Here is a 71,620-nt window from a genome sequence, read left to right as displayed (position 1 = left end):
TTTACATACAAGTTTAGCAACAAAGTTAGGGTTCATTCGGCTAATCCTTTGTTTCACAAGCTTGGCCCGTTGTTTTTTGTTTTTTTTGGTGTGAACTGAAGTTAGACACAATTAGGAATGGCAACGAGGCGAGGCGGAGCCAGGGATCACACTCCCCGTTCTCAATTCCCGATGGTCGAATTTTCCTCGGCCTGGCCCCGATCCCCGACGGGAAATCTATCACCACCCCCACCCCGACCCCCACCCTCTAACGGGGATCAGGTTTCCCCGACCTCGAACATTTCCCGGCCAAAAAAAAAAAGAAAAAAAGATTCAAAAAATACAATAATTCATCATCAACAACAACAACATCATCATCATCATCAAGAACAACAAATGTGTAAATCAAATTAAATTGAAAACAGATCTGAAATTGTTTGGGGTCTGTATAATAATGAAAACAGATCTGAAATTTGTGTATAATGAGACAGATCTGAAACAGATCTGGAATTTGTTAAACAGATCTGAGACAGATCTGAAAAAAAAAAAAGATCTGATCGGTGAGGTGGTGCGAGCTGGACGGCGGTGATGGTGGATCTGAGAGAGAAAGAGAGAGAAGTCAGTGAGTAAGGTAGAGAGAGATGAGAGACGCGGTTGTAGAGAGAAATGAAAGTGAGACCTGGTTTGGTTTATATATATGTATATAAGGGTAAAATAGTAATTTAACATCGGGGATAAACCGGGTCGGGGAACGGAGACGGGGCCGGGCTAGGTACGGGGCTAGGACACTTATCCCCATCCCCGGCCCGAATCTGTTCAGGGATTGATTTTTAAATATCATCCCCGTCCCATCGGGGGTATTTTTCAGGAAAAACCCGCTCAATTTGGGGTCGAGGGGTCGGGTCTGCATTGGGCCGGTTTCAAATTGCCATCCCTAGACACAATTTTCTTTTTTCTTTGACTAGTTTCTTTCAAAATGTTCCGAGCCTATTTTTCATTTTATTCTTCCCTATTCTTTGGGAGTAGCTTTCCTTCAGTCTTATTGGATTGGAGGGTGCTGTTGGGCCTATAGAGGCCCATCACAGGTTTTGTTTCAATAATCCAAATCATTCAATGTGTAGAACTCGTCAATAATTATATGCCTTTAAAAAATCACGTTGATCAGATATTGGAAGTTATGTGATCAAATCATTTTATATAAAAAAAAATAGAATGTAAACAAATTAACGGTTGACAGAAAACTGATCCAATGAGATAGCTATCGATGTCCGATCAACGTGATTTTTACAGGTGTATAATACTCAAGGAGTTATACACATTAAATAATTCAAATTATCAAAATAAAACTCGTGATGTGTTTTCACGAGTCTAACAATACCTTCCAATCTAATCCAGGACCGGTGATAAGCTACTCCCTTATTATTTTTGGTGCTTCTTTTTCCTTATAGTACAACTCAGTCTCTTCCCTTTCCTTTTAGGCAGTACTATCCTTCCTTTCTATTCGAAATCAATTTAATATAACAATTGAATTAAATTAAGGATTTCGTAGCCCGTCCAAATCCAATACTTTCTTTAATGTCTCTCACACTATTTATTTTGCCATGCTTGGGACTCCATTTGGGAGATCCTCATGACCACAGTAGGTGGTCATTGGCCAATTTTTTTTTTTCTTTTTCTCTTCAATCATTAACCTTCACATGTGTATGGGAGAGTGAGGGTGGGAGATAATGATAGTCTGTATCATAGTTGTTTATTTTGTATGTCTTATAAAAAGGAGTATTGTATTGGTCAATACATATGGCAAACTTTTCTCTGTAATTGGCCTATATATAACCATGTCACTGTTATTTAACATTATGTTTCTCTAGCAAGTATATATATGAATATGAGATATGAATATGATACTATACGAATACGGTAATATAGTAAAATATGAAAAATATAATATGGATACGGTTAGGATATATTTGTACAAAATATATTTTTAAAAATTCTTAATAGTGAATTATACATAAACTAAAAAACGTTAAGAAACCACAATATAATTTTATAATATAAAATATTAACTTTTAAGAATTAGATGTTAATTTAAGCTAATACTTTATTTACTTTTTAAATTTTCAATTGATCTTGCAAATATTTCATTTCAATATAAAGTTTAATATGTTTATAATACAATAATACTTTTTTCCTTTGCCACGAGTAGAAAATGTTGTATTCAAGTTTATTTTCTTATTTATTTATTAATATTTCATTTCACTATTGTTATATTTTTTTATTAATCTTTACTTTCTATGTAGTTATACAGGATATGCATAAAACAATTAAGATATATCAATTTAACAAATCCTATCATTTAACTCACTATGTTCTTGTTATCGAATAAACTAAACAAAGAATTAGAAATATATTTTTATATTTATTTTCATAATTATATTATATTATAATACTATACGAGAAATGTTATAATTTTAAGTTCGCAAAACAACTAATACGTGATTTGGAATATGATACTTTAAAATTAAATATCCGATTTGTATCTATAAGTATCCAAAGAGTATCATATCCGATACAAATACATTATCCTATTTGAAGTATTCGTCCATAGATGTTTCTCATTGTGACTGTAAATTGCCAACAGATATGAAAAGGTTTTGCCCAAAGTAGACATATTTGTGTGCACGGCCGATCATACAGTGGAGCCACCATTAATGGTGATCAACACAGTGTTTTCGGTCATGGCATACGATTATCCACCGGAGAAGCTGAGTGTGTATCTTTCTGATGATGGAGGGTCAGAGTTGATGTTTTACGCACTCTTAGAGGCTTCTCGCTTCGCAAAGTACTGGCTGCCATTTTGCAAGAAATTCAAAATAGAACCACGGTCTCCGGCAGCTTATTTTGAAACAGTATGCAAAGCATTGGATGATCCTACCATGGCTGAAGAGTGGTCCTCCGTCAAGGTACATATAAAGCTTTGTGATCACTGTGATATACTTGGCATCTTTCACCGATTCTTGTAATTTTCATATACCGTGTTTTTTAATAATGTCAGTCATCACGAAAGAAATATCATAAAATGAAGAATTTTTATTTTTTGATTAGTGTATACTATTTTATTGTGTGTCTAATCTAAGGGTGAAGAATTTTCATAATATTTTTTTTATGATACTTAATATTAATCCATATTTTCTATCTTTTGACACAATAAAAATAAAAATTAATAGAAAATATTTCCCTAAAACAATGTATTTGGGTCAATTTTGAAAGTTGATTTTTCTTTTTTAAATTAAAATCTTATCGACCGGGCCACACTATTACCGCTTCCACCACTAACAATCACTAATCCATTAAGAAAAATGCTTGGGAGCACTAATTAGTGCTCCCACTAATTAGGTGGCAGTGGGTCCCGTCATTAATGATGTGATGTTTTGGTCTTGGAGTTGTGTTTTTTTTTTTTTTTTTTTACTTTTTAATGCATTAGTGCTATTAGTGGTGATATTTTTAGTGGGATGAATCATTGTTGATCCATTAATTTTAAGATGAAAACCAAATACGAAAAAACATCATTTTTTATGCAAATAACCATTCATATAATGTTATATATATATTGGGGAAAGAGGGGGTAAACAATCAATTTATTATCTATTATATTTTATTTTTAGATTTTTTGGTTAGAACCATATTGAAGTTATCTCACACTTTTTTTCATACTCAAATTATGGGAAATGTTTCGTAACTCGAAACATTTTGCCCCGAATGGTTCGAGGGAGAAGACGCAGAGAGAAGCAGAGGGAGAGGGAGAGAAAGACAGAAGCAGAGGGGAAGAGAGAGAGAGAGAAGACGATCGTCACCCTGGCCAGCCGCCGATCGTCGCCCCTCCCAGCCGCCGATCCGCCGATCGTCGTCCAGCCCAGCCCCGCCGCAGCTTCCAACAGCCATCGCCCCACCGCAGCCTCCTCCTCCCCCGAATATTATGCCCCCTCCAGTCCTCCTCCTCCTCCCTCCTTCCTCCTCTTTCTCCTTTCTTCATTCTTCTTCCTGGTCTTCGTTCTTCTTCTGAAAAAAAAAAAAAAAACGAGCCATTCGGGCTCCCCGTTTTCGAGCTACGTAGCACAATCGCTCAAATTATCTTCAATCGCGATTGGGAGCCCGAATCTGGGCTCCCCCGAATGCCCCGAATTCCATTTTTTTTTTTTTCAGCAGAAGAAGGAAGAAGGAAGAAGGAGGAGGAGGAGGAAGAAGGATGAGGAGGAGAGGACTGGAGGGGGCATACTCACAGGGGGAGGAGAGGTGGAGGCGGGGCCGGAGGCGGCGGTCGGAGACTGCGACGAGCTCGGCGGGGCTACGAGCTCGGAGGCGACGAGCTCGGAGACGGCGGTCGGAGGCTGTGACGAGCTCGGCTGGGCCAACGACCGACGACCTCTCTTCTCTCTCTCTCTCTTTCTCTCTTCTCTTTCTCTCCCTCTCCCTCTCTGGTTCACAGATTGAAAATGGAAAAAGAAGAAGAAAAAAATAAAATAAAATAAAATAATGCCCAAAACGACGTCGTTTTGGGCATTAGGGGGATTCGGGGCGCGAGAATTCGGGGAAAAAAACATTTCTCAATTATCTTTATGAAATGAATAAAATAGATCATCAGGAAGATGTCAATGATAAGCCTCACAAGCCAGATTAAACCATCGAATTCACTTTAATAAACTATTAAGGAGTTGATTTTTTTTTTTTTTTTTTTTTTTCATATATGATTGTTACAACTGTCAAGTCTACATACATTACATATATATGCATAGTCTTCTAGTTATTAAAAAAGGCATACAATGAGGCTGAAGATACAATCCAAAGATTCCAATCAATCCTATTCCATGGACAGTGGACACAAGGAAAAAACAATCTAGTCAACACAGTAATGAAAACAAACCATCGATCAGACCAAGAGAACAAAGACAATAAACTAGTCATAAATTACACAAGAAACTACAAGTTTCCTACTAATTTTCATCCGTAGAAAAACAACCTATCCTAAAATCTTGTTTGGAAATATGTTATTTTAGTAATTTTTTAACTTTTAACTAAAATATAAGATAAAAAAAAATTAGTATGTTTGGAATAATTTTATGATTTTTTACGAAAAGATGTAAAAAAAATATAAAGAAAATGAAATCTTTAACTTTTTAGTATAGGTTGTTAGCTTTTTAATTTTTTTGAAAATTTTTTAATTTTTTGACTAAAATTACCACTTGCCAAACAAAGACTAAGTAGTTGAAGGAAGTAGCTAACTCTTATATTTCTCCTTTAACTTTTTAATCATAGCTTACTCGCATAACTTGATTCTAATTTTGAGATGAATTGTAAATTTCTATGTTTATATATCAAACATTTCGATTTAGTTCTATGAATTTCCTTACACACTCATACTTAAAATCTAAAGATTCGATATATTGTTTTTGGCTAGCTCCTTAAAAAGAAGCAATTGGAAGAAAAAAACAAATTATTTGAAAAAGTATCTCATCCATCAAACTATGTTATGTGTAGTGTGGAACAGAAATGAAAACTCAATACGTTACATGTTCTGTATTACACTACAAAACATCTAATAAAATGTAAGCTCCTTTGTTCAAATAAATTATGTAACAATACATTTTCAAAGAGTATATGACTCACTTTTTACCATTTGTCATGTTAACACTTCATTTAATGGGAAATTTATTAGAAAATTCTATTCAAAGTGTTTATGTTTTAATTAGTCCATAAAATATTTTTGTAGTTTAATAAGTCTTATTATTTAGACATTTGATCTATCAAATCCTAATTTTTATATTTAAAATATTTTATAGATATTTCTACCCTTAAAAATATTATTTGAACGGTTAACAATTTGATAATATGAACATTCATATTTTACAATATGAATATTCACATTGACTTGTGAATGTTCACATTAACATGTTAATATTTATATTGATGAAGTGAACATTCATATCACAGAATATTCACACTGTGAATGTAAATATTATTAGGGATATTTTAGTAATTATATCACTCATAAGACTTATTAGAACATAAAAAAATAATATGAACTAAATAAAATATAAGTAGGTAAAAATAAATTTATCAAAAAATATATCCTCTATTTAGGCCAAGTTTGGGAAGACTAAATAAGTGCACTTTTTGACTTTTTTTGTATTATGTGTAAAAAAAGTAGAGAGGAGATGTTGATTGATGTGACCCAAAAAAAATAAAAAGATGAAATAAGTGCACTTTTATTGGTTAGCCAAACTTGGCTTTAATCATTATATTTTTGATCTTTTGAAACGAAAATGCATTATTATATTTCAAAATGTAGAGTATCATTTCTGGCAACCAGGCATCAGATCAGTGTCAATCTATCATATTCACTAGTATGCAATAGTCAATGAAATTGTGTCGGCTAGCTATGGGAAAAACACAAGAGCCACAACAGACAACTAGTAAAAAGACATATCAAATGGAGCCAACTGTTGTCTAATCCGAATATTAGTCAAAAAGACTTGGCTCCAAACAGACAATACACACCAGTCTACTTTTTCAATTGGCACAGAGAATCGTGTGGGAAATTTTATCAAAATTGTCCTATCTTGCTATCTTCTACTGACTAAAGCGAAACAGACAAAAAAACATTATGTAACCTGGGCCCTTTGGGCCCGCTTGTTTCAGTCCAACGACGATGGGAGTGTATTAGTAATGCCATGAGTTTTACAAAAATATGAATCAACAAAAAAAACAATAAAAAAAACAATGAATCAAAAAAATGAGTTTTACAAAAATTGTATTTAGTTAGAATAAAAGGCTTAGGACTAGTAGTCTTAACCATTCCATGCTGGAGGTGAGATTGTTATTTTAGTCAAATGGGATGAGAGAATTAAAGGAGAAAAAGACAATTTTACCCTTCATTTTATAAAGATAACAAATTTTATATAATCAGGACTTTTATGTAACTTCATATATTTAGTCTCGATTAACTAATATCACCACACTAATACACAAACAAATATAATTTTTATTAATTCGCTCACTAAAAGTCTCCACCCTAATAATTTCCTAATTAATCTCACCCAACTTAACTCTAAAAATAAACGGCCCTTTACTCCTGAAGTTTAACAACTTTTGTTCAAATTGATAGCCTCACCGCCCCTGTTTGGATTGAGTGATTTACTTTTTTAAAAAATGCTCACAAAGAAAACTCTCTTATGTTTTGATAATGTTCTGAGTCCCGGGTGGATGGGTCGGACCGGTCCAGGCTCTTCAGACTCCGGCTCAGGGTGATGACTCCGTCAGGTGACCTGCATGCAAGCCTAGAGGGGAATGGGGTAGTCCCCCAGTGAACCCTCCGGTGTGAGAATTAGTAGAGTAGAGTATGAGAAAAACTGTGTAGAGAGGGATTGAGAGAGAGAGATAGCTTAACCTTATTCTTGTCCTCCTATCCTTGCTTATATTCTTTAGTTATCATTTTTCCTGTCTCTTGTGACGTGCTTTCCTTCGCCGAAAGCCTGTGCCGTAGCTTACCTTATTCAGGGTGATGGAGGCTCTGTTCCGGCGGGGGGTGTTGTCGTAATAAATGCTGTGATGGGATGCATTAATGGTGATGTGTTGTGATAATAACTCTGCAGATCTTTGTCTGCTGATGTGGCCCGTGTCCCACCTGCCATGTGCCCAAATGCCATTGGCCCTTCATGTCTAGATGGCCTCCAGCTGTCCTGGGCTTTGCCAACCGGGTTATGCCATTGGTCCCAAGCGATGGGTTTGGGGTGGTTTACTGTGGGCCGTATGCCTTGTGGGCCTATCCATGTCATGTTTGATTTATAAATTAGGTAAGAAATGTAGTGAGAAATGGTAAAAGAGAAAATTCTTTTATAATATATGTTACTTTCTTTTTCACCAAAAAAGTGAGATTTGATGAGAAATCAAATTGATATTAGTAGTAAAATGAAAGAGAGCTCTCACTCACACCCCTATTTCACATGCTTTGTCTTCTTACTCATCTAACTATAATAATGATAAAAAAACAATTTTTTTTCTTTTCTTTTCTTTTCTCATCCAAATAAAAAATCACTACCATTTTTTTTTTTTTTTTCTCATTTCAAATATCAACCAAACTGTGAGGGAGTGACCCATATATATGGAAGAAATATGTGTGTAATGACCCATCTATACAGACCCAACCAATGCCCAACAGAAGAACATCCCTCTCAAACACACCTATTGACTAATAATAATAATAATAATAAGTCGAGGTCCCCAGAGTTTTGGATGTAAAACAAGATGTGTAGCAATCTCTTACTACTGACCACTTATACCACTGCATACACAAGGGATGGTAGTTAAGATTATTTCTTTTCTTGTTCAATTAATTAAGAAGGGCAGACACTTTGAAAAAGATATTTATCTTGTTGGATACCAATACGATGCAATATTCATTGATACTTTATAACACACGTCTAAATATGGCTTATTATTTTTAAATTTCTAAACTTTGATATCTTTTACTTGGAAACACATGTATATTGTTTAGACACATGGGAAAAAATATGTGTATATATATATATATATATATAAGTTTATACATATTCTCTTTTATTTCAGACTTTAAATATTAGTTTTGCATTACGTTTGTTATTGACTTTTAATTAAATATTTATATACATAATATATAATAATTAATTATCCGTATATGACATATAATAAATATTGTATTCTCTCATTTTGATAGAAATTATATGAAGACATGAAGAAGCGGATAGTTAGCACTACAAAGGTGGGGCAAATCCCAGAAGAAATAAGAAAAGAGCACAAAGGATTTCAAGAGTGGGATTTGGTTTCAAGCAAGCATGACCACCCCTCCATTATTCAAGTATTTATTTATTTATTTATTACCTATGAATGCTTTTGTTTATTGTGTATCATCACATAATCTACAATGGGAATATATATATATATATATATATATATTATAATTGTTAGTGATTAATTAATTAAACCTGTAGATACTAATTGATGGAAGGAGGGAGTGTAGTAGGGGTGTGGATATTGAAGAAGAAGAAGAAGCAGCAATGCCAACTCTGGTGTACTTGGCACGTGAGAAGAGACCCCAATATCACCACAACTTCAAAGCAGGAGCCCTCAATTCCCTTGTAAGCTACCTCTATATATATGTACATCTTACACATACATACATATATATAATTGTCTCGATTACAAGAAGTGTAAGCACACACTAGGCGTATATATAAAGTAATTAGACAAATCATGACCGTTATTAAGCTTGAAGTAATTAGATCTGAAAATGATATTTTGATAATTACATAAAGATAAATTTAAAAAGATAAAAGTTGTGACAAATTTCATGTTCTTAGTTGTGCACTTTATATAAGAGTATAGATTATTTGGGTTAATTACACTACTGATTTCTAATGTAAGCGATCTGTCCCCAATCTTTTATTTTTCGCTTTGATCCCAAAGTATTAGATCTGTTATACTTTAATCCCTTGGCGTCACTACCGTTCAAAAATTAATAATGAGGGGGGGGGGGGATTTTGAGACTTTACCTTAAAAAAAAAAAAAAACATATATATATATATTCAATAAAATTAAAGATTTGAGGAACAAAATGTAACAAAGCACATATTTTGTGAACAAACATTTTGATAGCCAAAATACAACAAAATTCTTACTTTAGAAACCATGCTCGTGTATATAGTGTTTTTGATATTATTAAGGCTCGTCTAAAATTTAAAAAATACTGCCTCTCCCAATATTGATTTTGAATGGCACAAAAGTCAAGAACTAAAATGTAATAGAAGGTGTACATTAGAGATCAAACCTCAAACATAGACATTATGATAAAATAATTATTTTATTCCAGTGAACTAAACAGATTGTTAATGTAATGTATACCGCATACAATTCTCAAAATTGTGGTTTGTTATATCATGATCTAATAATGATATTTGAGTAGATAAGAGTGTCATCGAGGATAAGCAACGGACCGGTAATTCTGAACGTGGATTGTGACATGTATTCGAACAATTCGGAGTCAGTGCGAGATGCACTGTGCTTTCTAATGGATGAAGAGCAGGGTCACCAGATCGCATTTGTACAGTTTCCACAGACCTTCGACAACCTCACCAAGAATGATGTTTATAGCAGTTCCTTGAGAGTTATTAGTGCGGTGAGTAAGCATTTACAAAACCCTCTACACATAGAGAAAATGTAGCATTCATACGTTTGATTAGGCCGAAAATTGGATTTTTCTTACGGAAAATATATATATATATTTTATATTTTCAATTGTAATCTTAAAATTAATGTGCCAGTGGTCGTTATAGTAGCAGTGGTGGGGCACATGGTGAGGGTGGTGGTGGTGGCGGCACCGACAATAGTATTAGTAGGATGGTGGTGGTGGTGGTGGTGGTGATGGTAGGATAGTGGCATTGATAAAATTTTAATTTGAAAATATTTTTCACCTTTCCACTCGTCACATGCTTCTCTTCAACCTAATTATATTTCATTTAAATTGTCACTTCATTGCCTTGAAAGAAAGCCGATCGGAGCATGCAGTGGGGTGGTTGTGATGATGAAGGTCACGGCAACATTAGTAAAATTTTAATTATGTTTTTTCCACCTTTCTTTTCATCACATACTTTCCTTCAAACTACCTATATTTCATTCAAATTGGTACTTCCTAGCTTTAAAAGAAAGTCGATTGGGGCCTATAATGGGGTGGTGGTGGTACAAGAGGTGGTGATGGTAGTGATAGTGGTAGTGAGTTGATTGGGGCACGCAATGAGGTGGTGGTGGTGGTGATGGCGGTGGCAACGGTGGTAGGGCGGTGGTGGTGGTGAAACTTTAGTGTGAAAAATGTTTTTCACCTTTACACTCAAATAAGCTTGTTTTCCTTTGACCACCAAAATATTTTTATTGATTTTCATTTTCCCGCTAGAAAATGCAAAAAATGTTATACACAAACAAATGGAGTGGTAGTACTCCGTCTAATGCTAACATTGAGGAACTTGGGGGGTGATGGAAGGTGGAGCTTGCAGGTTTCGATGCTAATGGAGGGCCACTTTATATCGGTACTGGGTGCTTTCACAGGAGAGAAGCTCTCTCTGGGATGAAGTACAAAAAAGATTACAAAACTGACTGGATGGTGAAGAACGACAGAAAGGTAGAAGAAAGCACACATGTGCTTGAAGAAACATGCAAAGTTCTTGCAAGTTGCAGCTATGAAGAGAACACTCAATGGGGAAAGGAGGTCTCTCTCTCTCTCTCTCTCCCCCCCCCCCCCCCCTACATACACACAAAGACAGACATTTATAATTATGAACATCATACAAGCTCATAGATATGTTGATCTGCAGATGGGGCTTAAGTATGGGTGTCCAGTAGAAGATGTGATTACAGGACTAGCGATACAATGCAGAGGTTGGAGATCAGTGTATTTCAACCCAGAAAGGAAAGGGTTTTTAGGAGTAGGTCCCACAACCCTGTTGCAGGCACTAGTCCAAAACAAGAGATGGTCAGAAGGTGATTTTCAGATTTTCCTCTCCAAATACTGCCCTTTTGTTTATGGGCATGGAAAGATCCCCCTACAACTTCAAATTTCATACTGTTGCTACCTTCTATGGGCTCCTTGCAGCTTGGCTACTCTATACTATGTCACTGTCACATCTCTTTGTATCAACAGAGGCATCTCCTTGTTCCCAAAGGTATGGACCGAGATCAAATTTCCAAAACTTGTTCCCATGGATCTCAAATTATCAAAATGTTGTTAAATGCCGTTTGGTAATGTTTATAATTTACTATTTTTTGTGTACAGTAAACATTAAACATGTTTATATTTATTTTTTGGTAAGAACAGAAGTCTGGTACATGTTTAATAACTAGTTTTTAAAACAAGTTAGACAAGGGTGGCCGGAGGTGGTAACTGACTGCCAAAGGAAATGGCCAACTACGAAAGATGGCGATTGTTAGTGGCAGGAGGAGGTGATCAGAGATGGATTCTGGAGGAGTTTAGCAGTAACAATGGCCAGAGGAGAACGGCGGCAACGATGGCCAGAAGTGGCCAAAGGAGGTCGCCAACAACAGTGGCCAGACACGGGGGTGGTAGCCAAAGAAGTGGGAGAGGAAAGAATGAATAAAAATTTATTTTATAAACAAGTGATACCAACTTTTTGTTTGGGTTACATAAATTTTGTAAACGGTGCAGTATTTTGAAATTGAATATAAATGCGAAACGAATTTTTATTTACAAGTTTCAAAATTCTTGTAAACATAAACATAAATTGTAAGCATAAACATTATCAAACGGGCCCTAACTAATAAGAAACTAATCATCTTCTGTCTGCAGTTATCAAGTCCCTGGGTCCTGCCTTTTGCATATGTCATCCTTGCGAAATACGGATACAGCTTAGGCGAGTTTCTATGGTGTGGGGGCACATTTCAAGCATGGTGGAATGACCAGAGGATGTGGCTATTCAAAAGAACAACTTCCTACTTCTTTGGATTTACCGATAACATCTTCGAGGTATTTGGGTTTTCAAAGTCGGGTTTTGTAGTCACAGCAAAGGTGGCCGAGGAGGACATATCCCTGAGATATGAAAAGGAAGTCATGGAGTTTGGTGCCCCATCACCAATGTTCAATATTTTGGCAACACTCTCACTGGCCAACCTATTCAGCTTTGTTGGTGCCCTAAAGATGGTTATCATGGATTCAAAAACTAGGGTTTTGGATCTATTGGCACTACAAACAATGCTATGTGGGTTGGTGGTTCTCGTCAACCTGCCGGTATATGAAGGCCTCTTCTTCCGAAAGGACAAGGGTCGTATGCCCACCTCCATCGTGTACCAATCGGTTGTTATAGCTATCCTTGCTCATATAGCAGCCTTACTACCTCCATGAAGCAAAGGTTTCACTAAAACTATACTTGTTATGTAACATTTTGAACAAAGAAACTATCTTATTTCTAATTAATGCGAATATATTGCCTCTATAAAATTGTGGATTTAGTGCAATCCTAATACAAATATAATTTTTAGATGAGCAAACTTTAGAAATCAAGTCTTAACGTATCATACACTATATATTTAATTATTCTGCCCTCAAGCATACTATTAGCAATACAATTTTATGCCGGAATAACACCTTGGAATAGGGAAATATCAGGTGCAAGAAATTTATATGTACCTGAGAGACCATGGAATAGAATGGGCAGAAAAAACTGATTGAATAAGTTACGTTCTTCCAAGTCATTTATGGCAACTGCAATCTAGGTCGTGCAAATCATATGTTTAGATTATATTCTCTCTTTCTATAATGAACTTGCAGTCCCTGTAAATCATTCTAGAGATGTGCATCAAGGAGAAATCTCATCTACTTGGACATATGGAAATTAGATACTGCTGTGAAAATAGTACTTCACAGAATACAGAGGCTGAAACAAGAAGATGTAGAAAGAAAAAGACAACAAATTAGGTAGATGAATATGTGAACAGAGACCAGCATATATATATTTATTAATAACATTTGAGACATTACTTTTATTGAAGAAAAATAATAATAATTAAGTTGTACAACAGGGAGAAGGTTACACGACAGCTAGCAGGTAAGCCAACATAACAGAAGAGTGTCACTTTCATAACATGGAACGGGGCACCTTCACATTTGACCTGCAACATGCAAAGTTCTTTCAAAATGATGGAAATTTAAACTAATCCATAGTAGTCACCAGACAAATCAATTGTGATTTACACTAAATAAGTGTTTCTAATATCTCAAAGCTCTCTCAGCTGTTGGAAATCTCAATTGGATTCAATAGTTAATCCATGATGATCCCATCTTTAGGCCATTCAATTGATACTGTGGCACGAGCCTTGTTTAGTACTAAGACCAAGAAATGGAGAATTTGACCCTCTGCAAGATCACATTTTTTAGCTAAGGGCCAATGACAGGAAAGCTATTTAAGGTATTCCCACCAATTAAAGTAAAAGAGGTCCAACGTCTCTCCAATTGGGAGAAAAGACAGAGTTTAGTTTGGGTCCTATGGGCAAGGACAAACTTTAATGATCTGGTTAGTTCATTTTTTTTAGACTCATGTATGTAGATCATTAATGAAAAAGAAAAAGAAAAAAGAAAAAAGAAAAAAAAGACTGATCCGATAATCATAGTTCGTCACATTTGTTTGCAAATAAATAGATGACATGTATGATTTTAAAAATAAATTATTGATTTTTTTTAGATGAATTTTATAAATCAATGGACCCACAGTCTGACCGGCTCATATTGTTTATACTTTTCGAGAGCGCAACTTAGGAATTTCATTTGCTAGTATGGAACTGGTTTCAAATTAGCTAGCAATCGCTTCGACTAAGTTTGTGTGCCATTAAGATCAGGAACTCATTAGCAACACCAAAAGAGAAGTTCCACAAAACCCTGAATTTTTTTTTTTAGTGAGCTACTCAACCTTAGTAAGTTTGAAAAGACTTACGTGAGCTCTAGAACAAGAGCAGAAGCTCCTCCTCCCCCATTGCAGATTCCAGCAACCCCAAACTTCCCATTCTTATGTCTCAGGACCTGTAGCAGCGTTACAGCTCAACTAAGCCTCAGCAAAACAAACAACCAGCAGGGTGCCATTATAATTGCATGTGTCCTTACAGTAACATATATATATATATATAGAGAGAGAGAGAGAGAGAGAGAGAAAGAGAGCTAAACAGAATTGGGTGAGACAATGGGGTCGATAGAAAATAAAAAGATGAAAGAAAAAATAGATATGGCATGGGAAAAAATCAGGTAAGAAAACACAAATTAGAAGCCCATTTAAGTTACCCCTAACAATGTGACCAAGATACGAGCACCACTGCAACCAAGTGGATGTCCCAAAGATACAGCTCCACCATGCACATTCAACTTTTGCTGTACCCATAAGAACAGAACATAAAATGAAGCAAAGCAGAATCGCACAACTTAGTGAAACTAATTTCTTTTTTTAAAAAAATAAATAAAAACTAGAAACCACTGATTCCATGAATCATTCCAAAAAAAGGTCATATTGAGTAATAAAAAAGTGGCAGAAAGGCTGTAGAAGACTTACAGGACTAAGACCAAGTAACCTTTGATTGGCAAGAGCCACAACCTGCAGAGAGAAGGTGTGAAAAGACTAATCCCGCTTATTAAACAAGCTATTGTCAGTAGCAAAATGTAAATAACAAATTCTTACAGAAAATGCTTCATTTATTTCATAGTAGTCGATTTGGGATGCCTTCAAACCAGCATTTGAAATAGCTTTTGGTATTGCAAGTGCTGGAGCAGTTGTAAACCATTCAGGTGCCTGCCCAGCCAATCATGTCACAACACAAAAGTAATATGAAGCGATATATCTTTTGAGGAGAGTAATAGAAAAGTACAGAGAAAAGAAAAGAGACATTCATATGGTGTTTATCGACCTTGAGAAAGCATATGATAGAGTGCCTCGGAATACAATATGGTGGGTGTTAGAGAAGAAAGGGGTGACAAAAGGTTACATTGATGTAATTAGGGACATGTATGAAGAGTGGTGGTGACCACTATTAGATCGCCTGCTGGAGAGAAATGAATTTCCTATCACTGTAGGGTTACACCAAGGATCTACCTTAAGTGCTTATCTTTTTGCTTTTGTTATGGATGAGTTGACGAGAAATATTCAAGATGACGTGCCATGGTGTATACTTTTTGCAGACGATATTTTACTAGTGGATGAGACTAGAGGAGTTAACACAAAGTTAGAGATTTGGAGAAAAGCTCTTAAATCTAAAGGATTCCGGATAAGTAGAACTCAGACAGAGTACATGGAGTATAAATTTAGTAACAATAACAATGAAAGCAGCGGAGAAGTGAAGATTGAGAACCAAGAATTGTCTAAGAGTGAACATTTTTGTTATTTAGGGTCGACTATCACAACAGCGGGAAGATTGATGCGAATGTGGCCCATAAGATTAAGGCGAGATGGTGTACGTGAAGAAGTGCGTATGGGATACTGTGCGATAAACAAATGTCCACTAGACTAAAAGGTAAGTTCTATAGAACGGCTATTAAACCAGCGATATTGTATGGGACAAAGTGTTAGTCAACCAAGAAACAACGTGTAGATAAGATGAGTGTGGCTGAGATAAGGCTGCTAAGGTGGATGTGTGGCAAAACTAGACAAAACAGAATTAGGAATGAGTGTATTCAGGAATGGGTAGGAGTAGCACCGATAGAAGATAAGTTGAGAGAGAATCAATTAAGATGGTTTGGTCATATTCAACGGAGACCAATAGAAGCAGTAGTAAAGAGATGTGATGTTGTAACAGTAGATAGAAGAATTAGGGGACGGGATAAGCCTAGATTAATATTGACTAGCGTTATAAATTGAGATATGGATCTACTTAATTTGACTAACGAAATGACCTTTGATAGGACCACGTGAAAAAGAAGGATTCATGTAACCGACCTCATTTGATGGGACTTAAGGCTTGGTTTGGTTTGGTACATTACCTGAGCAGCATCAGCAAACCCTCTGATCTTCGCAATCACTTGTAATCCATGTTCAAGTGCTTTTTTACCACTCACTAACACAAATGCAGCTGCCCCATCACTGTCCATGAAAACAGCAACATCACTAGCGAAGTGAAAATCAAGAAAATGAAGAAGATGAAGTGTCCATTTTCACGGATGATAACATAACTATGTATTGTATTCATTTTCTCTGTTTGGTTGAGTTTTTAGAACACCCACACACCCACACACAGAACCTTATGATAGAAGCATTGCCAGCTGTAACAGAACCTCCTTTCTCCTTGAAACTTGGTCGAAGCTTCCTTAGTTTCTCAGCATCAAACTAACAAGATACAAATGCAAAAGAAAAATAGTAATACAACAGTAATGCAGGCATAGAAACCACTGTAAAGCAAGGAGATGACATTTAACAATCCAAACTCATGCCTTTGTTTGGCTGTACTGAAATTAGATTCATTCCCTCTATTTTGCGCATTCAGAATACCAGACCACTTAAACAAATAGCCAGAGCCATTTCAGCTTATGTGCAAACAATTAGATTCACCCGATAATTGAATTAGAGGAACAAAGTTAAAATACCCATTCTTGCGAAGGGGTGGCTTCCCCTGATCTCAAATTAGATGCACAATTTCAATGGCACAAAAAATGCATGCAGCTTAATTTGTAAAATGATTGTAAAAAGAAAAGAACAAAAAAAGAAAAGTGGTAGGGGGAAGTAAAACAGTCAGGGTGAACAGAAAAAAGAAATTAACTTTATTATGTTTCCATTGTCAGCAGGTATGGGGTTTTTTAGAACTTTTTGATCCAGTATTAGACACCAAATAGAGCAGAAGAAATTGAATCTTCATAAAATCATCATTGAAGACATAACTTATACAAATCAATCCCCATGCCCAATTATGCTATTTACCTTTCCTAAACTTTCATCTCTATCAACAATTGTAGCTGCTTTCCCCCTTCCCCCAGATAAAGTAACCTGCATGTATAAAGGCATTTTTTGAACAAAGATAATGACATTACAAACAGCAATTTTTTGCAAATTGAGTATAAACTAGGAGTCTCACTGGAACTATTTCCCATGCAAAGGCACCACTTCTTTGTGCAGCAATTCCACGATGAAAGCTTTGAATAGCATAAGCATCCTAGAAAAGAAAACCAGATATAGCAAAGAAGAAACATCCAAGTGGAATGAATATGAGTGATAGCAATAGCTTGATCAATGCAACCAATTTGTCCTTTTTTTCTGGATGATTTCTTGTTTTTCAAATGTTTCCATTTGCACAATGGATTTGAAGACTGCTAAACATAGCAACTCATGAATTGAGATGAACAAAATCATTCAAGGGAAACTTTAAACCAGAAAGATGGGCGAAGAATACTACCTGCTCTTCTCTTGTAATGGTATATTTATCAGCGCATAACTCTGCACATACTCCCATTCCAAAATCATTGTAAACATCCCATAGCCCATCTTTCAGCATGCCATCAATGATAGTATCATGTCCAAGCCGAGATCCCTTTCTGTTAATGTGGACGGAATCAGCACAGCTTTAATGGTTACTTCTCATCAAAACATAAAAGAGGAACCATTGGTATCATGGTTTGACAGCATCATATATTTCAGTCACATTAGGATGTTTCACAATCTTTGAACAGTTCAGCTGTCTTCGTAGGAACAGCTCATTGTAAAGAATAGAAAATCATTCTACAATTTCATGGAATAAAGCTCTCATGAACCATCACTTCATTGTAGTCAGTGTCAACATTGTAGTTGATCTATTAGGAGAATGGAATTGAACTCCCCATTTAAACAAATAGGCTAGAGAAAGCTAAAAGAAGAAATCAACCATCTGAACCAGCACTACATTTTTTGTTACAATGGACAACAAACACACACACACCAACATACATCTATTCCGTTATACAAAGCCAACAAATGACTTTGTTTGACAATCAGTTTTGTGTCGGAGCAGTTACCGTCTCTAAAAGCAAGAAAAACACAATGCCAATTAGAACAATCCTAACCAAATTGAATAACTACTGTCACTTTACGTAGTTTGGAACATTAAACAAACTTGCAAGCAGAATGGACAAAGTTCCATTAAGTAAGACCCACATGCACAGCCTGCAGTACCCCCATAGTAATATACCAAGTGACTTTCCTGACCAATAGAACGTTTTTAAGACTACCATGTTCTTGACAATGTTTACATTGGGGCTCACTATCTATTAACAACGCAACCGAAAAGATTCTCCAAAATAATGAATTGATTGACATGTCCATTGAAGGGCCAAGATGTGCATAACCACTTCAATTTTGACTCAACTTAGATCTCCAGCTTGAATACTACTTCAGCAGTCTTGACAAAAAAATAAAAAATAAAAAAGTAACAAAGAAAAAATCAGATGCCAAACCTTGCTTCAGCTAGATATTTAGGAGCATTAGACATGCTTTCCATGCCACCAGCCACAACAATATCATTGACTCCCAATTCAATAGTCTGTGCTGCAAGCATTGTTGCTGGGATGAAAAAGAGAAAATATATCACTACGTTTTTTCATGTTGTATTGATCAGAAATGAAACCCTTCATGTGGCCTCCAGAAAACTCAATACTTTAGCAAGCTCAAGTAGGTTGGCATTCCACCTCCTTACATGGATAGAGGAGATAGAGTTAATTGGATTTCTACTCCTGATAACATATACAATAGGCATTACTTATCAGTGGGCATGGGTAACTACTTTAGAGATGTTGCCCACTGTCATTTCATCCCATTTGTTGTGGTCACCCAAATCAATTCTTCAACTTTAACATCTACTTTGGTTAGCAAATAAACATTTTGTATCTATTCAATATCGAAAAGTTGCCAAACAAATGATTCATAGAGTGCCGTGTGTTTTTCATCGAACACAATTAATGTTTCATGATCATTTACTATTTGGGAGTAGATTTACCAGACATATTTGATTTCAAGCTATGAGAAACTGAGAATCACTAAATCCTATGTCCTTGGATCAAACTACTATGTGAGAAGTAATCGAGACAAGTTTCACTGTACGAGATATTGGTATGGACATTTGATTTGGGGGCTTCAAGGGAATCAAAGATACTTGGGAAATGTTACAATGTGCCCCAACCCCCCCCCCCCCCCTAAAAACATGCACATCATAAGAAAAGGTATGATTTTTGTTGTGAAAGTTACTAATTTTTGTGGTGTAAGTTACGATTTTTGTGATGAAAGTTATGAATGACGAACTTACAGTATACACCTCCTAAAATTATGAATGGCAAACTTTGTGGTTTTTGTGTTGAGAGTTAATACTTTTTGTGATGAGCAAAAAGTTAGTTATACTTTTTGTAGTAAAGGTTATATTTTTATTAATTTTTGTATAAGGTTCAGATCATATGCACCTCAAAAAGGGTGCACATGGTAGCCTTTTCCAAGATACACAGAATAGACAAGCAGAATTGTGAGAACTAGGGAACTCAATACAATGGGCCGGCAAATGTCATGCTTGACCTGTTATTGAGATGGATAAGAGTGAGGCACGAGATGGATAGTGTTTTCATTAAGGAATGTTTGGAGTTTCAGCTAGTGTTTAGCAGGAGGCAGCAAATAGAGTTGCTTCATTGTTCCATATATTGGTTGAGGGGTTTCTCATTTGGTTGAACCCTCCTGCAACATACCAAGGTAAATTGTCTCATATTTTGAATTGTGCATTGTGCATTGTGCATTGTTCGTTCTAGTAAAATTTATACCTACCTAGCAATAACATAAAATGAAATGAAAATTAACACAAATTGCTATGGATAGAAAACCCACCTTTCATTCCCGATGAACAGACTTTGTTGATGGTAGTACAAATCACTGTATTAGGTAGACCTGCCCCTAAGGCAGCCTGTCTAGCAGGAGCTTGACCTAAATTTGCACTGAGCACATTTCCGAAGAAAACCTCTTCCACCATAGATGGATCAACATTTGCCCTTTTAAGAGCACCTACAATATTACTAGGGGGATTAAAATTCAAGCAACATAATCAAGAGCTGGTCCTCAAAAAGGAGACAAGGTAGAGAGTCCCAATTGGACAATCTTACTTGCAATAGCTATAGAACCAAGCTGGGTAGCCGATAAAGATGAAAGGGAACCAAGGAAGCCAGCCATTGGCGTCCGTGCAACTCCAACAATGCAAACATCTGGAAGAAATTTAGCATGATAACTGAGAAAAGAGATAATAAACTGAAAGGCCACAAATGTAAGACCACCCATGCTCAAATCTTGACTCAAACTTAATTTGAGTAAAAAGCTATTAAAACTGCCTCCACTCCATTATTACTCGAACTTTATACCAAATTAAGTTTTATGGGAGGGTGTGCACCATATGCACCTTATAACTAAAGAATAAAATGGCATAACTTCATATTTTCTGAGTCATAACTAAAAAAGAAAAAAAAATGTCATGACCGAACACAATATGAGGCATAACTGAAGATCTCAGGAGTCATAACTAAAATAATGTCATAACTAAAGAAGAAAATTGGTCATAACTACAGAAAAAAAATGGGGTGCATATGGTACACCCCTTTGAAGGGTGTGTATATTAGAATTTCCCTAAGTTTTACTCAAATTTTTAATCAAATAGAGAGAGATCCATTTTCTTACTCACGTTTTTATCCAATCCAAATCTGACCCTTGGGCACTTTTACTCAAACTTTCAACTAATCTCCTTTCCACTTCTTTATTCAAACTTATACCAAATTAATTTTTACTCAAATCAAGAGAGATCCACTTCCTTTACTTGAATTTTTATCCAATCCAAACTTCACATTTGGGCACTTTTACCCAAACTTTTCACTAATCTCCTTTACTCCAACTCGAACTTGACACTGAACAATTTTACTCAAATTTGAGTTTATCCATCGGAGTGATTCATATCAAATGAAGCTTTTTACTGAATTTAAGTAAAAGTATAACTAAGAATTGGAGATGGTATCTCAAGAAAGCTGATCAATGAGAAGAAAAGTGTGGCTATCGTGTATGGACTTAAATAATCAAACATCATTGGTCATTACAAGAAAGATAAAGATTTGAAAAAAAAAACCCAAATAGAACCTCGAGGGTTTATCGAATCTGAATATCTCTCTGTTGATGAACTCATGGTAATCTTCTTTCAGACAAATCTGCAAACACATAGAAAGGTGAAACCTGATTATTGATTGAGCAAAGCAAACAAGGGACCAAGATTTTTAGCTCATGCCAATGGGTTAAACAACAACGACAATAACAACATAGGATCAAACAGACCCAAAAAAAAAAAAAAAAAAAGCGAAGTAAATTGAGCTAGACGGAAAATGAAAGGCGTTTGAATCAAATTAAAGCAATCAAATTGGGGAGGTTCTTACTTGGCAAAGCTCTAACCGGTAACAACTCTGTTTCACTCTGATTCAGAGTGAAGAAGAGAAAGCACAAAGACGCAGAGAGAGAGAGACAGAGAGAGAGAGAGAGAGACAGAGAGAGCAGAGTTTTTTTTTTTTTTTTTTTTGTAAATTTACAGACGATTTGGTAGAATTTATAATTGTTATGTTAGGCACTTTAAAAAATCTATTAAATTTTTTACTAAATCTGCTATATATAGATGTGGGATTTATTGAGTTCACACAGAAATTTGATAAAAAAAATTTAATAAATTATTTAAAATCATAATATATTTAATAAATTATTTAAAGTCATAATATATTTTTCAATTTATAATGCTATTTTTGAAAAGAGGTATTTTTAATTTTTAGTTTCAATTTATAATGCTACCAAATAAATTATAAATAGGGGTTGTATCTTATACAAATTTTTAAAATATAAAAAAAATAAAATTATAAACAATTGTATAACTTGCATCAACAACTCCAAAGTAGCGTGTGCAGTTGAAGCTAATACTTGGTAGTTGTAAAAAAATGTATTTTTTTAACATATAAAAAATTAATTGAGTCATATCAATTAATATTTATTAATATTTTTTTTATTTTTTTATAAAAAGTCAAAAAATATATATATTTAGAATATCTCAAACCACTCCTTAATATTTTGATACAGGGTATTTTAAGTTAAAAATTGATAATTAAAAAACAAAAATTAAAAATTTCACTTTTCTAATTTGAGTTTGTAGTTAAAAAATTAAAAAATTACTATAAATTATTATATCACCTCTTTTATTTTTATATCTTTCTATAAATTAAAATTAATTAAAATAATTAATTCTTAAGCATTATAATACCAAACAATATCATATCAAAGTCATAATATTATTTTCTTGTAGGGTAAAAGAATGAGCCCTTATAACACCAAACAATATCATGTTATGGAAAGTCATAATATTATCTCCTTATAGGGTAAAAGAATGAGCCCTTATAACACCAAACAATATCATATCATAAAAAGTCATAATATTATTTTCTTGTAGGGTAAAAGATTGAGCCCTTATAACACCGGACAATATGGTAATGAAACATAATTATTTCCTTTATAGGGTAAAGGAATGGGCTCTTATCTTTGGTTTTTGGAATTTTGGACTCGCTAAACAATAGGATACGAATGGGTCCTCCTTCGTAGGGTTTCAAATATTTTTCAGTGTATTTTATTTTAATTTTTTAAAAATTAAGTTTTTTATTTTTTATATTTTTTTATATTTTTAGTGAATATTTTTAAAATTTTAAGTAATTTTTTACTTTTTTAAATGTACCTTACTTAGATGTATTTAAATAGTAAAATATTTGTGAAAAAATATTTTAAAAAATTAATAAATACGCATAAATATAAAAAATATACTGAATTTTTATTTTTTTATTTTTTGTATTTTTGATATTTAGTGAATTTCTTGAAGATTTTTTTTATAAATATTATACTTTTTAAATATATTTAGGAAAAATTAGTCTAAGGTCCCTCTCCCACTTTTAGTAATAGAAGAGATCCACAATATTATTTTTTGATGTCTAAGGTCTCTAAACATATGTGAGAGAAATTTGACTCAGGCTTGCTTTGCAGTGGCAAGAGTTGCAGACTCCGATGGATTAACTATCTTCGTCCCACCTCAAGAGAGGGAATTTCATTGAACAAGAAGACGAATTCATTATTAAACTTCACAGCTTGCTCAGAAACAAGTATACTATTTCTCTCTCTCCTTCAATTTCATTTTTAATTACTTTCCATCAACTTTTGTTTCACATCTGAAAAAAAGAAATCATGACAACTTTTTGAATTGGTTGCTTGGCAGCTGTGAATTTGTTTTCTCGGCAATCAAACAGAATCCAAAAAGGAAATCCAAATTTTGAAACTACAATTGTTGATTTTGTTGAATTTGTTTTTTTAGATAGTCATTGATAGCTGGAAGATTACCAGGTAGAACCGACAACGAGATCAAGAACTACTGGAACACTCACATCAAGCGAGAGCTCATCGTTCGGGGCATCGATCCCCAAACTCACCGCCCTCTCAACGCCACAGCTTCAACCACCACCGCCAATTCAAATTGGCCCATGTTTAAATTGTGTTGGTATAGATTTTAATTTATAAGAAGTGTTTTAATTTGATCCTCTGACCTATTTTGAGAAGATTTTAACATATTAATTTTTTGACTTTTTTAAATCATATTACTTTTCTATTTTTTGCATGTTCTTTTAAAAAAATCAAAAAAATTAATTTTTAACCTATTTCTCCAAGCAGATTAGAAGTTGTTAAGATTTTACAAGTCTCCTGTACAAAATTTATCCTCTTTGTTACTTAACTTAACTAACAAATTTTATTTAGCATGCTGCTATTACCACCTCATCAATTATTTTAGATTCTTCATTTTTTAATTTTTTTTATTACAATAATAATCTCAAATAAAATTATTAAAAAGAATATTAATAATTTTGGGATACTCCATCTCACAATTAAGCCTACACACCCATTACATTATGAATTATGATTTATGAGAGCACCCATTTCCATCATCACACATCCATCTTTTTCAAATCTCACCTTCAAAATTTTGAAAGCCCTTTGGTGGCAATATTCCGATGGTAACGGTGGCAATCATTTAATTACCTACACTTCTACAATGACAATAAGTGAAAATTTTTCCGGTAAACACAACTCCATAAAATGAGAGGAATACAACAATAAAGAAGGTTCATACCTTTAATGGTATTCTTAGTTCAGAGAAGATTGACTTTCTAAGGATAAATTTCTTGAAAAAAATAATAAAAATTGTTCATCATTTTTTTGAGACTAAACTCCCAAACATATAACCGAAATTTAGGAACACAAGTCCAAACATTATTTATTTGTTCGGAAATAAATAACCAAATATTTCTTATTTGTTCAAGAACAGATAATCAACTCTGACAATGGTTAAACTAAAGAAAAAGATGAGACGATAGAGATCACAACTCAAGCCAGTCTTGTCAAGACAATTAACAATAATCACTTAGCTCTTCTTCTTCTTCTTTCTCAAACACAAAAACCCCAACCCAATTTATTGTTGATATACTCTGAAGATTGAAGATTAAAAACTCTACATTTATTTTCTCACTGTAAGGTCATGAACAAATAGGTACAAATAAAGTAGTAACCACCTTCGTGAATTTTGTTAAGATTTTTTGAAAGAAACATTTTTTGTGATGCAGAGTGTGCATTCAATTGAATGGATAAAATATTTTCACAAGAATAATTTTGCTATTATTTAGAGAGAGAAAAGAAATTTTATGAGTTTTAAAATTTATAAGTGGAAGTGCAAAAAATAGAGAATCCAAAATAATTGACGTGATGCTGCTCTTTATTTACATTAACAATCACTTAAGCCAAACCTTGACCATTCTTCAATTTTTCTCTTTTCTTTCCCTCCACATGTTCACCACTATGCAATGTTTGGCTAGCGTCGTCACCACCATCGATCATTCACAACATAAATAGTGAGCAACATCCATATGGAAAAGCAGAGCTGACCATAAGATTTCTAATTTCTGTTCCTATGAAACATCATATTCATAAAACTGGGCTGTTCAATTAACCTTAAACAGCCTCATGAATCAAACAAATATATAAATGGTTGCACATACGTTTTCGTGTGCTCCCCAATCATGCCAGCTAAGCAAAATCCATGAAGCAAACATGGTATGGTATGGCACATTGGCACAAACAAGCAAAAGGTGCAGCAATGCATTCAATTTCTACAAGACATTAAGCACCTTCTATACGGAGTAGATCCAGTGGAGCACAGCTAGAAATTTTGTACATGAAACCTTTGGCGGTCACTTTCTTCGTAGCTGGCTAAATCACAGAACAAACCTGAAAGTGAGGTTAATGCGGGTGGCCTCTGCTTTTGCACGTTTAGGCACCGAGTGGACCCAATCCCGCTGGGTATAGCCTCTCATCAGCAACAGTGAACCATGCTTTAATGTAAATAAGTGATGGTCAGAATGGTTACTCTTCTTTGATCGCTTGCTGGGAGGTTCACCCTCAACTCTTTTATCTGTTGGCACTTACATGAGACAGTAAAAAAAAAAAAAAGTAAGTTCAACACAAGTACAACACAGCTGTAAAACTTAGATAGAAACAAAACTTGGGCTTTATTTGTCATAATCTAAAAAATTAAAAAGTCAAAAAGTCACTATCCTATTTAAGTCACATTATCTTGTTTAAGTCACATCACCTCCCTACCACATTACTTCAAACCCAACCCATATCCAACTCATATTTCATAAAAAGTCAAAAAGTGCACTTATTTAGATCATCCCCAAACTACCCTTTATACTGGGATATTGTGTGGATGGTTCTTGAATAAAAATGTTGCCGATTCCAACATTGATGCATGGCAGTCTCATGCCATTGAAATCAATACGGAGGTCTTTGGAGTTGGGGCTATAATTATATATACAAAGGGTATGTCCTCAACCATAATGAACACAAGCAATTAAAGGGGACAATGCATCAGTGCAGGACAATGCACAGTGCAAAAACAGGTTGATACATTAATCAAATCCAAAACCTAATAAGTTACCATCAAACACTGTTCAGATACCAAAACAGAGAAAAAAATAAATGCTTGCTTATACCTTGGGACATTTTGCTTGGTTTCTTCTTCAACAAGAACTCGCGATCACAACCAAAGGAAACTGAGGCAATTTCAGGAGTTGAACCATAAAGCTTCTCATCATCAGCATGCCAACCTACATAATCATTGCCACCTTTATACCTATTCAATAGTAAGCTATTAAAACTACTCCCAGGAAAAGCTTTGTGGACCTACAGCAAAAGAAGTGAAGATATAAAGTTCTGCTAAAGCAACTCGGAAATTAGTGGTGGACAAACATAGTATTATTTGGCAAAAAGATGATGAGAAAGCTTGAACAAAATATCCTTACCGCCTCCAAAATGTCCTTTAGTGGAGGAAAATCATCCCAAGAGTATGCATGAGGCTGATACCCACTGTAACTTAATTCTGGCAATCCTGCACTTGCAACATAACAAGTGTCTCTAGGCTGTAGAACAAAAGATAAACCATGGAAAACAAGCATTGGCTAATCATGCCCATGGGAATGAACATAAATTATTGCACAAGGAAACAGAATAAAGTAGAAATCAGATAAAATCAACACTAATCACCAATATCATGTCCATGCAAATCCTAAAAGTCACCAACCTGGAAACTGTCCAATTTTTGTTGTTGCAGTATTTCTACATCCTCCAGCAAAAGGGTGTGTCCCATTACACTCAAGTACTACAATCCTTTCTCTCAAAAACCATTCAAAGTACTATATTCCTTTGTCACAAAAAAATAAAAGGAAAATAACTAGGAAAACTTTAGGATGGTTGAAAATTGATGTTATGGAACAACTAAAAAGCTATTTAGACTACGTAACTTGCAGTGTTATTAGAATCGTGCCTAGGAGCAAGTCCCAGCCATGCCCACCCCCTGCACCTTGCAATGGTCAAGGCAAGGCGACTTCACTAAGGCACGATTAATGCGCGCGACAAGAACAAGGCTCAATTAAGCCCAAGGAGCAAGCCTTGAGAGCTTTTTTTCCTTTAGTGGACCGCTGAAATTATATCATATCCTTCAAATATACAGGTTAATATTGTCGATTTAGTTGACCTTTAGATCATGAATATTCGTGTTTTATGTTAAACTTTGGAACATTACTCATTTATCTATGTTAAAATAGCGATATTTGTTGGTATTCATTTTTTTAAATGTTCAATGTTACATTTTGTTTATGTTATACCAATTAGTTATTTGCTTATATGCCTCATATTAAATTATATTATTTCAACCTACCATAATGCGCCTTACCTTGATGAAGCCCACGCCTCACCTTGCGCCTAAGGCCTCAAGAGACCTTGGCGCCTTGGTGCACTTATCGCTTTTAATAACACTGGTAACTTGTATCACTAACCACTATAGCACCCTAAGGGGCTTCCTAATTTGATAAGTGCCTCAAGAGCTTCAAAATTTTGATGCATAATGCATTCATATGAATTTGACCTTTCTGTTAGTGCTATATAAATAAAAAATGTAGTCTTGGAACTATACAAACCTCCACCCTTCAAAATTCCCATTCCAAGAATCTCTGAAATAAGGGTCGAAATGCTCAGAGTTATCTTCAACATTCAACTCCAATGACAATGGCCCTTTTTCTCTCCAAGAAAAACAAGTAATAGTTGCCCACAAAGTGGGTATAATACTCCTAAAACATAACTACAATTAACCGCTCTTCCTCGTTCATCAAACAACCCAAAAGTTTAGATGTAAAATTGCAACCGCATCACGTTTGCACCCACCGTTAAGTACACAATAAATTAGCCACAAAATTCATACAAAATTCTATCTTTATTTTTTTCCATCTTGTAACAGCATTTATATCATACAAAGAGAAAGAGAGAGAGATACAAATAAATGCACTCACAGATATGGATTATACATATACATAATACACAAATTCAAAAATAAAATAAAATAAAATAAAATAAATTTAAAAAGAGCATTTTCTCTCATTTTCATTTTGTAATGCTTCATTTCTCATTTATCCAAGAAATTAGCACCCAAAAAAAAAAAATCAAAAATTCCACCTTTATCTTTCCCTTCTTGATCAGCATTTAAAGGGTGGATACACAGACAGAGAGACAAATACATTATTTAATTTTATACTACATACATACAGAAGAACACAGATATGAATGGGATAAAATAAGAGACCTGGAGACAAGAACGGCCAAAGACGCGAATTGTAGGTCTGATCCAAGGGATCTCTTTGTTGAGGTAATCGAACCATTTCCATGAATCCTCAAGGGATAGGAATCGGGTAATGAACACCACTTCGCTTCCATTTCCAAGATCTACGGTTTGTCTTTTGCCTCCTTCGTTGGGGTTAGGGTTCGTTGATTCAGACCCTGTTGCTGTTGTTGCCAATTTGAGATTCATTGTGTTTGTTTTGTGGACACACCAAGGATGTTGAACTGGGAAAGAACCTAAAGAGGCTGGCTCGTTACCCATCATTATTGCCTTCTTTTTTGGTTTTTTATTTTATTTTATTTTATTTTAGAAACGACAATGCTACGTAGCTCAAATTTTGTGGCTCAAAAGTGGCTCAAATGGCCAAAACGACGTCGTTTTGAGTACAAAACAACATAAAAATGGCCAAAACGACGTCGTTTTGGCCATTTGAGCCACTTTTGAGCCACAAAATTTGAGCTACGAGACATTTTCCTTTTAGAAAATAGTTTTTTTTATTATTACTATTTTTTATTAAGAATAGAAAAAAAAAATGAACAAGGTTAAGTAGTTCAAAATTTTGTGGTTCAAATAGCTCAAATCACTCAAAACGACGTCGTTTTGACAGATTTTAAGTGTAAAACGACGTCATTTTGACAGATTTGAGCCACAAAATTTTGAGTTACCAAACATTTTTCAAATCTCAAATCCCCAAAACGCATGATTCATTTACATTTTTTTTTTCTTAAACATATTACTTCGGATAAATTATACGAACTCAGTTTAAGATTAAAAAAAAAAAAAATACATTAAGCTCACAAGTTTAACATAATTACATAATACATAATCAATTTTTCATTAATAATTATATTAATGGATTTACACCTCACTTGTATTAATTCTGTTTGCGTTAAAACATATAGTATTTGTCATTTTCTCCAAATTTCAAGATACTTGCTATAATTTATTCTATTTTTTAAAAACATGACTATTTTAAAATTAGATTTAGACAAAACATTTGATAATAAAATAATGAGAAATTTTACTATACACACTCTCACCATATGCACCCCTAAGTTATGTCATTTTATTTTTTTAGTTATGGTCAATTTCCTTCTTTAATTATGACTTTATTTTAATTATGACTCGTAAGACTTATTATACTTCATGTGTTATTTGGTTATAATTTTTTTTTTTCTTTTTTCTTTTTTATTTTAATTATAACTATAAAAATATAAAATTATATCATTTTTTATAAAGCGTATACGGTATATATTCTTTAAGAGATATGCACCATAATATTTTCCTAAAATAATTCAAACATGGACCACACCACACGTCCCAAGTGACGAAACCATGATTTTGTATCTTTATTAATATGTTCATTGGTCTATTTATCAGTATTCCTAACATCTTTAAATGCAAGGAAGTTTAAAAAAAAAAAAAAAAAAAAAAAAATCCTTTTTTTTTTTTTCCCCCAATACCCCTTAAAAACTTTCTCCATGCCACAATACACCAACTAAAATGTCACTCTGATTATTTTTTTTTTGGTGTATGGAATGTCATCTGGAAAAGGAGTTTTTTTATTAAAAAAATTGCCAAAAAACATTTCAATCCAGAAATAAGTCAACTAGAAAGGATTCATTTTCAAAGCAGCCATAGCAAAAAAAAATGTTTATCTTGAAAAAATAATGATTTACAATTAACTGCTACATCATATATATGTAACACCAACATTAAATTACACCCTTCATACATGGGACTTCAAATTGCACAACACTTGGAAACAATTTTAAGCCCATTACTTCCAACAACAACCAATCAAAAGCATGCTAATCGATGGCTAAATCTCCTACATAAATCTTCTTACTTCTAAGACTAAATCTAAGTGAAAAGAGAATTTTCACATAATAGGACACAAAAGTAAGACAAATGAGGAACCTCACGTGTAAGACCGCCCTTTGTCTGATATCTGTGTCCCATTATGTGAAAATCTTTAGTGTTCATAGCATGACTACACTTACTAAAGATGCTACAGGGAGAGGGTAGGATACTAGACTACCGATGAGGTAGCAACAGGAGGGGGATTGGCTAATTTGATCATCAGCTCGATCTCCCCAGACTCCACATCAGAAAGCCGCAACCAAACAGCCTGCACAACCTCACCATTTATGCAATTAATTGTGCTGTCCACAGCCAGGCAATTGTCGGTGTCGGGGATGACCCTCCTTAATGTTGTCTCGCCCAAAGAAACGCCCAGTATCTGCCTCAATCTTGCCGCTGAGATTAATGGATGAAGATCGAGGTGAGCGTGCCCCATCTTGTCGTCTGCCTTGAATCGGTCTTTATCAAACACTTGCTGTTGATGAAACATTTTAGTCAGATGACATTGAATTATTGAAATCTAAACTCAAGTTACAATGTTACTAATATCTTCAGAATCACTTCATCAGCCAAAATATTCAATATAGAATTTAAAAAACAAAAAACGAACAAGTCAAATTAAAAGAATATATATACATATATTTCGGTGTCCAAATAAGGAAATTTTGAGACAGGAAAAAGATTTGAAAAAAGAAATTATGCAGTGTGAAAATCAAAGCACAATTAGACATAGAGCTTGAACTAGGAATTTACCAAGTTCAGAATTTCAACAGGTTCTGTGAGGGAGAAACTCAGTTCTTCATTCCAAACAGGGTTGAGGCAGCTGTTTATAACTCTGGTCTTTGCTGTCTGTCACAGAAAATTAAATTTATTTCTGGAACATTAATAAGGAAAGCAATCCGACACTTAAAACTTAGTATAAATAGCCTAGTCGAGTGTCTTATTGAGAGAAAAATTCACACAAACTTGTGGAATAAAAATGAGTTACTGTTTTCTTCATTCTCTATATTGTTTTTAAGCAAATATAAAAGAACAATGGCGTAATAGAAGGATAATATAGCACAAATTAACCTGATTGCCCAGCTTGACAATGACGTAAGGATCGCTGCTCTTGAAGTCTCGGACCACCAACTTTTTCCCTCTCACAACAGTTACTTTTAACTGACCATTAGGTTCCCCCATAATCCACTGTCACAAAGAAAGACTTCAAGTTCAGAAAGAAGAAAAAAAATAAAAAATAAAAATGGCCAGAACAGAGCCCACAAGGTAACAAAGCAAACTGAATTCAAAGATACAAAAATCAATGAGAAAATAATCTCAAAGTTTTCAACCAAAACAGGCAAATGAGAAACAAATTATGAATCACCAATAAAGACGGCCAGTGAACAAAATACGAGAGCGAGAAGTAAATATTAAACCAGAGTATAATTAGTTAAAAAGCAGATATAGAGAGAATGGTGGAGGGAGAAAGAGGTGTGTACTAGAAAAACTGTTTTTTTTTTTGGCAAGACAAAAACTACTTCTATGCATGTGCTAATGTCAATGTAAACATTGAAAAAATAATCAAATTCAAATTTAGTCATCAAGAAGAAAAGACGGGAAATTTTACAAAATTGATTTAGTAGAATCCAATGACTGGTGAATATCTTGTTCTTGTTCCTGTTATATATGAATCACTAACAGACAAAATTTCATTATTTTGAACCATCAGTGGTCAGAATTTCATTAACAAAAGATTAGATCTTTATGTGTCTTGAACATAATCAAATACTATAAAGCATGGTACTTCGAAAAACATGTCATACTCGTACCAGATACTTACCGGTGTATGGTACCTCGTATGATATACGAAACACGTACCTAAATTTTTTTCTTCTTATTTTTTGGCGTATTCAGACATACCTAATACATATGCACGTCGTACCGTACCTCAGTTGAAATAATATTTTCTTCTACTACAGAGATAAAACTCATTTTACTAGACTTTTTTTATTTATTTTTTTTTTATACTCAGTCTAATTTAAAATTAAACTATGATTTGTAAGTTATGTAATAAATTGACATTTAATTTTGATTTATACCTTTACTTTTGGCATTAAATGTTAATTATAGATTAGATCTTAACAAATTAAACATTTAATTAATTTTCACATTACTCTAAATTAAAAATAAATATTTTTTTCCAAGCGTATCAAACCCTACTTGTATCCTACCATTTGTAGATTTTATTATATTGACATACCCGTATCGTACTTGTATACTCTTGCCCGTGCTTTTTTTTTTTTTTTTGTTACAAAAAAATCCTCTCTACCCTCCGATAGGTCCAAGGCAGCGCCCCTTAAACAACTTTAAAAAAAAATCCTCCCTACCCTCCAATAGGTCCAAGGCAGCTCCCCTTAGACAACTTGAGATCCAATCTTCTACCAACTGTGCTTCACCCAAGAGATTGGCCCAAGAGATTGGCCCAGGAAGGAGGGAATTGAACCTATGAGGCTTAAAACCCCAAGCCTTAACCACAATGCCACCCAATCCTGCCCGTGCTTCATAGATCAAATACCTTTGGTCTATGTTCATTCTCTCTCTAGATAGTATCTCTTGCTGTCATATGGAAGCCATAACACTCCAACCACCTAAGAGAGACAGAGGACATTTGTCATTTTAGATTGGGTAGGGAGGGTTCACAATTAAACACTCACATAATATTAATGCCCAAACCCATAATTGTTTAGCGGTAGGGGTTTCCCCATTTAGGGGTCATGGTAGGATTGGGGAAAACCCAAATTAAACCCACTCATTTTCGACTACAATTCATTCCAACTTCCAATCCAAATTGCTTCGACTCTCAAAACTAAAGATCCTAATAAACTAACCAATTTTTAAGTATTGCTCAAACTAATTTGGAATCCCAAATTTCACTCCCAACATTGTGTAGGCTTTCAACTTGAGCAGAAGGAAGCAAGCAAGTAAAGTTTTAGTAAATATCAAAACAAATTAATGATGAGTTCGTTCAGAGAGCATGAAAGCCAAAAGCACATGTAAAATGTAAGCATGTATTCATGTATGTATGTCTGTATAACACAACAATGTAAGATATAATATGTAACAATTGCAGAAAACTCAGCAAAACGCTAGATCCCTAGAGAGAGAGAGAGAGAGAGAGAGAGAGGGGGGACCTTGTTAGAGTGGTTGCCAGTTCCTCCTTTGCTTAGCCGATTCTTTTAAAAGTGAGAATAATATGTATGTATGTATGCGTGTGTGTTTATATATATATATATATATATATATTGTGAGAAGAGAGAGAGAGAGAGAGACAGAGAGAGACAGAGATATGGGTTTGGGTAAAGTGGACGAACTGGTCCACGGGTCAGCAATGCAAAAAAAACAAAAACAAAGCAATGGCGTGTTGAGTAGCCTCTTCTATGGCTCGTTTGGTAGAGTTGTAATAAAGTGATTATAACTTATATCTTAACAGTTTATAGTTGTAAATATAAGTTGATTTTTAATTTATAAATTAAGTTTTTTCTCTCCCACTTAAAAAATAAATTAATTTTTGACTTATAAAAAGTTATAAATTGTATTATTAAACTGAATTAAACACATCAAAATAATTTAAATTAAACTAAAAATTAAAATAAACTGAAAATAAATTCTACCAAACAGGACCTATGTACGAAAGAATGTGATTTGAGTGTGACGTGGTCCAATGACCTGTTAAACGGACACTGCTTTTGTTGCTGCGTTGGGTTGGGTTGGGTCGGGTCGGGTTTGGATATGCGCGTGTGTGACCATTTCTTTCTTAAATTAAAACATCTGACGCTTAGACCAGGTCCATCATACACAGTAACTTCAGTCAGCGTCACCTTCCCTACCAAAACAATTTTTTTTTTTAATTTTTAATTGCGAACCCCTAATTACAAGAAAAAAAAGACTGCTAAAATATTACTTCTAAATTATATTATTACATGTTAATTGTTGATTTTTTTTTAATAATAAACTAACCAAGTAAGATTCCAACTGTTTTAAGAATTTCTAAGTATTTAAACCTAATCACAACCTAATCTCCCCCTACAAGCTTCACTTTCCACCATTTATCTATGCTCTTTCATTCAAATTTATATCAAAATAAATTTTACTCCATTTTCAATCAAATTAAGAGAACTTTTTTCATTCAAACTTCCATAAATTATTTTGTGGTGACATTAAGTTTCCAAATTATCACTCTAAATTTGAGTTTAAAAATTACTCAATTCTTTTACTTAGATCTATAGTAAGAGTACGAGTACATGTGGAGATAGCATTACAAAGGTGATTTAGATTGATACTAATTTTTTAAAAAGATTATGACGTAAATTGAAAAATTACAATCCCTTTATTTTTTCTTTTTTCTTTTTTTTGAAGTGTAGTTTGGTTCTCCCTTTGATTTTGGTTCTATTGGAATTTGAGGTGTGAGAATTCAATCATTTAGAATTCTCTCAAAGGAATTCCAATTGGACTATTGACTTCAATTATCTTCACTGTTCTAAATTCTATCCTCCCTAAATAGGCCAAAAACAGCCAAAGACAAGGATAGCTATTAAAATTAGGAGTTATTCAAACCAGCGTATTAGCCACTAAAAACTCATATGCATATGGCCCAGCATTTTTTTATTAGCCACTTTCATGGAAAAAATCTACAATCAGAGAAAGAGAGAGAGAGAGAGAGAGAAGACAAAACCCACGAAAGCAAAGGCCAATTATATCATTTTCACAGTTTAGGCATTTACACATTAAACAACCTAAAAACACCCCTGAAGTTGAGAGCTACACTGTTCATTATATAGCTGTACATGAGGTCCAAACAATTCCAATCAACTATCAGCATCTGCTGGGGTTGCATACAGATCTATCACTGTTATCCTACACTACACCTCACCACAATGCTACCGCACTTGTCTTCTCCACCATCATGAACTCGACTACAACTTGACATAACCCTTTCAAATCAACCATTGCTGTGCAGCTCTGAAAATTATTGCCCGAGTTGTATAATGGCCTCATGGCTGCTAACCTATTTTCCTTGGACTGGTTTTCCCACACGATGCTTCCACAGGCTCTGCATTTGACAAAAGCTAATATTAGATTTAAGACAATTGAGTTATAATCATGAATTCAAGGCTAAAAAGAAAAGTACAAGAGGCTCATCGTCGGAAATCTCTGCTTCACCAGAATCAGAAGAAGCTAACGTCCTTTTGTCATTTCTGTCTTGATCCATCGGATTACTCTCATGATCATCTGCTTCAGTCTCTTCAGAATCTGTCTGCTTTGACTGGTCTGCTTTATCTGCTTCCTCTCTAGTTCCTTCCCTTAATACATCATCTGGTTGCTTCTCTTCTACACCAGGACTCCCATCTTCATTTGATCCCCCAGTACCTACCAAAGGCTTAATTGTTTTCTCTTCAGAATTAGGCTCCTCTTGCTCGGATTTTTCAATATCACTTGGGGCATTCTTTGCATCCTCTGCTAGTTTCCCTTCAGAAGCCAACTCCTGATCCTTGTCAGATTCCTCCCCATCCGTTAAACTCTTCTCTGTTGTTTCAATATGTTCCCCTCCTGAATCACCGGAAAAAAAAATTAAAATAAAAACTCCTTATATAACTGAGTTAAGGAGGACGGAGACAATATGAATCCCTACAATGTGGCTTTGCAAGTTCACAGAAAGGAGAATGACATGGATGGAAAAGATGGATTGAGCTCAAAGCTAAGTTCAACACCACGACCTGATGTGACCATTCTGAATCATAATGCTAACTTCTACATTTCCAAAGAATTTCGGGTTTCTGAGGTTCATCTGATGCGTCATATTCAAATCACTGTGACAAATTTCACAGAGAAATACCAGCCTACAAGTTCTGATAAAAAGCACTAAAGAAAATTCTTCGGGCTGATTATATAATTTATAGTAAACTTATATGGGATAACGGTTAGTACAAATGGAATTTTTGGGTTTATGAATTGTAACAAAAGAAACACTTTTAGAGGTTTATTAGTTGCTCCCCCCCGCTCATCAGCAAATGTGAGCCCTGCAGGGAGACATATGGGTCAGCTTACCAGCTAGCAATAGAACACTAGAGAACAATATCAATGCTGTTCCAGGACTGTAAATGAAACCAACGAATGGTAATAAGCTAGTTTGCCATCTTTGGGACTAGATTTGAACCATTGAAGAGCAGTTGGGCTTCGAAAATAGCATATCTAACCAAAGAACAGGGATTAAGGTCTGGATGCAAGAATTTAAAACTGTGTTAGATCACAACTAGTTCTAAAAGGTTTAATTGTTAGCAAATGGGCCCAACAACACCCTCCCTCACATGCAACCTTGTCTTGTACATGGAGATACAAACATCTATACATACAGAGATTTCCGAATACAAACTAGAGAAGAAAGAATACAAACCAAACTAAACTTGTGTCCCACTCAAGTGGGGCAACCTACATGAATCCTTTTTGGTTATTTTGTTCTCTCAAGGGCTATATCTTCAACTCCATTACATAAATTCATATCTTTTTTTACTACCGTGTCTGATGTCAATTTAAGACTTTCCCTCCCCCTAACATTTCCATTTACGATGATTATATCACTCTTCCTTAATGTTGCATCTGTCTTCATTTTACATGACCAAACCATCTTAGTCTATTCTCTCTCAACTTATCTTCAATTGCTACTCATACCATTTCATGAATATATTCATTTCTAATTCTCTCTTTCATAGTCTTACCACATAACCATCTAAATGTTCTCATCTCAACTAAACGCATGTTCTAAACGTGTTTGTTTCTTAGTTGCCCAACATTCTATCCCTTACAACATTGCTGGCCTTATCGTGCAAATTAGACAAATTTAGTTCCGATTTAGAGCAAATAAATGGATAAACGGTGAAACCTTCTCACCTGAGTTCATATCATCATGTTTATGCATTTCAGCATGTTCAGGGTCTGATATCCCAGGGCTCCCTCTGCTATCAGCTTCCAACAATTCTGAAGTAGTTTTACTCTTTGAAGCACCTTTTTGTACATGCTTCAAATTCTTCCTTGGAGTTCTTTTCCCTCTTATTTTAGATGGTGAATTTCTGCAACTCATTGCAGTTTACACAATAAATAAAATGATTTTTTATATTTTTTTCAAAATAGCACTTGGAATGAAATCTCCAACTCACATATCAATTGATTTTTTGTTTTGCTGTGAACTGCTCAAAAACTTATTTTTCTCCTCAGATGATCTGCAAAACAAATAAAATTAGATTCACAGATCAATACTGTCACAAGAGTGTGCATACACAAATATTTTTTCCCCACAAAACTATATGACATGTTGATTGTAGATATCAAATAAAAGGCATTACTTACAATTCTTTATGAGGGGAACCCTTTGATGGTTTTGACTTCTGTAAATGGTGTTGAAAAAACGTCAAAAATTTTATTGCTTCAATGGGAACTACAAGTTTGTAGCTTCACACATAGGAAACACTAGAAACCTAACCTTCGTAGGCTTGTGACCATTGTCAATAAGCTCCCAGCGCTCTTTATCTAAACAAAGCACTTCCACATCTCCGTCATCATATAGAACCTTTAACACAAAATTGATCAGAGAAAACTTCTTTTTAAGTAAAGAAATTTTATATTGAAAAAAAAAAAAAAGATATTACAACAAGGTTAAATGAGATGCTTCAAGAAGCAAGCTACCTAGTCTATAAAGAAAGCAAAACTCTCTCAACCTGAGAGAATAGGTATAAAAGAATTATCCTTAAATCTCACGGAGTTAGAAGATCCCCTTAGCCAATGAAATTATGAGAGATACAATTATAGTTTGATTGATGAAAAGCATCTCCAAAGCAAGACTAGCTATGAGTATTTAAAATTAAATTTTCTGTTAAAAAAGAACAGGATAGTACAGCTTACCACATGTTTCTTTTTTTGAGGATCATAAGACTTCACCACTCCTTCATAAAATCTGTTGATGTCAGCAAGAAGCACCTCAACACAGTAGCACATTTATACAAGGTTATTTGAAGTGCAACCACATATAAAGAAAGCAGGCAATCAAGGATATCCGTAATCCATTATTTAGGTGAAGAGCTTATGGTATGCCTTTGACTATTGATTGGGATACTAGGCTTAGTTTGGTTTGGTTTTGTTTGGTATTCTTTGAATAATTTATTAGCACAAAACACCATTAACGAACTACAAACAGGAAAGATAAAATAAGGAATGGCCACGGAACTTATGAGTAGCTTGATTGAGTCATAAACTAAATCAACTATTTTAGATGGTTCAATCACAAAAACCATAGAATGTGCTGCACCAAGAGAAATATTTAATGCTGGCCAGAAAATCCAACATGGATAGCATGGACAATGAATTAACAAACTAATTAACAGTTACAATTGTAGAAGACAACAAATGGCACTAGACAGAGAAGTAAAACAGAGACTTCCATGGAACTGACTAAAAAAAAGAGCTTGACAAGGCTTTCTGTGTTGATGGATGCAAATAAATAAGTCATTTCATAAAAAAGTGAAGAATGAACTTAAGCCATGGTAAACCCTGTGGTGAGACACAACAACGACACATGTCTAAAGGACATTTGATACCATTGAAAAAAGATTTAAGCATAGAACTTTTGACAGGAAGGGTATGAATTGCCTTAACCTAACTCATTTTACCTGAAACAGGAAATGATCCAGACTATTTCTTAACAGAAAATGGATGCGTAAGAAAATCAGGAAGGTCAATATACATTGTTTTCTTAGGCCTACATATATCTCTCAATCTTTTTCTTATCTAGACCAACAAATACTTACTTCTTATCCATTGGCCACCAAACTTTTATTCTGCAATCAATCAGGTCCATCGTCTCACTTCCACCTTCCTTTGAGGTGCACTGAGGAAGAAACAGAGCAGCAGGTCAAGTAATGGCATATGTTTGAAGTAAAGTTGTTTCTGATTCTTAGTTTTTAGTGTGAAAAATCTTGAAATATATTGACAATCAGAAAATTTCCTCATACATAATTTAAAAAACAAAAAATTCATACAACTTCCAGCAATTGAAAATAAATAGAAGTACAACATTTTATTTTCAAATCATTGGGACCACAAGTTTACACCATCAAATAATAGCCCACCATCATACCATTACAAGCTCTGTGCACTTTGTGATACATGTCATGTGGATCAAGCAGGAAACCAGCACATGCACACCAAATATCTGAGATGGAATATTCTTACGAAGCCCGAAGCCTCTTCAACATATATATATATTTTAAACCCATAAAAAAAAAGTGAATAATTTGATTACCTGTTCTTTTCTATTCTCTCAACAAAATCAATATCCAAACATAACAGCTTTCCTTTCAAATGGTTGGGAAAAAAAAAAAAAAAAAAGCAAAATTATAGGACTTGGGCCTCATCCGCAGTGATTTGGATTCCGAGGGAGAGCATTTGAATATGGCCATTGGCCACTTTAAAGGTCTTTGCCACGAGTGGCCAATGGCCATATTCTAGGTTTCTGTTCGGTAATTTAGGTGGGCTACAGTATTGTTGGAGTTGTCTACAAAAATCTCCCATGGAAGATTGTGTCAGTTCATTCAGAGACAACCACCATAAAAAATGATACAAAGGGCAACACTATTGCCTTGTTGGGAACATTGTACTAGTGCTTGCTGCTTTACATAAAGATCCAGAAAATTGCAAGGTTATTCCTCCAACATCAACAGATGGGTAAGAAAGATTCTAATCCCTGGAGATAAACATATTCTATGAGATATTATGGATTTTTTTATACCCACTTGGTTGAGCATTGTAGAATATTCAATATGCAAATGAGACACCAATTTCCCAACTACTGAGAAGACTAGCATAATAAAACCCTTTTGAGGCCAGTAATCCTCTTTTAGCTTTTATCGCAGCTTGGTTGTATTATTTTGTTTATCTGGTTAGTTGTTTTTCATTTTTTTTTTTTTTTTTTTGTTCTAGGGTGCTTCTCATCTTTTTCAGAAGAAAACCTCATCCATCCTTGGCTCTATTCTCTTTTTTAAACTTTTTTTTTTTCCCTTGAAAGAGATCAGTTTCTCATTAGCAAAGGCCAGAGGTACACTTCAACCTTTTGAAAGAGAAACTGAACAGTCTCCCCAGAGTGAAGGGAACCATGAGTTGTTAACTCAGCTGAAAGACAAAATAGCAATACCATGATAATTTGAACCTTTACTGACAATCCGTTTGTTTGGGCGGAAATATTTTTTGAAAAATATTTTTCTTATTTTCTGGCGTTTAGTACAATGGAAAACAGAAGGAAATGAAAAACACTTTTCATAGTCAACGGAAAACAAGTCTATTTGGACAGAAAATGTTTTCCACTTTTAAAAGATGGAAAACGTTTTCCAGACTACAATTTTCCTAATGTCACCACACTACTACCACCATTATCACGTCCAATGCCATCACCACGTCCACTGCCAGCATCACCGTAGACATCACCGCCGCCGCCGCCCCGCCACCACACCACCACCTACACCTCCACCTTTGTCCCACCACCAACACCACCAAACATAGAAAATATTTTTTTCCCAGAAAATGTTTTCCATAGAAAATGTTTTCCACTCAAACAAACGGAGCTTTATAAAAAAATGTTATCAGCACTGCTTGTACATATGCAGCTTCCTGAATAGTTTTCCTGAAGCAATCCTTGGAGTATAATGATGAGTAAAAAAAACTACAGCAGAAATAGATTCAACAAAATCTTATGCTACTAGCATACCACAAGTCTACAGGTGAGCATCATTATACATCAACAGCGAGCCAAAAATAATTTAAAAAAATAAAACTAAAAATAAAATTAAAAAAAAAGTGACACTATATGGGATTAGAAAGAACATTGAATGACTGGAGAGACTTACCTTTGCCAATCCCACAAGGCTTCTTCTTTTTCGCTTTTTTACAGATGTCGTGGAAGCCTTGGAATTACTAATTGCTTTTGTACCATCAGTGTCCACAAGCTTATTATGCCTCTGCACAGAAGGGGAAAAAAAAAAGCAATATGAATCTGTACTATGAATAACTAAAAAAAACATCGGATGTGTGTAGCTTTCAAAGAAACTTCAATAGTTAAAAAGCTTACTTCATAGTCGTCAATTTCTCCAACTTTATACGCCTCATCAGTATGATCCTTGTCAGAACTTTTGCTTTTATGTTTTGACAAGGAGTTCATATTCTTGGGAAAGCACGGTACAGACAAATGTGATTCAGCTGGTTCGACCACATTTTCTTGCAAGGACATTTTATCTTCAGAACCACCATGAAGTTCCTCGTCTCTTTCAGGGGACTCGAATGATGACCGTTCTTCCTCAGGCAAATTATGAATTGAAGTCCACTTAGAACCCTTTAAAGTATCCTTTGGGATGGAGAATTTGTAAGCACCCTGAGCAGAAGATCTCCGGCGTTTGGGTATTGGAACATTTGTTGTTTCACTAGCCAAACTTTTTTTCCTTTTTTGCTGCTTCTGATCAATGTTCATTTTCTTTGGAACATCTTCATGACCATTTTCATGACCATTGCTTGACTCAAACTTACCAGATATCCCCAGATTATCCAAATTGATTTCTCTCACCATTTTCAGGATATCAACATCATCTTCATTTTTTGTTCCATCTGGAAAAGATTCGTTCTTCACCACTTTTCTTGCCTTACTTCCCTTGGCTTTAAGGCGTTTTATCATTTTGCCCAAAGGCACGTCATTTCCATCTGTCTCACTGTCTTTCAGAACATCATCATCAACTTCTGGATGAATCTGATGCTATCCAAGCAAAAGAATGGAAAGAAGTTAACGATGTAAAATGCAGAAGTATTACAGTAATGTCCAATGTAGCTGAATGTGCTATTGAGCAGAAGAAGATACCGTTCCCTTGACTTCTAACTTGAGTGATTCAAAGTGAGTCAAGACGCTCTCATCAGCCAACCACGTCTGTCCTTCACTGACCTGTGCAGAGAAAACAAACATTATTAATTTATATAACATCAATAACTCAATATAAAATGTCTAAAGATCCAAATCCAAATAACATAAAAACCCACAAGACATTTTGAAATCACCAGTATATAATAAAACTAACAATCACTTTGAGATGAAGGCCAAATCTTTACCACTTGGAACAAGCATCTAGACGAAAAGATTACTTTTGACTGAATAAAACAGAATCTCATATGAACTCATGAAAATATACACAATGTATCAACTGTGAGGATTAACCGTTCAATTTTAATCGGCATGGAAGAGTCAAGTGGTTGTACATATTCCTGAACATATCAATAAGAAACCATCAATTCCACCATATGTGCTGTTTCAATATATTCAATCAACTCAATGAAGCCATCTTAATTGTATGATGTGAGCAACATGTTCACTTTCATTATTCTACCTTACTGAGGGCTGTTACCTTATTTAAACTACATTTTTCCATGTCTTGCTGTACCACATCAACTTTTGGTCTTCCCCTTTAATTAGCAGCCACCCTTAATATGTACCATGTCACGTCTCCGAACTAGTGCATTGTTGGTACTTGTCCATTGTGGCCAAACAATTTCTGCAATTTTCTTTGTTCTACAAGCACACACACACACATATATACATATGGTCTACTGTGATTTTATATCTCAACAGTTGGGTCAATATTGAATCAAATAATTGATACATCAAATGGTCAGAGCAATCAATACTGTGACCAAAATGCTAATGACCTATGGACCAGGTACGGCAGATGGACAACCTTGTCTTAGGACTTCCTAAAACAGGTAATTCTTCGCAAAATATGAGAGAATGGAAAAACATCATCACGAGAATCGTCAACTTGAGCCCTATCTGTGTCTTATTGATATAAACATCTAAACTACACCATCTCCACAGCTTAAGCCTTTAGAGTATTTGGTTGTTAAAATAGTATCAAAGCAGGAAGATCTTGATCTCAAATCTCACCACCTACTTGAGCATTACAATATATGCATGGTGTTCAATGTTCATGATATAAATAACAAGTTACACCCATTTCAACAACTAATACCCTTAGGCCACGTTTGTTAAAATGGACTAGATTAGTTGGCATTAGCATGCCTAGGACTGTTAGTCCTAGGATTATCAATCCCTTTGAATCATGTATCCAATCTCATGTTTGGATTGGCCGAGGATTATGAGAGGATTGACAAAATCCTATCAATTTTGCAATTTAACTAATTAGTCCAAACTTCTCCTTAGTCCTCCAATTTGTATCCCACCCCCCTCTTGGGATTCAATAGTCCCCCATATGAGGGATACTATGTCCGAATGGGCTATTAGTCCAGACCCCAATTTTCTTCGCCAAACATCGGTTATGCATTTTGTGGGATTATCAATCCAATCCCAAGATCATGTCCGCCCAAACAAACATGGCCTTAGAGTAATTGTGTAGAGCTGAAATACATTGTTCGGCCCATTCCCTAACAACTCAAGTATTTCAAGCAATTTGTTACCTGGCTTTGTAAAGAGAATTATTTACTTACTTCCCTGTTGAGTTGTATTCCAATCAGGTTGTGGAAGTACGAATGAGACAATTCGCATACATTGACTTCCAAGATGAATGGTGAAGAAGTATTCTTATAAATACTTAAAATATACATTTTATGTTGCAACAGATGTTTAATTGAAATAGAAATTTCGTCCCAACAAGCAATCCATGGAAAACTTAGGCCAAGTTTGGCTAACCTAAAAAAGTGCACTTATTTCATCTTTTTATCTTTTTTGGGTCACATCAATCAACATCTCCTCTCTACTTTTTCTACACATAATACAAAAAAAGTCAAAAAGTGCACTTATTTAGTCTTCCCAAACTTGGCCTTAGTTGATGCGAAATGATCGTCTCACATAATTACAAAACTCAATAAGGTAATATTAAGACATCATATCTGCAACACAACATTATAATTTATCACATCAAACCAAATCACTCACGGCATTAAACCCATTTTATAGAGTAAAAAATAAAAACAGTTTCAAGTATTATACCAGAGGGTCATTCCCTTCTTCTCCTTTCTTGTCACGCAGTTTGTACAGAACTGGAGGGAGGGACACTGATACAATTGATTCTTGAAGGTCGTCTTCTTTATGAGCTAAGCGCTTGATGATTGACAGGCCAAGGTCACAAATTGCATGTGAGTTCTGCAAGCATAATTAACCAGAACATAAGCTCTTTTTTCAGAGGGGTGTTTGTGGTTTACTAATTATGATTGACAAAATTCAAAAAATGACTACAAAAAAGAATATGACCTCAACAGATTTTATCCCCTACCTTGGACTTTGCTGGGTCTACTGTATCTGCTGAGCACTTAATACACTGAAAGATAGAAATTATTGCAGATATACTCTCTTTGCCCTTGTCAATGCTGACTTCTGGCTTGCAGTCTTCATCTCCATGCATGAGCATAGAAAGAAATAAGTGCAATTGCCTGAAAAATATTGAATGAGGCACATTACAATGAAAACAAGGATTCCTGAGATTATTAACTGATATATCAAACTCTATCCAGAACCAAGTATTATGTCAAGCTGTGGATGAAATCCTATGCTTTAGGACTGTCTATCAAGACCAGCATCTGAACTGCAGTGATAGTCCAACATCTATGCTATTAGAGAACCACTAGTCCCAAAAGCTTAAGTGGTTAGAAAATGGGTCCAACTATGCATATCAAGCTATCCAACACCCTAGCTCATGTACAACCCCATCTTGCATGTGGGGATGTAAACATCCGAACATGTAAGAGAAAAAAAACATAATTCAAACGGGCAAACAAATGCAAACGGAGAGACTTGAACCAAGACCTCTCCTAACTTGAGCTCTATAGGAACAAAAATGACACACTAGGCAAAAGAACAAATATATGTCAGCATCATCTAATTTGTAGCATCTAATAACATATATTTTATAATATCTTAGAATATAGTGTAAACATAACAGACGAAAATTGGCTTAGAAAGGAAAGAAGTTACATTTATTTCTTCTTTTTTTTATTCCTTTTTTCTTACTATATGAGATGAGCTTTCGAATAGGCAATATACAAACTTGTAGATAAAATCACAAGGTTGGTTGAAACCAATGCCACAACAAACACGTCCGAGCAAAATCAAACCAAACTAAGGCCATGTTTGGCAACTCAATCTTTTAGCCTAAAAGTCAAAAAATCACTAAAAATATCAAAAGGCCAACAACCTATACCAAAAAGTTAAAGATTCATTTTTCTCTCTACTTTTTACACATCTTTTCGTAAAAAGTCAAAAAATCACTCCAAACATACTCTTCTTTTTTTTTTTTTCCCCACCATATTTTAGTCAAAAAACCAAAAAATTACTAAGACAACATGTTCCCAAACGAGGCCTAATCTTTGTGTCCCAACCAAGTGAGGTCCGCTACATAAAATGTTTTTGGTCATTCCGCTCTGTCGAAGGCTATAAGCTCAATTAAATTAAACATATTCATATCTTTTTTTGCTACCACATCCCATGTGAATTTAGGTCTTCCCCTCCCCCTAACATTTCCATTAACAGTGATCATATCACTATTCCTAATTGCTGCATCTACAGGTCTACCTCGTACATGACTGAACTTGTTCTTTCTTAACTTATCTTCAATTGCTACTACTCTTACCATTTCACAAATAAATTCATCTCTAATTTTGTCTTTCTTAGTCTTACCACACATCAATCTAAGCATTCTCATCTAAGCACAACAAACACGTCCAATCATAAAATATCTACATATATGACAATCTTATGCTAGATAAATCACAAGCATGATGTCCATGTGTTCTCAAGCTAAATATTCCACAATAAGGAAATGCATCAATAAATCTGATGTTCTCTGTTCGGTATAGCAATAAAAACAACACACAAATCTTTTCCAACATACAAAGAAGAAGAAAACTTCAGCACTGAGGAAGAATTATCCTATCTTCTAGGAATTTCAACTAGGCTGTGTGCCCTTCCAATTCCATTGGTTTCTTTATGTAATACATAGGAGAAAAAATTGGAAATAATGGGTATGTAACCAATAGAGTTGCAAGGGCATACCACGTAGCATATAGGGTGGACCTATGTGACACTTTTTCAGGACTAAGACATCATTCAAAAGCTCAGGAAAGAATTGGGAGGAAACCTATATATGTAGTACACTTCAAAAATTCACAAGACCACCCTTAGAAAGGCAAGTTATTCAGTCTAGACTTTGGACAGAAGCTATGTTTGGCACCAAGTTTCTCTCATAATGCAACCATGGCATCCACAGCCAAAACTCTTATAAGAAAACTAGATGTGCTACCCATGCATCAATTGAGGCTGTGCTACCAATGGAATATAATCCCATGCATCAATTAAGGCTGTGCTGCCAATGATGATAATAATGACTCAAACCTTCCATGCTAGCATGTTATTACTTATTACTTTGAACAGAAGAAAGAATGATCATATCACGGTTTATCAGATCTTACACTTCTCTTAGATATGTGTGTACATGCAATCATACGTTTTTAAGAGATGAAACCAGATATACCTGTATGCTGGTTCAAAAGCCTTGACATCTCTACAATCATCAACATTTGGAAATGAAGAATGATGAGCAAGAGCATGAACCAAGTATGGGAGTATGTACTCTGGATAATTCACTGCGGAGTTTGTATCCCATTGCAATGAAAGTTGCTGTGCCTTCCCTTGATGACATGTCTGAATAATATCACGTAAGTTATGCTTGCCCTACCATATAAATATGACAGAAAAAACACATACATAAATACAAAATTGAACTAATACAGCAAGCAAACTATTTACTACAATAGAAGGACATTTAATAAGAAGTGATTCAATGTAGCATCAAAAACCTCTTCAAAATCTGCTTGGTGGGATCCGTTTATATCAAATAAGAAGGCACAAACATATTTTGGATCCAAAAGCCATTCCTTTAGATATTGATGAACTTTGTTCAGGAATTGCTTCTTAGCTTGAGGGAAACTGATCTGTACACCCAAGTAGGGCAAATCTTTAGCAAACTATTTTCCAGTGAAGATAAGAATGAAAGAATCAATTGTTTATGGATAGCAAGCAGCAAAAAATAAATAAATACATAAATCAAGGTACCGTATAATATATGCTTTATTCAACAAAGAACTCTACCTCTGATATTCTCAAGGTTAGGTAAAACAGATTAATGGGTATCTTATGATCCCAATGCTTTGATAGACGAAGAACTGCCTTTGCTGCTGCAAGCCTCATATGAGCCTTATCAACTGGACTGCAAGATGAAAAAAGAAGCCCGTACATGGTATATTGTAACCCTCTTATGAAACAAGAGAGATTTAACACATTAAGAAAAATTGATGCATGGAACAATCCCTGTGCCATAAATTCAAACTTCCACAACATTACCTCGATTCAATATCTTTCAAGATTTCTCCAAACAAAAGTATGTTTTTAAGGATCTCCAATAGGCCATCAATCCCATGACGAAGGTGAGCATCTTTGACAGGCAAGTAACTCTTGACCAATGTTTTAATGCCAAAGATCTGCACAAAAAATGTATCGTTCATTATAATGCACAAGGATGTTAAGTGGTAAAAGCAAAGAAAGAAAAGTCTTCATTCATTTAGTTCTTTTGGTAACCAAACAAAAATGGTAAAATAACAGTATCGAGCAATTTCCCTGTACAAGTAGCTAGACAGAATTGTATCATATTCAACAGTTTGAAAGAAATCTTCAACTCAAAAAATGTATACAACTCCCACAAAATGACCTTCAATGAACAACGTTCGCTTCGGTCATCCCAACATTCTTTTTGTCCATCATCTGCTTTCTGAAATAGAAAAGCATGCTTTAGATGGAAACTAATCATCATAACATCAAGAACAGATCACAGAAAGCAAAAATCCAGCAGATTTGGAAGCATACATTACTGCACTCTAGAATATTTCTTTTTATAAATCCTTCAATTTCATCCTCTCTTGTTTCAAAAACTGACATTGCAGTCTGTGCTATGCACCCCAAAGATTGTAGTACAGCAGGCAGATGTGTCTTTTCCTCCAGCATATCCACAAGCCTCTACATATTGTGCAAGAAATGTTCTCTCAATTACAAATATCATCCTCAAAGTAGAGCATGTCATAATTAGAAAAATCTACCAGTGACAAATAATAAAGCAAACCTTATACAAGACCGAGAGTGACATTAGACCATCATCCTTTGTTATTGCTGCTAGGGCATGTACAGCATACTTGGCCTGCCTTCGACTGCCCTCTAAACATATCCTTTCCAGTATAAGGTCTAGTGAACTGTAAGTAAAGATAGAATGACTAACAAGCGCATATACACAGGAATTTGAATAATAGAAATCAACAGTTTCAATAGTTGCACCTGGATGAAATTCCCAGTTGCTCTCGAATGGTTCCACCAGCCTTTGCCAGAACATGCAAAACACCTTCTTTAATTACTTCATTATCATCTTTAAGAAGATGCACCAAATCTTCTTCAATCCCACTAAGAAGCAAAGGGCTGAAACTTGCAAGAATCTGCAATTCATCATAAGCAAATATTAAAAAACAAAATCTAACATGTTTCTCTTTTCATCTTTTTGTTTGTATAGTTTTGTGGTTGCAACATGTTTAAGACACAGAAGTCAATGGAAAACTCTACACAAACCAAACAGAATCCCAATAATAGATATAAAAATGTAGAATTATGAGGTGACTACAGTTTTTAGTGTACACATAGCAACTGAATGGATATAACTGATACAGTGCCAACTGTAAAAGCATCATTTGCAAACATATTGCAATCTGTCGTAGTTTTAGTTTGCAAATGGGCATGATAGGCTATCTATTCAGTGTTCTTATAGTCGATTGTTCCAAAAAATTTGTCTTGACCCGTATATCATTTCATGCATCCTATCCATGCCTGTATCTGCAGGCATGAGTGGATTTGTGATTCACAAAATCCTTGCATATCATGTACCATGATACAGCTCAACACAACTGATGAAATCCTACAAACCAGAAAAAGAATACACAATGTCTATAGAACAATCAACCACTTTAATATCTCCTCTAGAGGAATGGAATGCTTTACCACAAGAATATTCATGCAAGCTAGGGTAAATTGTGCATGTCCAGCAGATTTCTGTAAGTCAGCCTCCAAAAGGATTTCCTTCACATGCTCCTTATTGAAAAGTAAATATGAGCATTTCAGAGAGACCATGCTCAAAAAATCATAGAGTTGATGTTTCTCGCCAAGGATCTTAAGAAAATCATCCTGCAAAAGGAATTTAGTGCCTGTGAAAACGAAAGGTGGAATTTACTTGTATTCAGTTTTATATGCTTACCCGACAACTACAAGCTTGAAGACAGCTAGTGTCTGGATCAAGTAGAGTTGTCAAGCTCTTCCAGATATTAGCATCTTTTAACTGGTCAAGAATTTGAAAATTCTCCTCAGCCTTTGCAGGATCATTAAAACAGTGAGACATAATCCGGAAGCAAAACAGTATCTTTTTTTGTAACTCAGGAGTGTCGTGTTCCTGCATTTCGATGAAATGGAATTTTAGCATTAGCAGTTCCTTTGTCTTCTTTCCTGGGATAAGCAATTCAACACACAGAAATTGCAAACCTGATGACTCTGCCTAAGAGAAAGATACCTCTGCATCTCTTGTTGTAACCTGCAATCCAAGAGAAAATCCCCTGAAAATCAGCAGAACTAAATATCAAATACATAAACTTAAAAACAAAGGATGGTCTATAAAAACCATATTGAAAACCTTGATGCCAAAACCAAGCCATCATACGAACCTTTGCTTCTGCTCCAGTATCTTTTCAAGAGCCTTAACCTCAATTTTGTCAAATCCTGAGAAGACTCTTATCCAATTTCCAACCCTTTCCTTGACTGAGAATTCAGCTGGGAACAGGGACCCGCATAAGATGGGTTCAATTGTATCTGATCTGCAGAACAGATCAAAGTGTTTCATGCAGATCAAAGTGTTCAATCATATTATTCAAGAAATCAATTCTAACATTTTCACTTGCTTCATATTTAGTAGTTTCTCAAGAAGATCCAATTTAACTAGGAGTTTGTCATCTTGACTTGGCAAATGACCCCATTTTGGCAGATACTTCTTATAAGATGATGTAGCTTTTTGGCACACCTATTAGCTTTTTTATGCCTCCTTAGCAAAAGCATACTTAACAAAAATAAATAAATAAAGAAATAAATAAATATCTCCAGCCTTGCTTGGCCTCGTTTGACAAGTGAGTTTTTAGTCAAAAAGCCAAAAAGTCACTAAAAAAACCAAAAGGCCAATAACCTCTATCAAAAAGTCAAAGATTCCCTTTTTTCTCTACTTTTTGCACATCTTTTCGTAAAAAACCAAAAAATCATTCCAAACATACTAGTTTTTTTACATCATATTTTAGCCAAAAAGTCAAAAAGTTACTAAAAAAGCCCATTCCCAAACGAGGCCTAATGTAGCAGGAAGATTATCAGATTCATACATGAACAAGTCAGATTCATCCATGTTTCTCAATGAAAGCTAAATAAAAAGTAAAAATAAAAAATTGCCCTCTACAACCAGCAAAGAAAAATAATATACCTGAAATCTTTGTCATAGAAGCATCTCAATATCTTTCCAGGAATCCAATCAAAATCATCAGTTTCAGTTGCGCCATTGGAGCGGCTCAAGCAAAAAATCCTGTAAATCTCAACCAGCCTCTCCATGGTATATTTTTTAACAAGTAGCTGGACATATGTCAAGATAATAAATAGAATATTAGGTAAAACAATCAATGAATAGTCTAAAAAAATATACAAGGACAAAGGGAAAAGATTGAATGTACAGATTTGTCTCGGAGGCACTCTGCGACAAGCTTCAAAGTTTCAACTGGAATGGAAGGCAGGGCATGACATGCCACATCACAAATTACAGCAACCACTTGTTTACGAACATTTTCATCGTTGTCCAGCAGCCGGTCACAGAAAGCAGCTAGAAAATGGCCATCCATGTCAAAAATAAAAGATTTAATATACGTGTAAATTACTTGACAACAAAACCAAGAACCCTTACAGATAATTTGCGGAGCTTCAGATCTGAAAGGATTTGACACAAGACAACTCTTGGCATGTTCAATGGCAGACATTCGAACCTCAACTACTCTATCAGTCAACCTTTTCAAAAACTCCGAAAATATAGGTTGAAATGTTTCAGAGATAGCAGATCCCGGCAGAGCAAAAAGGTCACCAACTAGACTAACAGCTTTTAAACGGATGTCTAATTGATCTGTCTGTAAATGTTGAAACACAAAAATTAAATAATTGATTGCCACAATTCAACAATTTTAAAACTTATACTGAAATAGCATTGACTTTATCATGAACTTATTGGAGAATACGTAAGTAAAATCCGACTTCAGCAGTGATGTTACGGAAGCAAGTGTAAAATATAATTTGGAAGGTTTGTAAAATATAATATGGCCATTCATGACATAATTTTCATATCATATCAAGATGAACAAAAAGGAAAATTGTAGAAGTAATAGGATAACATATGCCATGCTTAGAGAAGATACTAGAAAAGTAAGCAACTAATTATGCGATTACCAGTAGCAATCCTGTTAGGTATGGGACAATTCCTGATAAGATCTGAGGAGCACAACGATAGATGTCATAGATTATTTCATGGTAATCAATTTGAAACTTTAAAGGCCCATTATCCCCTGACATTGACGATATAAGGAACTGCTTCACGCCAGGCTCCAGTTTTTCAGCACAACGCTCTATAACATTCATAGCAAGCCTCCGCGCAGAGATTGTAAAATTCTAGAATGAAAAATTGCAGAAACACAATTCTTCAAGTTGTATTTAAATAAACTTACGAGAATGGAAGCAAAGTACATCAGCAGCCAACAGAATCTTGACAAACAATAACATGAAAAAGTGCAAATACACATGCAGAAGTAGGGCTTACACTTTTATTCCGGCCTAAAACAGACAATAAAACAAGTAAAAGATCCTCCCGTACATCCTCACTCTCTTCTAAGAGAACAATCATGATTGTTTGCATTGATGTTAGCACGCTTTCTGAATGATCTTCACTGCATTGTGGAAGTTACAAACTTACAAGTTACCAAATTGGCAGAAAAAGTAATAGCAAAAACATATTCACCAACAAATTCTTGATGTAAAACACCCAATCCATTCTAGACGGCACAACATGACATAATAAAGTTAAATGCAGAATCATCATTCTAGATGTCCAACTAAAAACCCACTAGAAAAACTATTCAATGTGGATACTGATTACCTATAACAGCACTATGAAGGAACAAAGTGGCTATCCATATACCATTCTATAAAGAGAGAACCTATCCGGATTTCAATCTCTAAAATATTTCTTTTCCCGACATGTTTCCTGCATAATTGCCACATGTTTTGGTACAACAGAGCTTGACGCCAATGAATTGAATGCGTTACCTTTTCGTATTTAATTAAGAGATTGAATGTAATAACTTCTAGTATTTAATTAAATCAGGAAAACTGCCATTAATCCTAATTGCTAAAATCCTTCACCGGGATATTGAGAACCATAGGAGTGCAATCAATAATTTGAGCATGGTTAAGCTCCAAGTTTTATTCAATTGGGCATACAACAATCCAAGCTTAAATCGAATCTCTGGATCCCAAAGAACCATGACTTCCCATCATCTATGCTTCAGTTGAGAAAACTTCTACATAGGTATCCTATATCTAAACTGAACTCCTTTTAGTTAAAGAATCTCTTTTAAGTTTAATCACATTATTTAGAAATGCAAATTTGATCCAAATTGAAATCAGGATATTACGAGTCAGGTCGGTTAATAATAGCAATATATTTTATCAATTCTAGTGCAAATATACATGACATTCAAAATTTCTCACTTCGACTGAGTTATACAAGATTCCAATCTCAATCAAAATGAATCTGTATACGGTATGGTGTTAGTTGACCACAATCAGATCGCATCATCAGATTCAATTTTTGAACTGATAGACTAAATCAAATTTAAGAACGAACCACAATCAAGCCAAATTCAGATTGAGAATGAATTATGATACGTCCTTAAACAGTCCATGCATCAGAGCTGTTGATAACATTAATGAATCAATTAATGACTAAGAAGTGAAATTTAGACCAATTTCTTTGTCTTATACTGCTTCTTTCCTCTTATTGGTGCAGTCATGCCCTATCTACCACACATTGCAATAACACTGGTAATCACGTGTAGCTCATATGGATATTTCATAATGTTATTCAGCAAAATAAACCACTACACAGAAATTTACAACAAATGTTATTCTTTGTATTTAATAAATAATAAATAAATAAATAAATAACTATAGGGTTTCGATGGCTTCATATGTGAGAATTGACGCAACCAATTTAATATTAGACTTTTCAGAAATTTAGGAAAAAATGAGTTTGGTTTCAATTTTTTGAATTCAATTTGCTAGAAATTGAGTTTTTTGTTTTTCGTGATTTTTTTGTTTTTAGTGAATATTTTTAAAATTTTAAGCAATTTTTTACTTTTTTAGATGCATCTTACTTAGATGCATCTAAATAGTAAAATATTTGTGAAAAAATATTTTAAAAAATTAATAAATACACAAAAATATGAATAATGTACTAAATTTTCGTTTTATTTATTTATTTATTTATTTTTGCATTTTTAGTATTTAGCGAATTTTTTAAAGATTTTTTCGCAAATATTATACTTTTTAAGTGTATTTATGTTAGGTGTGTCTTAAAATTTTTATAAAAAAATGCTTAAAAAATTAAAAAAACTCAATGAAAACAAAAAAAAATACGAAAAACGAAAAAATAGGGTTGCGTTTGGTAGAGCTTTCTAAATATGATTTGAGAGTAGAAGTTGTATTTTGACTTTGTGAGTTTTGGAATTATGATTTGAGTGTGAAAACTTTGTTTGGTAAGAGAGTTTTGAAAAGAGTTTTAACTTGAAAGGGAAATTTTTGATATGACATATGATATTTGATACAAAAACTTACAACTCATAACCAAACATACAACTCAAAATTCTATTAATTTTAAAAAATTCGAAATATATTTTTTTCGAATATATAAAAATTAACATATGTCAATTGCAAAAAAAAATATATATATATGCACTGTTCTGGTCAACCGGCTGGACATCCGGTGGTACGACCGGTTAGGCCAAATTTCAAAAAAAAAAATTCGAAAATCGCACTTTACACAGAATTTTGTGTTTGTTGCGGAAATATAGTTGGAAAACTCTATCCAAACATGATATTAGAATGTGTGGGTAGAATTGTGATTTGAAAATCCTTCCAAACAACGCCTAGAATTTTCTGAAAAGTGAATTCTAAAAATGGAAATCAAACAGAGTGAATGATTTTCAGAAGCAATGAAGGCAAGCAACCAAAACAATTTGTTTTTGAGCAAGTAATGTTCCAATCAAATACAAGGAATGAGAAGAAATTGCATATCCCACTGACACAAATATGAAAAAAATTAAATAAATTATTAAAAAATTACACCAACAAATAAATAAGTAATTGATAAATTGAAATAAGCAACATCTGACCAAAAATAAAACAAAAAGGGATAAGGCAGTATTACCGGCTTAAAAAATACTATGCACACCACAAAAAACTGTTATGGTAAGTTATTAAATGCCTTCTTTTTAAAACACAAGCTGATGTGGCCAATGCAATAAGGGTGCCACATCAGCTGGTAAATAAATTTATACAAATTTTAAGGGTAGCATTTTTCTTCAACACAACTATATAACACAAACCTGGCAACAGAAAAAAATGTACTGAACATTTGGTTGACTAGATCATCGCATTCAAGATCCAACATCACAATGCATGATCTATATCTTGCAAGAGTCTCCAATATGCCAACTCTCCTTCCAAAAGATGGACCACTGGTATCATTTAAACCACTAAAGGTGCTGACTATTAAATGAAAAATGTCCTGTAGATCATACAGAAATCACAGGGATTAACAAGCAAAAAAGTAGATGATTATACACAGACTGCATGCACCAACTCCATTTATTATTTGATTTTTAAGAACTAGTACCTTTAAAACATCATCGCTGTAAGGAGCTTCAGGTGCAGTAATCCGAGTTATCTCACAAAAACAGGTAGCAACAAGAAGCGCAACTTCCCTATCTTGATGCTTTAGAAGTCCTGGTTTAGCGATCCCATTCAGAAAAGGCTGCATGGACTTTAATATTGACTTTGTCGGTGATTGATCCAACTCAGAAAGACATGTTGCAGCTTGCTGCATGTCAATAGAAGGGTTTTGAAAATTATATCGGCCACTCAAGAATGGAAAATGATCCAAAGATAGAACTTTTGTACCGAAAACCTATCCAGAATAATGTGGCAGTGGTATTTTTAAAATTATAAGCTACAATGATGGATGTTTTGATTTAAGATAAAAAGGACCATAAACAGCCACATCATTATTTATGAAAAATCTGCATAAAAATTATGTTTGTATCGCATTAATCCTCTAGAATTCATTTCTGTTATCCTTACTCCCGAAATTAAATAATAGAAGTCTTGTGGTCCATAATTGCAGTGTACACATAAAAGAGTTCCTACTTGAGTAAAATGAATATGATATCACAAATCAACATTTTGATTTTCTCACGTTTATATAAAAAGATGTTGGCTCTCCACTGCAAAGGCCAGTTTCCTATGTCTAAAGCCACTTTCTCACACATATTTTGCAATATTTACAAAAACTAAAGTACCATTTTTTCTTTCCAAACTCAAACCCTGGATACAGCATGCAAACAGTAATGTCAAAAATCAAAGTCTTAAAGGAGTTCAAGGGCATTTCAAGCAATATAATTGGCCAGCATTGTCACACCCTACTTGGAACAATTTCCGGCCCTTAATAATCACACATGAAACATGAAACACAGCACCTTACAAAGAAGGTTAGATGTAGCACTTCACCAGAGCCACTACCAACCATGGGCAATGAAAAAGTATTCCCTGCATATTTGAACCCTTGATAGGAGGGAGAGCTGTGGTGCTGATTGGGCTTCAAAAATTTTAAACTGAATCTTAAATACCAGTACTTAGTACCAATTTCTGATGAGAATGAGCAGCTCACTTAGGAGTCCATCAGGGGGTGAGGAGGTGATACATCAACAAATTTCCTGCTCCGCCAATATAGAAGACATAGATGATGTTTTTATTCAATTAGTCCGTTGCAAGTTCCAGTTGCACATCACCGTTTGACAATGAATTACAAAGACATCTCATGAGCATATTACAGTTTTTTTTCAATTATTCAAAATGTTCCAGTAAATTTTTATTTTTTTTTTTTAATAAATATAATGTTCCAGTGATATCATCAATTTAACCACAATTCATTAGTTATCTCAATTTTATTTGCACTCATATCCTTTTTTATTTCACCCTTATCCTTTTAGCACTTCCAGTATGAACGAAGGCCTCATTTGGGAACAAACTTTTTTAGTAACTTTTTAACTTTTTTGTTAAAATATGATGTAAAAAAAAAACTATTATGTTTGGAATGACTTTTTGATTTTTACGAAAAGATGTGCAAAAAGTAGAGAAAAAATAGAATCTTTGACTTTTTGGTATAAGTTGTTGGCTTTTCTTTTTTTTTTTAGTGACTTTTTGACTAAAATCACCACTTGCCAAACGAGGCCTAAATCTACCTTTTATGACTAAACACATTAGCAACTTCGTGACTAACGCAAAAATGGTCGTCTCAACTCCCAATTTTGTTATGGACATATGCATGTAGCAATTCAACACTGAAATTGCTATAGAATAGAATAGACGAGCAACTTTTATCAATCAAACATTGTGGAAACTCAATTGGTTGATCTCCTGTGTCTTCTTTTTTTTTTTTTTCTCCATTTACATCATGCAAATTCATAATTCCTTTTTTACACTCAAGATCTGCCCTCCTGATCAAACTTTTGACTTCAGGTTGATCATGAATTACCCAAAGATCAAGACACAATCAGTTGGAAGTCATAGAATTCAATAACTTAATGTAAGACTAAGTGCAAGCAGGCAATCAGCTCAATTTAAATCTTATCACTGAAAGTGGTTGTTTATCAAAACCTATCAAAATCATAAGACAAGTAATGATAAAATGACAAGATGTTCCTTGCATCAATGGATCTCTCTGGTTTCAGTGTGGTTGTCATGCAATTCCAGCATATGCAAGAACACACAGCAGCTAAGGAAAACAGTGGCGTTTGTGGTATTTGGCTATCCATTATTAAGTACCATAATTAAGAGAAACAAATGCACTTAGTCTAAAAAAATTTTTGTTGAATTATGATGTTTCCAAAAGGTCGAAAAGGAGAAATGATTTTTTTCTGTTTTTTTCTTTTACCCAATTTTGTCAGGGAATCCACTAATGTTATTTTACATGACCTAGAAGGAGCAGTCCACTAAAGATGCTTTGGTAATTTGGGGGAATTAATACTTGCAAGTTCAGATATTGTTAACTTTAAATTTTGATTTCCAATTAGACTTTTAGCTAGAAAACAGCTTCAGATACTTCAAAACATTATGGTTTTTTTTTCCAAAATGAAGAGAGAAAAAAAAGTAAAGGTTGTTTCTTTATATAAATACATATACATATATATATTAAGTATATTGAAGAGGATGACAAGGCGGTGTCATTATGAGCAATGCCACCACACGTTCTACACCTGTATTACTACATTAATGCTTAATTCAGCAGAATTCATGAGAAAGAACCACTACTCTTTTTAATGATTCTTAATTGGAACTTCGCGAATGTCGGGCCTTAATTTTAGACAAAACTATCAAAAACCCTATTCCATTCAAATATCCTAAACATTATTATTTGGCAGGCCTCAACCTCAACCTCAACCTCAACCTCAACCTACTTTCCTACTATTCTTCTCTTACCAAACAGGGAAAGAAATTCAACTTCATACCTTAAAAATAAAATTCTTAACCTCAGACTTCCATTTAAATCAAATTTCCAAGCAGAAATTTGTTCAAGCTCATGTTTTCCCCAAGAAAATAAAAGAGAAAATATTCCCAACTCCCATGAGAAAAAAAATAAAAACTCACTAAAGAAAGCTGAAGAGTAATTAGTCCCCAATCTTCACCTCGAGGGAATTGGGAAGTTAAAATTGAGTACAGAAGTCCTAGAAAATACTTCAGAACTACTTATTGTCCAAAGCAAATGACACCAAGTGGCAAAAGACTCAATTTTTCTCTGTCTGGCTCATGGAAAGAATGAAACACAACACAAGAAAATGCTAAAATAAGCCCAAAAACACTACTTTTCCCTAGACCAGTTCCTTCTCTTTCCTCTCTCACTGTCTAGAACCCGGAAAAAAAAAATGCATCGAACTACTTATTGTCCAAAACGAATGACACTAAATGGCAAAAGACTCAATTTTTCACTGTCTGGTTCATGGAAAGAATGAAACACAACACAAGAAAATGCTAAAATAAGCACCAAAAAATCACTTTCTCCCTTGACCAGTTCCTTCTCTTTTCCTCTCTCATTGTCTAGAACCCAGAAAAAAAATGCCAAACCAGTACGTCAGCGAACCCTAATTCACCTGAATTTCCACAAACTTTCCAACAAAACCTTAAACATAATGAAACACAAACAACAAAATGATGAATTTTTAGCCCCAAAAAATGGATTCCTCCCTCTCCGCTTTCCTCGAATTTTTTTTTCTTTATAAATGACAAGCCAGTACATCAGTGAACCCTAATTCACCTGAATTTCCACAAACTTTGCAACCAAACCATGAACACAACCCAAAATTCAGATTTACAAGCATGAAGAAACGAATTGAAGTAAAACAAGAGGCGAAACAACAAGAAACAATGACACAACGTAAAATTAGAGAGAGAAATGGCGAACCTCCAAGAGGTTGATGACAGAATCTTTGGTGGCGGGAGGGTTTTCGAGCTTCGATCCGAGCTCCTTCAACTGTTGTTGGAGCTTTTGGACCATGTTTGTAGTTGCTTTCTAAGCTTCACGACCTCTCTTCTCACATTACCAGCTCCGAGAGAGAGAGAGGGGGGGGTTCCGAACAAGGAAGCGAAATGGACTCAAAATTTATTTTAAACAGAATTTAAGCGATGTAGTCTTGACTTCCGCGCAATTTATCCCTAGATTTTACTTTCTCAGTTGGGATTTTGCTTTCTGCCCCTTCCACTTTACCCTATTTAATGTAAGGTAAATTACATTTTACCCCCTTACAATATTTGCATTTCTTTTACTTTGGTCTTTTAAAATAATTTATCTTCAATTTAGTCCATAAATTATTTAATTGTACGAATTTGGCTGACAACATTTCTAATCCTTCGTCAAATCATTTATCAAATTTAAATTTGATAAAAAATTAATGAGGTCCAATCTTTTCATTAAATTTGGCCCCGTTTGATAGAATTGAAGAAAAGTAATTATAAATTACAGATTAACAGATTATAACTTATAGCTGTGAACATAAACTGGAAATCTGTTTGGTGCAGATGTGGGATTATAGATTTAACCAGCTGAATAATGTTTGATAAATAAGCTATAAAATAGCTTTTTACTGTATAATTATCATTTTTGCCTTTCTAGGATATAAAATTTGTGATTTCATTTATAATATATTTTTTCTTTTTCTTTTTCATTTTATTTTTTTTCCTTTTCTTTTTCACCTTATTTTCTTTTATTTTTTTAAATTTTTTTTCTTCTCCTTTTTCTTTGTTAATTTTTTTTTAATTTATTAATTCATTAAAATTAATATTCATGTTCTAATTTATATTAATGTTGTGATTTCATTACATATTATTTTCATATATTCATCAATTTATCAATTTATATTAATGTATAAATTTTTCCAATTTATTATTATTATTATTATTCATTTTAATTATTTTTAGTAATATTTCATTTTTTTTCTTTATATTAATGTATCATTATTATTCTTTATATTAATTTATCAATTTACATATATTCATCAATTTATATTAATGTATCAATTTTTCCATCAATTATTATTATTATTATTATTATTATTATTATTATTATTATTATTCATTTTAATTATTTTTAGTAATATTTTATTTTTTCATTTTTGGTAATTCATTTATTCATTTGACAAATCCTTTCATTTTTTTCAATTTATATCATTTTTTTTAGTGATATTTCATTTTTTCATTTTTAGTAAAATTATTTCATTTTTTCATTATAAATTAATTACTGTGAATTAATGGATTAATTAGCATCAACTAATACTAAAATTTTTAATTAGTATCAATTAATATAAAATTTATTTCATTAAAATGCTTAATTATTATTTTGATTTTTTAATTAAAAAAACACTGAAAACTTCCCCTCCCAAAAAAAAAAACAAAAAAAAACAAATTGTCACCGTCGCGAAGCTAGGGTTTCAAATCGTCATTCTAGGGTTTCAGATCGCGAAGCTAGGGTTTCATGCAAAGATCTGAAAGAGTCGATCGTAACTTTAGGGTTTCACGCAATCGATCTGGTTAGGGTTTCGATCGCGAAGCTAGGGTTTTGATCGTGAAGCTAGGGTTTCGATCGCTAAGAGAGAGAGAGAGAGAGAGAGAGAGAGGGGGGAGAGAGAGCACTGGTTGGCCTCTCGTCGAAAATCGCCTCTGGCCAGAAATCCCCCGTCGAAAATCGCCTCTGTCTATCTCTCAGACGATGAACAGTGATGCTTGGTGGTTTATATAATGGCAAATTGGTAATACTTCAAATTAGTAAAGAGCATTTAAGTAATTTTGCCCTTTAATTTTGTAGCTTCCCGCTTAAGCTGATGAGTTAAGCACCCCTCCAGCCATTCAGCCAAAAAGCACTTTTTTTGCTTACTTTAAGCTACAAAAAGTGATTTTAAGTTTTACCAAACACATCAAAACAACTTAAAATAATTTATAAGTTGATTTAAGCTGCTTTTAAGCTCTACCAAACGGCCCCTTTTGTATCAAATCAAGAAATTTTTTTATCAAATAAAATATGAAGCAAATCTTTCATCAGATTTCTAATAAGTATTTTTCTACTTAAGTTTGATGAAATTTTTAAAAGATAAAGTATTGAAGTTGAGTTTTTTTCACCAAAATTAATGAAAAGTGAAATTTGATATGATAAATTAATTTTTTTTTAAGATTTTGATGAAAATTTAATGAAAAGATTGAAATAGTTCATATAAAATCAATGATTTTACTCAAATTTAAAATCAAATTAGATTAAAAATTTAATGAATGATTATAGATGGTCTAAGTCCAATGTCCGTCCAATTTATGGTAAAAAAAAAAGAGTAATGCTAGAGACCCCAAATATTCTACCAAATGTCTCACATGGGTGTGGGACCCACACAATGTGGGTCCCATGTAGGTCCCACACCCATGTAAAACATTTGATAAAATTTTTAATAGAATTTTTGGAACTCCTAGCATTTTTTTTAAAAAAATAACACGTTAATTGTCATGTACCATCGGTCAATTATCACATGACATTTGAAAATGTCATGTTATTTTTCTAAATTGGTCCTTTTAGTATTATATTTTTCACATGGCACACGTATGGAAAAAAACAAGATAAAAAGGAAATGAAAAAGTAACTTTCATTGGTATGGTGATATTTTTAAAAATTTTAATATAAAAAGTTAGTTTCCTATTTTTATTACAATATACCACATTATGCCTCCGTTTAGGAAGTGGGTTAGTTTTTTGGCTTTTTGGCTTTTTTAGATATTTTAGCATGGGCTTAAAAGCTTGGTTTGGAAGGGCTTTTTGACTTTTTGGCTTTTTTGAATTTTTTTGTGAGAGAAGAATGTAATGATTATGAGTTGGATGTGATGTTTTGTTTGTTATAGCTAAAATAGCCTATTTTATTTTTTGTGACTAAAATAACCAAAAAAACTTGCAAACCCACTTGCCAAACACAGGCATATAATGAATACAGTATTAACACTTTATAATGCAAATTAGAACAAAGTGTGAGATACCTCATGCATGCAAATATAAGGTGGATATAGAATACTCGAGTCGCCGAGACTATTTTTTGACCTCAACGTGAGGTGGAATAGCTCTAACCATGAGTTAATGTTATACATTAAGGTCTAGAACCAACTTCTTCTTTTTTTTTAGTTTTTTAATTAATTTTTCTTTTTTTTACCAAGTCATATTTTTAATTTGGGATCTTAGTACCTACCAAAAAAAATTTTGGGGTCTCAATCTATAAATCCATTTTATGAACTTAAAGGCCATACATCCAGGCGCCTTTTATTTAGGTCTATACGGACAATCGCATATAAAAAAAAAAACTTTATTAATTACCCTCCTCACTCAAAATTTATATTATGTAACTATTTCATATATATATATATATATAAAAAGCTCCTACTGCAGTAGAAGATGAGGACAAGCATGATTGTATTGTAGTCTTCTCCTTCCAAGTGATTATGTCAAAAAAAAAAAAAAAAAAAAAAAAAGAAAGCTTGTTATGTGGAACGTTGAAATAAAAAATATTGGTTTGTTTTTCATAAAATAAAATAAAAAAATTTATTTTGGAAAAATAAACATTAATTTTATAAAAATAAATATTAAAAATATATTTTTTAAATTATTTTTGGCCTTCTAAAAATAATGTAAAAATGAAGTGTTTTAATTTTTAAAAATTTTGCACCAAATTAATTTTTTATTTTTTAGAAAAATTTCTGAAATAAGTTTCTAAAAATCAAATCAAACATGACCATTGTGTGCACATGTTTCACTATCCAATAAAAAATTATAAATGGATTAGATGGACAAACTGTCCCTCTTAGTAACTCAATAATGTAGTGGTCTCTACCACAAATGAAGATTGTTCATTCAATGATAATACCGCCGCATGGTATTACAAGTGCATTCAATATTTACTCAGTTGGCATGTTCAAGTTTTTTAATACCATCGGTTCAAATTGAAGTGTCTATCTATCCAAATTATGGGGCAAATAAGTTAAAATCATTTGGATAGATAAACAAAAATATTAGAACAGATAAATTTGAACAAATAAGCAAAAATACTAAGACATAGATTTAATTTGGAAAGATAAGCAAAAATACTAGGACAAATAGATTAAAATAATTTAGACAAATAGATTAAAAATATGAAAACAATTTGGACCAATGGATTAAAAGTATACAAATATTAGCATATTGAAATAATGTGGAAAAATTGATTTAAAATATTGGAACAGATTTGTTAAAATGATTTGGATAGATTAACATACGTTCAAATAAATTAGACATATAGGATAAAAATATTGAGAAAGATGGGTTAAAATAATTTGGATAGATATGTTAAAAAAAATGAACAAATATGTTTAAAATATTGAGAAAGATAAGTTAAAATAATTTGGATAAATAGATTCAGTAAATTGAATAGATAGATAAAAATTTGGATAGATAGATGGTATTTATAGAATTAGATTTCTCAAACCCTTTTGCATGGACTTTTCTCACTATCAGATGTCCTTGTGTCCCCAACAAAACCACTTGAGTCCTTAATGAGTTATACTGGTGGAAATTAGAGGTGACTGCGGGTCGGTTGCGGCCACGGAACCTTCAATCCGTCATTCGTCCGTTAGATTGGCGGATTGGAGAAAATCAATCTGCCTCCGTCCGTCAATCCGGCGGATGTGGACTGAACGGATTGGTGGTTTGACGGATGGATGCGAATCGGTTTGGCGATTTAAGATTTTATAAATTTTCAATATAATTCAATTTGTGCACTTCCTGAAAAAAAAAAATATTACAGTCAATGACTTAAAAAACTATTACAATCACTGTATGTCTCATCCAAAAAAAGAAAGTTTGAAACTTTAGAATATCACAATCACTGCAAGGCTCATCTACATGTTACAATCACAGCATGATTCATCCACATATTACAATCACAGAATGATTCATCAACATAAAGTATTACAATCTGTGGTTCTTAAAATATAATAACAATTCAAACCACCAAAACCATGAACAGGGCAGTAGTAAATATTGTATGTCTCTATATTGTTACATCTATATATGTTTTTATATATCATATTTTCTATTTATTATTTTTATAATTAAATTTAAAAACCAAAAAATATAGATAAATAATACGTTTATTTTTTTCAATTCAAAAAATATATTCAAGTTGAAAACTTTTTTTCAACAGAATATTTAAACTATTTTTCAATTGAAAATACAAACAAAATATTTAAACAAATTGAAAATATAAAGTCTTATAAATTATTAGGGGTGCTCGCGGTTTGGCGGTTCGGTTGCGGCCAAAGAAATCACAAATCCGTCATCTGTCCTCCAAATTGGCGGATTGGAGAAAATCAATCCGCAACTGTCCGCTTGTCATTACGCATCCGTCCAAAATGCGGCGGATTAGTTCGGTTCGGTCGGTTTTGGTAGATCAGTATATCCGCTGCTCACCTCTAGTGGAAATGTAGATTTATCAAGGATTTTTGCCTTTTAATTTTTGACTAATTTTTTTTTTAAAAAAATATGTTAATAAAAATTAAAATCAGCAAAAAAAACTTGTTTTTAAGTCAAAATAAAAATGAGGTATTGTTGTCATTTTTCTTAATAAATTGGGACATGAAATAATACTTGGATTTAGTAGATAAATGTGACCACCAAAGCATTCTCTTAATTTCCTCTTCTTTCACTTTTGCCTGTCAAGTTGTTATTAGATAAAATTATTGACAAGTCTAAAGTAAAGAATGTATAAGGCAATAGGTCTAGTAGATATTTTTTATTGGTCAGAGATCCACAATTTATAAAATAATTTGATGAAAAGTCTTTTTATTGATTTTGAAGGACATTTTGTTTCAAATTTTACCCTTTAATTTATCTGTTGACTTTTTTTATCTGTTGACTATTTGTTCAAATTTATATCTATTTGTTCAAATTATTTTCTATCTGTTTAATTTTTTTACCTTATCTATTCAAATATCTATCTAAATTTTATTATATGTTCATTTTTTTCATTTATCTGTTTAAATCTATATCTTCTAATTTTATTATTTGTTCATTTTTTTCTTTTGAATTCCATCTATCAAAATTCTATCTGTTGAAATTTTGATTATATGTATTTGAAATCTATCTATGTGAAATGTCATCTGCTTAAAATTCATATCTAAACCATTTTTTAACAAATCTAAATAGATTTGAGCCATTTTGAATAGATTTGAACAAATATTAACCATTTTTTAACAGATCTGAACAACAACAAAGATTCATCATTAGTACACCACATATTCATCATCATCAACAACAACAACTAAACCCTAAGCAACAACAACAACAACAACCACAATACTAATAATAATCAACAACAAAAAATAAATAAAAATAAAGATCTCATTTGAGATCTCCACAAATCCAGATCTACCATAGCAACAATAACAACAACAAATCCGAGCCACAAAAAAAAAAAAAAAAAAATACAACCAATCTCTTATAATTTTAAGGAAAAAAATATATATAAGGGAATGCGAACAAATCTAAGCTCTAATGGAATGTGATTCGATTCACAAACCCTAATTTCAATCTCTCGTCGTTTTCATGAAGAGATTGCTTTCAGTTTTAATCAAATTAGGGTTTTAAATTCTAATGTTTACAGATCTGCTATCATTGCTACTCTGTAGAGGATGATCGTCGGTGCGATGAACAACAATAGAAAAGCCACCAACAGAGAAAGAGTAGGAGCAGTAGCGGTAGTGACAGCACAGCCACAAGGACGAAGCGTAGATCCTATCTCAGATTTTATATTAAAAAAAAAAATTTCAATGAGAGAAAGTAGGGAGGGCAGTGTTACTAGATTTGGAGGGAGGGAGTTCAAAATAAGAAAAAACTACACACAATGAGAGAATCGCGATAGAGAAAAGGACGGAGCAGCTTCCGCCTTTGATGAGATGGAATTGGGCAGTGTCGACGGCGCAGTAGATGGCGATCTGGCACTTAGTGGCGTGCTAGACAGAGAAGAGCTTGAAGAAGATGGCGGTGATCGCTATGGAACTTAATGAAAAGGAAAATGAGGGTGTTTAAGAGAGTAAGAGCAGTGACGAAGGAAGGAGAGTGGTGATAGCGGAGGAAGTTGAACGGTGGCGGTGGAGAAGGGGGGATGGAGAAGAGAGAGAGAGAAAGGCGAGCACTTTAGTTTGGTTAGGGTTTGGTTTGGGAAATATACATATATATATATATATATGAGTACTTTTGGTCATTTTGTGAAGTTTATCCTTATGGACAAAATATTTTAGAGTATATTTTTGAACAAAGATAATTTAAAATTGAATTTTTGACCCAAGTGCCCTTGTTGTTATTATTATTATTATTTTGGCATGAGTTCTTTTTAACATCAAAACTTTTATTTCTGTAATCTCTCTATTACAATATTTTACACATGACTGGATCCTAGGAAAGGAAAAGTAATAAATACTTGTCTTATATTGTCTCTTTACCTAAATTGAAGGTCTTCCACCGACTATTAATTTTCTTATTTAATTCGTTTTAAATCAAATACCTCCAAAATTCATAACAAATTGATAGAGAGATTTTAGAATGATGTACAATCTAGAATAGATTTTCTAAAGGGGAACTTGCCAATAAGTCCCATGTACAAAGTTGAAGGCCCATCTAATTCTCAAACAAAACACTTGCACCAATTAGTCCTACACATTTTTAATTGTTACCAAAAAATCCTTTTTTTTTAAAAAAAAATTTACAGACACTATTATATTTTACTACCGTTGGACTTCCGTCAAACAGTCATCGGAGACTCATCGGAATGTTCAACATCACTGGAAAATCGCCGGAGTATTATCAGAAAGTCGCCGGAGTATCGCCGGAAGTTCACCGGAGTGTTAAGAACGTTAAGCAAGTCGCTGGAATGTTCAGAATGTTCACTGGACGTTAAGAACTTCACTGGAGACTTACCGGAATGTCTAAAATATTGCCGGAAAAAAAATAAATGAAGAAATTAGAGCAAAAAAAATAGCAAAATGTGTTAAATATTGATAAACTAAAAGAAAAAAAAATGAAACAACAAAAAACAGCAACAATGGAAAAAACATATGCTATTTTTCAATTTTTGTAAGGATTAAGCAAATAATCTCCAATATTGATCAAACTGAAAAGTAAGTTTTGAAACTGTAAAATGTTACAGTTTCAAAGCAAAAAATTATTAAGCATTTATCCTTATTAATCAAATTGAAAAACATGTTATGAAACTGTAAAATTTTAAAGTTCTAAAGAATGTTATAAACTGTAAAATTTTATAGTTTTATACCATGATTCATTCCAACACCAAAAAAATTCGAAACTGTAAAATTTTACAGTTTAAAACCATGATTCATTTCAACACCAAAAAAAAATTAAAACTGCAAAATTTTACAGTTTTCACCGCCTGTAACTAAAACTTGAAAACTACTTGTTCAGAACTTGAAAATTTTCTCCATTAAAACAGAAAAAGAGAAGTGTATAACAGAGAAAATGTAGAAAAAAATAAGAGATCGAAGGAGAGAGGCGGATATAGAGAGAGGATTGTACTCCGGTAACTATTTTTTGTTTAGATCTAGCCAAATCTGATATAGATCTACTCAGATCTGATGTAGATCTACATCAGATTTAATTAGATCTACTTATCTTCTTCATCGAAAATATATCTTCTTCGTCGTCGATGAGGGTGAAGTCACGAGTTGATTTCGATGGTTGGTGGTTACACGTGAACCCCGATCAATGGAGAAAGACGTGATCACCGGTCGTCGTCCATGACAAAGAAGATGTGAGAAAAATGTAGAAAAAAAGAGAGAGAAAAACGTAAAGAGTGAGGCAAAAAGCAGAGAGAGAGTGAGAGATGGAGGAAAGTAGGACTTTTGGGTCTATTCAAAAAGTTGTTGGATTAAATAGTATCCACATATTTCAAATAAGACCTGTGGGTAATTTTCCCTTTTCTTAAACCTCGGTTGATTTTTTTTCTTGATATTTTGGGTAATAAGATAAAGCATATATTTGAAAGTAACCATATCATTTTCACTTTTGGTAGCAATTTGTTCTTAATGATTGTTACACCACAATTAACGGAATATATTTGTGAGGATAAATTTATTGTCGGTTTCATTTGAAAAACAAAGTTTAGTGCAATGTGATACCATACTATTCAATGTGTTTGGTTTGAGTTTTTTGGATTAAGTTTTTTAAAAATTAAGTTTTTTGGTTTTTGTGTTTTTTTATTTTTAGTGAATATTTTTAAAATTTTAAACATTTTTTTACTTTTTTAGATATATCTTACTTAGATATATTTAAAAAGTAAAAAATTTGTGAAAAAATATTTTAAAAAATTAATAAATACATAAAAATACGAAAAATGTACTGAATCCTCGCAATTTTTTTTGTATTTTTGGTATTTAGTGAATTTTTAAAAGGTTTTTTTCACAAATTTTTTACTTTTTAGATATATTTGTGTTAGGTATGTCTAAAAAGTAAAAAAAATTGCTCAAAATATTAAAAAGATTCAGTAAAAACAAAAAAATACGGAAAATAAGAAAGTATAATTTTTTGAAAAGTATTTTTGAAAAACTTTAACCAAGCAAAGTGAATCACCTTTCAATAATTTCAATCCCGATTTGTAGCTCGAGACTTATAGGGCTCGAATGGCCCGAGTCGAAAAACGACGACGTTTTCATTTTTTTTTTTTTCTTTTCTTTTCTTTCTCTTTCTCGTTTTTTCCTGAAGATGCAGAAGATGAAAGTGTAGAAGAAGAAGAAGAAGAAGAAGAGGAAGAGAAGAGGAAGCTGGAGCTGGACAGTTTCATCAACATCAACAATCATCAACACATTATCATCATCAACAATTTTTATTTTTTTTCTAATCTTGATCTACTTAGGAAAAAAAAAAAAGAAAAAAAGAAGAAGAGAAAACAGGGTTTCAGAGCATCTTCATCTTCATCAACAACATCTTCATCAACATCAATAAAAAAAAAAATTCATTCAGATCCAGATCTACTTAGAAAAAAAAAAAGAAAAAGAAAACAGAGATATCGAAACAGAGTTTCAGAGCATCTTCATTTTCATCTTCATCAACATCAACAACAACATCTTCATCAACATCAAATTTTTTTTTTTTTTCCATTCAGATCGGTGATACAATATTCTTATAATTAAAGAGAAAAAAAAGAGAGATCTGGACATTGTGGTACATCTTCATCAAAAAAAGAGAGATCTTGTAGCAATTCCTATCAAAAAAATTGTAGGAATTGCAGTACATCTTCATCAACATCAAAAAAAAATAAAAAAAAATAAAAAAAAGAGAGAGAAAACAGAGAGATCGGTGATACATAGAGAGATCGGTGATACCCACTGGCGCCGCCACCATCATCGTCGATCATCTTTTCTCCTTCTTTGTCGCCTCTTCTCATATCTGTGTTCGAAAGAAAAAGAAAGAAAGAAGAAGAAAAAAATAAATGAAAAATACTGCCCAAAACGACGTCGTTTTGGGCAGTCAGGCCATTCGAGCTTCGTCAGTTTCGAGCTACGAATCATTTTTGTAATTTTTTTGTCAATTACCCTACCACAGTATATGTGACAAAGTAATTATTTAAAGTGAGATTCACTCACCAGAACTAAGTTAATGCTGATTGGTGACATTGAAATTTAACTCATTTCATTTTTGGTAGTCACGATGCAATTTCTTTTTAATTATTGTTACACCATAAATAATGAAATTTATTGTAGTAAAAAAACTGATAATCATCCTAATATTATTCTATTAGTATTACTTTGGTAGCGTTTGATAGAATTTTCTAAATATGATTTGAAAATATGAGTTGTATTTTGAGTTTGTTAGTTTTGGAATTATGATTTGAGTATAGAAAATTTGTTTGATAAATGAGTTTTGAAAAGAATTTTGAATTAAGTAAGGAATTTTTGATGTGACATATGATATATGATACAAAAACTTACAACTTATAACTAAACACATAACTCAAAAATCTATTAAAAGCTTATAAAAAATTTTGAAAAAATTTCAAAAATATTGTATTATTAAAAATATTTAAAAAAAAAAGAAAACAAGTGCCAATTGCAAAAAAAAAAATAATAATAAATAAAAAATCGCACTGTTCAGGTCAACCAGCCAGACATCCGGGGGGACGACTAGTAGGCCAAATTTCAAAATTTAAAAGCCCGCCTGAAACGAGTTTTCAGAAGGAGGGGTGAAATTAATTTTTCAAAACTCAAACCAAACATCATACTAGAATGTATGGGTAGAATTATGATTCCAAAACCTTCCAAACACAGCTATTTGTTCCTCCAAAAGAATATTATGCCACAAAAACAAAGGAAAGTGTGTGAGTGATTTTCCGATCACACTGCCCAACTCAGTATTCAGCTGGAGAACACTAGCAGAATAGATGACACCTGGCTAACCTGCAATAGAAAGAGAAGATTCTGGTGGTGGTTCGTTCACTGGGGGGCACTCCGACGATCAAGTCAGTATCTCTCAAAGATAATCAATAGTGCAAGACTCACTGTACTGAATATAAATTGCGTACCTTAGACCCACGGGGTGCCTCTTTTTTATAGCTAACTTAATCCTTGTCCCAACAGGAGCCTAGCTATCAATCTTGGACTCCCAGTAGGATTGGAATAAACTCCCTAAGAGTCTTATCCTTTCTCAACTGTAGTCTTCTCTTTTTCTAGGACTCTTGTGCCTTATCCGCTTATTTCGGATTCCGATATCTTCGGAGGTAACCTTGGCCTCGCCAAGATAACCTCGGCGTCATGATTAGGACACGTGGCACCTAGG

The 71,620-nt window shown here is 33.7% G+C and overlaps 5 protein-coding genes and 1 long non-coding RNA gene across 10 annotated transcripts in view; 1 reads left to right on the top strand and 5 right to left on the bottom strand.

Annotated features, from left to right (window-relative positions):
- LOC114288640 (cellulose synthase-like protein E1) overlaps positions 1–13,023 on the top strand; it is a 13,879-nt gene extending 856 nt beyond the window's left edge. Inside the window, exons 2-8 of one of the 2 annotated variants that reach the window (XM_028232189.2) lie at positions 2,621–2,942; positions 8,729–8,869; positions 9,003–9,149; positions 9,974–10,186; positions 11,045–11,269; positions 11,376–11,723; positions 12,365–13,023. In XM_028232189.2, the coding sequence (XP_028087990.2) occupies positions 2,621–2,942; positions 8,729–8,869; positions 9,003–9,149; positions 9,974–10,186; positions 11,045–11,269; positions 11,376–11,723; positions 12,365–12,916 (1,948 nt within the window). In that variant the 3' untranslated portion in view covers positions 12,917–13,023. The remainder of the gene's footprint in view (positions 1–2,620; positions 2,943–8,728; positions 8,870–9,002; positions 9,150–9,973; positions 10,187–11,044; positions 11,270–11,375; positions 11,724–12,364) is intronic. The other variant, XM_028232190.2, reaches the window with a different exon arrangement.
- A 343-nt stretch (positions 13,024–13,366) lies between these two features.
- LOC114288641 (acetyl-CoA acetyltransferase 2) lies at positions 13,367–22,449 on the bottom strand. Of its 2 annotated transcripts, XM_028232192.2 has the most exons (16): positions 21,950–22,449; positions 21,660–21,727; positions 20,645–20,743; positions 20,373–20,546; positions 18,965–19,070; positions 17,932–18,070; positions 17,614–17,691; positions 17,460–17,525; positions 16,786–16,871; positions 16,529–16,628; positions 15,234–15,344; positions 15,108–15,149; positions 14,843–14,929; positions 14,502–14,587; positions 13,606–13,683; positions 13,367–13,448 (listed from the first exon to the last, which is right to left on the bottom strand). In XM_028232192.2, the coding sequence occupies exons 2-15, from the start codon at positions 21,703–21,705 to the stop codon at positions 13,650–13,652; spliced, it is 1,254 nt and encodes a 417-aa protein (XP_028087993.1). In that variant the 5' UTR covers positions 21,706–21,727; positions 21,950–22,449; the 3' UTR covers positions 13,367–13,448; positions 13,606–13,649. The 2 variants fall into 2 exon arrangements, with proteins under 2 accessions (XP_028087993.1, XP_028087992.1); XM_028232191.2 differs by lacking the exon at positions 13,367–13,448 and having other exon boundaries at positions 13,465–13,683.
- A 3,059-nt stretch (positions 22,450–25,508) lies between these two features.
- On the bottom strand, positions 25,509–29,088 carry LOC114288642 (DNA oxidative demethylase ALKBH2). 2 transcript variants are annotated; one of them, XM_028232193.2, is made up of 4 exons: positions 28,777–29,088; positions 26,945–27,061; positions 26,636–26,825; positions 25,509–26,061 (listed from the first exon to the last, which is right to left on the bottom strand). In XM_028232193.2, the coding sequence occupies exons 1-4, from the start codon at positions 29,074–29,076 to the stop codon at positions 25,856–25,858; spliced, it is 813 nt and encodes a 270-aa protein (XP_028087994.2). In that variant the 5' UTR covers positions 29,077–29,088; the 3' UTR covers positions 25,509–25,855. The 2 variants fall into 2 exon arrangements, with proteins under 2 accessions (XP_028087994.2, XP_028087995.2); XM_028232194.2 differs by having other exon boundaries at positions 25,509–26,052.
- A 1,362-nt stretch (positions 29,089–30,450) lies between these two features.
- On the bottom strand, positions 30,451–34,067 carry LOC114288643 (Calcium-dependent lipid-binding (CaLB domain) family protein). Its single transcript, XM_028232195.2, has 4 exons — positions 33,849–34,067; positions 31,747–31,863; positions 31,429–31,524; positions 30,451–31,150 (listed from the first exon to the last, which is right to left on the bottom strand). The coding sequence occupies exons 2-4, from the start codon at positions 31,855–31,857 to the stop codon at positions 30,845–30,847; spliced, it is 513 nt and encodes a 170-aa protein (XP_028087996.1). The 5' UTR covers positions 31,858–31,863; positions 33,849–34,067; the 3' UTR covers positions 30,451–30,844.
- Positions 34,068–35,394: 1,327 nt separating this feature from the next.
- Positions 35,395–59,935, bottom strand: LOC114288644 (sister chromatid cohesion protein PDS5 homolog A). Of its 2 annotated transcripts, none has more exons than XM_082888413.1 (33): positions 59,691–59,935; positions 55,851–56,054; positions 55,561–55,742; positions 52,716–52,842; positions 52,349–52,567; positions 51,816–52,032; positions 51,589–51,734; positions 51,345–51,490; positions 50,548–50,697; positions 50,369–50,417; positions 50,088–50,279; positions 49,835–50,017; positions 49,124–49,278; positions 48,915–49,041; positions 48,662–48,811; positions 48,507–48,566; positions 48,143–48,279; positions 47,891–48,008; positions 47,599–47,733; positions 47,274–47,473; positions 45,021–45,177; positions 44,738–44,890; positions 42,602–42,682; positions 41,825–42,499; positions 41,604–41,714; positions 39,513–39,592; positions 38,611–38,662; positions 38,192–38,278; positions 38,059–38,096; positions 37,869–37,931; positions 37,603–37,781; positions 35,846–36,264; positions 35,395–35,767 (listed from the first exon to the last, which is right to left on the bottom strand). In XM_082888413.1, exons 1-33 carry the CDS (start codon positions 59,781–59,783, stop codon positions 35,723–35,725), a joined length of 5,130 nt encoding a protein of 1,709 aa, XP_082744539.1. In that variant the 5' UTR covers positions 59,784–59,935; the 3' UTR covers positions 35,395–35,722. The 2 variants fall into 2 exon arrangements, with proteins under 2 accessions (XP_082744539.1, XP_082744540.1); XM_082888414.1 differs by having other exon boundaries at positions 41,825–42,493.
- A 6,225-nt stretch (positions 59,936–66,160) lies between these two features.
- On the bottom strand, positions 66,161–66,984 carry LOC114291308 (uncharacterized). Its single transcript, XR_003639346.2, has 2 exons — positions 66,680–66,984; positions 66,161–66,571 (listed from the first exon to the last, which is right to left on the bottom strand). It is a non-coding gene; the product is annotated as an uncharacterized LOC114291308 (long non-coding RNA).
- Between the last annotated feature and the right edge of the window lie 4,636 nt (positions 66,985–71,620).

The sequence above is a fragment of the Camellia sinensis genome, chromosome 9 (assembly GCF_055761805.1).
Source record: "Camellia sinensis isolate YWXY chromosome 9, ASM5576180v1, whole genome shotgun sequence".
NCBI classification, from domain to species: Eukaryota; Viridiplantae; Streptophyta; class Magnoliopsida; order Ericales; family Theaceae; genus Camellia; species Camellia sinensis.
This window is presented reverse-complemented; position numbering and strand designations above follow the sequence as displayed.

Excerpts from the sequence above, each read along its gene's own strand:
- LOC114288643 (XM_028232195.2), bottom strand. The coding sequence starts at position 31,857 with ATGGGGGAACCTAATGGTCAGTTAAAAGTAACTGTTGTGAGAGGGAAA. Across the intron at positions 31,525-31,746 it reads TTGTCAAGCTGGGCAATCAG|ACAGCAAAGACCAGAGTTAT; the intron begins GTTAATTTGTGC and ends TTTCTGTGACAG. Across the intron at positions 31,151-31,428 it reads CTGTTGAAATTCTGAACTTG|CAAGTGTTTGATAAAGACCG; the intron begins GTAAATTCCTAG and ends TTTCATCAACAG.
- LOC114288642 (XM_028232193.2), bottom strand. The coding sequence starts at position 29,076 with ATGATGGGTAACGAGCCAGCCTCTTTAGGTTCTTTCCCAGTTCAACAT. Across the intron at positions 27,062-28,776 it reads TTGGCCGTTCTTGTCTCCAG|CCTAGAGACACTTGTTATGT; the intron begins GTCTCTTATTTT and ends TTTGTTCTACAG. Across the intron at positions 26,062-26,635 it reads ACCAAGCAAAATGTCCCAAG|TGCCAACAGATAAAAGAGTT; the intron begins GTATAAGCAAGC and ends GTCTCATGTAAG.
- LOC114288644 (XM_082888413.1), bottom strand. The coding sequence starts at position 59,783 with ATGGTCCAAAAGCTCCAACAACAGTTGAAGGAGCTCGGATCGAAGCTC. Across the intron at positions 55,743-55,850 it reads ACAGCGATGATGTTTTAAAG|GACATTTTTCATTTAATAGT; the intron begins GTACTAGTTCTT and ends TATGATCTACAG. Across the intron at positions 47,734-47,890 it reads TAACCTTGAGAATATCAGAG|ATCAGTTTCCCTCAAGCTAA; the intron begins GTAGAGTTCTTT and ends TTGGGTGTACAG.
- LOC114288641 (XM_028232192.2), bottom strand. The coding sequence starts at position 21,705 with ATGAGTTCATCAACAGAGAGATATTCAGATTCGATAAACCCTCGAG. Across the intron at positions 17,692-17,931 it reads CCATTACAAGAGAAGAGCAG|GATGCTTATGCTATTCAAAG; the intron begins GTAGTATTCTTC and ends TTTCTTTTCTAG. Across the intron at positions 16,872-17,459 it reads GAGATGAAAGTTTAGGAAAG|TTTGATGCTGAGAAACTAAG; the intron begins GTAAATAGCATA and ends GTATCTTGTTAG.